We start from the raw sequence: 60,632 nt of genomic DNA, 5'->3' as shown, positions 1-60,632 counted from the left end.
CCCATAAATTTGGCATTTCACGAAAAAGTGATGTGAGATTGTTACCCAAAACTAGCTCATCAAATTGGTTCAAGAAGTATAAAAGCCACAACAGTACAATCAACTATTCAACTCGATTGACAAGATAAATACACATCCATGCATTTTTGAAAATAACTGATAATTATATATAGTGTAGCAAAGTATATATTGTAAACTTTGTAATATTTCCTCCGTCTCTTACTAGTAGAGTCGTTTGATTTATATCTAGCTATCTAATAGTCTAACCCCATATTCCAATGTGTTGGTGTAAAAAAAAAGTAAATTATATTGTTAAAGAAACATATTTAATTTAAAGGGGTCTACAATGTTGTTATTTATAGAAATTATCATAAAAATTAACAAGCTAAAGCCTCATTCTCTCCACTTGACATTTGCTTATATTTGACAACTTAAATTAGTTTTACTAAATACAATTGCTGAACTTAGATTATTTTTACTAATTAAAACTCTTTTTTATTAAAATATATTATAAATATTCTTTGAAGTTAAAGTTTTGATGTCATGTACGGATTAATATTTAGTTTATTTTACTCGACTTTAGCTTAATTTTATCGAGCTTCACTTACTTTTGCTAAAATTAATTTAGTTTTACGAAACTTAAATTATAATTTTACCAAACTGTATGTACTTTATAAACGCTGACAGTTGGTTTTATTTTGTGATGGCATACACTACTCGACATAGTCTAATACGCATCAGATTTCATAGTTGATATACAACAAGAATGACAATATTACATGAATAAGGAACTAGAAAAAAGACTTAATTTTATGGACCAAAAATTCCAAATATAGTTATGTTATACACATTCATCCCCTCCATCATCATCATCATCATCATCATATTCATATCCCATGCAATACTCCAGATGTTGTAAGAAAATCTCTCCCTCTTTTACGGTTAAGTTTTCTTCTTTTTCTTGGCTTTATGCTCTCATCATCATATTAATAGAGTAGTTGTTACTTAAAAGCCTCAAATCATCCCCTAAAACCCTCCTATATATACACTAACACATAACAAACACTCTTCATTCATTCTTTTTTATACTACTTATAACAACACACACTTTCTTCATTCTTCTCCTTCTCAATTACCTATTTCTCTCTCTCTTCTCTCTTTCTCTCCTCTCATTTTACATAAACTTTGAGGAGAATTTTGAAGAGAGGGAAAATATGGTGTCGTCGAGAAATGAGTTGTTACCATTTTTGGCAATGGTGATAGTTCAAATAGCGTATGCTGGGATGAACATAACCTCTAAGGTGGCTTTGGAATCCGGCATGGCACCTCTTGTTCTTGTTGTTTATCGTCAAGTTTTTGCCACCCTTGCTATCGCTCCTTTTGCTTATTTCCTCGAAAGGTATAATTTTTTACCTTTTTTTTTTACTATTATTATTGTTTATGATACGAGGTATTGATTTTCAAAAAATATACTGGAAAAATACTAGAGAATGAACCTACTTACAATAAGAATATTAATTTATATCTTTGAAATTTGACTCTAGCTAGTTCCATCAAAATTAAGAGAACAAGAAATTCTAACAAAACACTTGGTTTGAACTTAACTTTTCAATAAGAATACTCACCACGCAACAAAACTAATAACTTCCCAACACACAAAACATGTAAACTAATACAAACCAAGTTCCGAAGAAATGAACACCAAATGCACAATATATAACACTATTGTGAATAAATTACATATAATTATTCAAAGCAACTTTTCACGTTTTATTTTAAAAAAAAAAAAAAAGAAAAAAGAGAAAAAAGAAAAAAAAAATTAAGCTAAGATAGGTTGCATGTACGATAACTATATGTATATGAAACATATACTTCATTATAGACTTAATAATTATTAATAATTCATTATTTTTGCTAAAACCATGCATGATATGTATATTAACGTTGTCATGCTATTGATATTTTGAGCTTATACAAATACAATTATGCATTATTATATTCTTGATTATAACCTAGCATGCTAAGAAAAATTATTTCTCTACCAAAAAAAAAAAAAAAAAAAAAAAAAAATCTACAGTGATATTTGCTACCAATATCGATCTAATCTTCTTCTAATTGAACATTAAACTAACAGCATAATTAAAGAAAATGGCAAATGCATATATAGATAGGTTTACTTTAATTTACTACTCCATATAAAATCGCAGCGAATTAAATAACGATATGATGTGATAGTTCGTTGTTAATTGCATGCATTCAAAGCAACCTAGTTGATCAATCATATCCTATCAAGCTCGGGCTGCCACATACTTAATTTGTTCCTTTACTTTGATTCAATGATGTTTATTATAAATAAATAACTTTTAAAATAATTTTCTCATTTTTAAGTTGTTTCATATCAACCAATTACCATCGTTAAGGTACTTATATGTGCATATGTCATATGAATATTCCTTAGCTATCACATTAAAAACATCCTAATAAAGTGATACACGCAATAAAACATCGTACAGCCTGTAAGCATGGGTTTAAAATGTCCTCACATTTATATGCAATATTGCAATCATATAACTTAATAAAACTCCTAATAAAGTGATACACGCGATACATCAAGGTTCTTGTACCTTTGTTATATTCTATTAAATTAAACTAGTTTACAGTTAAATACAATTTATAAATGAAAAATTTTTTGTATCTATAATTCACGAGAGTTTCCTGAAGTATCTCGATCTATATATAGTAAAACAAAGCTTTCCTAGTGATAGATCGAGTAATAATAGTATCATTTTGAAGAAACTCGCCATATATAATTAATTAAAAGCACTAATGGTGTGTTAGTTTAGTTATTACTTTGATTTAATATAAAAGTACGATAAAGAGTTGCGAAGCTTTCATACAACACATTATATGGCCTAAACTAATTAGTGAATACCAGCTATCCTATTTGATACCAATCTACCATACATGCATGCCCTTAGTTTCTAGACTTTGAAGACATACTGTTAGAGATATGAGATATCGGAAAATATATGTGTGATATATTTTCCGATATCTCATATCTCTAATACATACCGTAAAAGAATAGATATATAACCAACACAATAACATACAAAGAACTGGGAATGGTTGTCCAGCTAATGATTAAAGAGGCAATTCAAGTAATAGTACTTGTTGAAGCAACTTGAAGCTAGCTAGACGTGCTAACCTTGAAGCAAAGGGTAGTCCAAAACACAATTAGTAACTCAAAAGTAATGCCAACAATATAGAAAAACTAAAAGCAATAATAATTTTGTACATACATTAATACTAAATTAGTAACATAATATAAATGAGAACAGCTGTGTTATTACTGTATAAAACTGGTGATCAGGTTTCCAATAAATAAGCCCAACTATTTGCTAAGGTGTTAATTGGGTGAATGCATGTAAATAAAACAAAAACATGCACCAATTAGCTTGGTTTTGCTTTGAATGAATGAACGTTTATGTATTGCTTTTTTATTTTGCATGCATGAGTCTTATTTTCGTTCCTTCCCCACGTTATTTTACACTTTCCTAAGTTACAACAAACTTACAATAGTCCAATTCGTTATTACGTGGCTTTGAATGAATGAATGTTTACTTTAATTTCTTGTTTTCTTTCTCCATTTTCATAGTACGGTTGTACTATAGTGGTACTATAACTCTATAAGGTACACTACTAGCTTGTTATTAATTCGTAATTGTTTAATGTTTTAATTTTAATCTTTAGTTATTTTACTTAAAAATATATACTTGTGAAAATGCATGTATTTATACACATAGAACAAAGTATAAAGTACTTGACTACGCAAATTATGAATAATTATACAATTTTATTTTTATTTTTATTTTTTCGTTTTTGTTACACTATAGGCTTGTTGCAAGAATTGAACATAATTCAACTTTGAAAAGTATAGTGCTATATATTTGATGATATGGAGTATGAGTATTACTTCTTGTAAGATTGAAATTTATGCATCATATGTACACAATAAGTATAATAAATAATTCCCCTCGTGAATAGGGTTTCCTAATGTTTACTTTTTTCTTATCATTCTAAAAATAAAAAAAAAATAAAAATAAAATAAAATAATAATAATAATAATAAGTATTAAGTATAATAATTAGAAAGCCATTGAGATTTATCTAATTAAAAACCCCTCAAATATAAATTTTTCTACTTTAAACGTGGAATAAGATCAATGTATGTTAGTATATGTGTATTGTATAAACAAAAATGGTATAAAAGTATTTCATTCTCTTAATTAGCAGCTTAGCTATGCTTGAACTAATAATTGTTACACCTTAAACAGTACGGAGTAATATTTAATTTATATTTAGACTATTAGCTAGCTATTCATTTTAACTACTCGTTCTTTATTTGTTTCTTACAATTATATATGTTACTAATCAATATAGAAATTTTCTCTCTTTTTGTGTAGAGAAAAAAGGCCCAAGATCACCAAGAAAATTCTCTTTCAAATATTCCTATGTTCCCTTTTTGGGTAAGTAGTTTGACTATATATGGTCTATGGATGATTAATTCTACTAATAGAATAATTATTCAATTATCATTAAGAAAGATGTATGTATAATGGCCTAATTAATTTGATTTTGTAAAATACAGGGCAACCTTAAACCAGATATTTTATTTCGTGGGATTGAAAGCAACCACTGCAACCATTGCTTGTGCATTGAATAACATGCTCCCAGCAATGACCTTTCTCCTTGCCATTCCTTTAGGGTATGCCATTTTTCTTGATCAGTCTCATACGTTGTTGTCACACCTATTTTAAACTATAATTATATCTCTAATGACTTCAGATCTAAAAATGAGATCATAAAGACAAAAGAAATATTCTATTATATCCTAACATGACATGTTGGTGAATAATAGGTTAGAAGCAGTTGGAATCAAGACAATGGGAGGACAAGCCAAAATAATAGGTACAATAGTGTGCATTGGTGGAGCTATGCTACTTTCATTTTACCATGGTCATCTCATCGACATACACCAACCCGATTTTCACTGGCATTTTGCTGGTAATGGTTCCGCGAACACAAACAAAGATGGCTCAAGTAGTCACCTAAGCGCGTTGCTAGGACCTATTCTTCTCCTTGCAAGCAACCTTGCTATGGCTATTTGGTTCGTCATCCAAGTAAGTCCGTACAATCTTTACATATCGTGTTACATACACGTATTATGAGTACGTCCTTAATTAGTTATTAATGAAAACTAGTACATTTCTTGTAGGCGAAAATGAGTGAGGATTTTTCGGCTCCTTACACAAGCTCGGCCTTAATGGGTTTGATGGGTAGTATCCAATGTATCATCATAGCGGCTTGCACGAACCATCAACTTTCTGATTGGTCCTTAAGCTCTCCTATTAGATTGGTTGCTGGTCTTTACGCGGTAAGAATATATTTTTCACCCAATACTCAGATAATAATTCAATACTCAGTATTATTTTAAAATAATTCGGATTATTGATGATCAATATTATGCGTTGATTTTTATAGGGTGTTGTTGGCTCTGGAATTGCGGTTTGCCTAATGGCATGGACGATTCAAGTAAAAGGTCCTTTGTATGTTTCAGTGTTCAGCCCCTTGCTGTTGGTGATTGTGGCTTTGCTTAGTTGGGCCTTGCGCATGGAGAAACTCTATGTTGGAACGTAAGTACCAAACTACACAATATAGGCATATATCATATTTAGTATGGGCTTTCAAACAATGATTTTGTTAGACTAAGAGAGTCTTTTTGTCCCGCAATAAAATTATTGTGAGTCTGGCTTACTTAAGACTTGTTGTTACCGTGTTTAGTAAGTGCATTATAACATGATGGTAATGTTAACAATTTTTCGCGGTGTGGTTTGATTTACAGGGCTATAGGATCGGTTTTGATAGTATTGGGCTTATACGCAGTCTTATGGGGAAAGAACAAGGAAATCCTCAATGTCAGTAACGAAACGGACATTAATAGTATCATATATGAAGACGACAAAGATGATCAAGCGGAGAAGGAAGATGTGGAGAAGCAGCAACAATTGGTGATTATAAAGGCCAAATTTGGAGATCATTTGGAGCTGATTATATGATGAAGAGTTGTTATCGATGATTGTCAACGAATGTATAATGTTATGTTACATGCAAGCTAGTTTTCTTGCTCAAAAAGGGTCTTGAAGGGAATGTCAAATTTCAGGTCTCCAATTAAAAAAAATGTCCCTTCAAATTTTCGTAAATTTAAAATTGTCAAGTTAGCTATATCCGCCTATATGTAGGTTGTGGTTGCTTTGTTCTTCCAATGGACTTATATGTGGAATAGGTCATTGCTTGGGTTGAAAGAAACATTTCGATTATGATATATGGAGTATATTGCTCAATTTTGATATTGGAACACAACTTTTCAATATTTCCTAAATGAATGGCCCACATTTCTTTAAATATTATCCAAGTTTTTTTCCCCTTTCTTCTTAAAGCCACACATGAACGTATTTCAACTAAACAAAATACTCTGTAAATTAACTAAAAGATTGATTTCATTAGAAACAAACACTTAAAAACTATTCTTGAGCATCCAAAGTTAATTTATGAAACATTGAGATCATCACTTGACACTTGTTGAAAAACAAAATATTTCTATTATGTATATACGATAAATTATTCGTGTGAGGTTCACAAATGAATGACTCAATTTTAATTTAATAAGATAATTACCCTATTTATTCCTATAAAAAAACTGAGTCAAAATGGTGACCCAAACACACTATCATCGTGATGGGTTCGAATTGAATTATCGAATCTTATTAATTTGTATTAAGCCTTTAAAATAGAATAAGAAACCAACACAAAAAACTTTCCACCCTAATGTTGGTAAAGTTGAGGTAATGTGAGGAAGCAGACCGACAGAATCAGCATGTATGGCCCATAATTCATTAGCCCAACCCCATAATACGCTACTATTAGCGTGTGATCTACGGCCTAAAAGCATAAATAAAAACCCATCACGTGACTAATCCATTCCAACCATGTGTAATTATTGGTGCACCGCACCACACAGAATAAACACACAGAATAAATACGAGTATGATTTATTAAGATTGTACTCTCCCATCAAAAAAAAAAAAAAAAAAAAAAAAGATTGTACTCGTAATTTACAAATTCTCATATGTAATTTGTCACAACAAGTTACTTCGTTAGTGTTATACCTCTAAATAGAAGTTACTTATTCGGTGTTGTAGGAATATTTCGTAATAGAAGTTACTCGGTTAGTATTATACATTTTTTTTTTTTGGGTATTTAGAAAGCCAGAAGGGCGAGAGTGATGAGAATCGATCCCAGAATCAAATTGGGAGAGGAGCTCTAACCACTTGAGCTATCCCTCACTCTCAGATTTTACTTTATTCTCTTACAAATTATTATATGATGTGATTAGCCACACACAAAATACGCTAAACATTGATACATTTTGCAAATATAAATAGAGAAGTTGTTATATACACTCGGGTGCACTGTACACTAATGAGTATTTATTCTCATTTTGATGATTGTTTTTCATTTTATCATCAAATGAAGAGCAAAAACTAACCTAAGGTTAGTTGGGTGTACGGTACATCTAGGTGTATATAACAAATCTATACTATTATTTTAAAACAGGAAGTTTAAAGGACACTTGTCCTGAGTTTATTTATTTATTTATTTATTTTTGGGTTTGATTTCAACTAAAATGTTAAAAAAAAAACTAATTACAAAAAAACTCTCATCTTTTATCCTAAATGATTACAATCCTTTTAAAATATCAATTTTCATATGTGTTTTTTGGGTTTCACTACATTCATTATATAAATTTTCAGTTACACAAAAAAATTAATAATATTTTACCTTCCCTCTCTTTCACTAATTTTACCATTCCTCTCTTTCACCCAAAGTTTATAATTTACATCAACTAATTAAAAAAATAATTATTTTCAATTTGTATACAAATTTCAAAAACTAATGGTGGTATTCAATTTACAGGAGCATTCAAAGGTATTTTTTCGATCTACACTTTATTTACACTTCGGTTTTTTTTTTTTCAAATTTCTTTTTAATTTTCGTTGTTTTTGAATTCTATTTTTTAAACAAATTTTTCTTTACAATTTGTGTAGGTTTTCATAAAAATCTGTATAATTTTTTTTTTTCCTATTTCAATGTTAAATGGTCAATTTTTTTTTCTATTATTTTCAATATTTTATCAAATATCACTTTTTTCAGATCTGATTTTTATTAAGTTTATATAGGATTTTAATTTTATTTTCAAATGCTTTTGTATATTTGGATCATTGATGTTTAAATCGTGTTTACTTGCCTAAAAAGAAAAAAAAAATTGTGTTTCAAAATACCATCTGGATTTTTAAAAAAATTTCGTAATTAATTTACTTTTACCGTGTCAAAAAAAAATAAAAATAAAAATTCTTTTACAATGTTTAAATTTTGAGTTTGTTTTTTAACAATCTCAATTATGAATTTAATTTTTGTTACTTCGTTTTGTTTTCTGATATTTTTTTTAAGAACTATTTTTGTAAATTTGAATTAGATTTGGGCAACAATTTTTTTTATTTGATCTATTTTTTTAATACAACATTTATAAATTGTAACTATTATAGATAACAAATTGTTTAAATTTGACAGACTTTTATGTGTATTGTATATTAAAAATGCTAACCTAACACTATTGTTATAATATTGCCAATTACTATAAGATTTGATAGTAATGTTTATATATTAAAAAAAATATATATTAACCCATTATGTATAATATTGAGATCCCATATTATTTTTATTAATGTTTATTTTTTTTAAAATAAAAAATCACAATATAAAAAAACAGAGAAATAATCTAACGGCAAATTCTTACACCGTTATAACGTCTGTCTTTGGGCCCACAGCCCATGCAAGGCCCATCTATAAATACCCAAACACTGATCCAGAAATAATTGACGGACCGTTGATTAAAAAAAAAAAAAAACTTCATAAACGGGCAGCTTGTTCAATATCTGCCCGCCGTCCCTTGTTGAAGCCCTAGCTCAATTTTCTCTCTCTACCTTGTAAGTTCTTTCTCTCTCTACAATTCTTCTCTTTCTCTCTCCTCAATTTCTTCCCTCATTTCTATAATCATTATCAGATCCAACGGTAAAATTTTAAATCCGGTAATTTACCGATTTGAATTAGGTTAGCAAAAATCGATCGATCGATTTAGGGTTTTCTGATTCGAATTGCTGAGATTTGTGTTTAAATGTTGATTAATTTCGAAATTCAATTTGATTTACATATTATTGATTAATTAATGATCGTGTGATTGTTTTTGTGGATTGTGATGTAGATTTGAAGGAAAAATGGGGCTTTCATTCACTAAGCTGTTCAGTAGGTTATTTGCGAAGAAAGAGATGAGAATATTGATGGTGGGTCTCGATGCGGCTGGTAAGACCACCATTTTGTATAAGCTCAAGCTCGGTGAGATTGTTACCACCATTCCTACCATTGGTAAGATTTTCAAGAATATATTCTAATATTCTTTAATTAATTTTTTATTTGTTTATGTTATGTTGAGTATTTTGTTGATATTTATGTAATTCAATGATAATGAATAGATATTAGGGTGGATCATTGGGTCGGGATTTGAAGGTTATGTACTTATGTTTGATTTTATGTTTGTTTGATCCAAAATAATTGTCATTTTAGTCACTGTCTCAGTAATTGTCGATGGGTGATTGGTTTTGTATGTAATGATTGGTAGTTTTTGCAATATATCTGATGTATGATTAAGTGGCTATTACTGTTGCATTAATTTACTGATTTGTATTTGTAAAAATTGTTCTGGGATCTGAGGGAGTGTGCTTGTTATGTTTGAAGACCCGTTTGTATTAGTAATTTAGTTTCTGGAATGAATTGATTAAATATCTCGTTGTGAGGATTTTGAATATTGGGTCATGGGTGTTAAATAGAGAATCTTGATGACAGTGAATGAAGTTACCTCTATACTTCATACTTCATAGATTGTTGGTGAGATTGGTTGGTTAGCCATATGGTGTTGCTATGTGATTTCAAAAATAAAAAAATAAAAAAATAAAAAAAAAATCCCCTGTTAATGCTTCGGAAATGATCATTCTAAGTTATTGTTTTTCTATTTCCTAATTCCTACCACTTGTGTACTATCTACTATGTTATGTTGTAGTCAATTTCTGCATTACGCAGCTAGCAAGGAGCCAAGGATTAACAATTTTGTTCTTTTGCTTTTTGAATAGGATTCAATGTTGAGACAGTGGAATACAAAAACATTAGCTTTACAGTGTGGGATGTTGGAGGTCAGGACAAGGTATTGTAGTCATCCATCTTTTATTTGTGTCTTGTTAGATATGCATGCCTTTTAGAGTTTGAAGTATACTCCTACACTTCAGTGCTTATTGATGTTCTTGTTCTGATTTTTTATTTTCTCCATTGCCACTCAACAAAATCATACGCTATACTGATTACGAGGGAAGAATATCCATGTTGTAGCTTATATCATTACTCAGTCCTTGTTCAAAAGGAAGTAATTAAAGATTACATATTATGGTTGCTGATCTGACCACTTAAGTTCCATGAAGGTGTAATCATAATTGATTTGCATGCTTATTGACTGTGTTGTGCTGATTGCTTGCTCTTCTTCAGCACCTAACATTAATCATAAGCAACATCAATTGATGCCGCCTCGTCTTTCAGTTTTTCCTTATTGCTGTAAGGGAAGGCTATCCATGCTGTGGCTGACACCATTCACAAATCCCTGTAAAACCCCATCCACCTTTTTATATTGTAGAATACTGGGTGTGCTTTTCGAAGAATGTGTTTGCTCATTTGATGGTTTTGTTCTGTTGTCTGTACATAACTTAATAATTGAGCTATTTAAGGTTTCACTTACATGTTTTGGATTTTCTTCTGGTTATACAATGGAAAGATGCCATGAAGGCCTCTATTATCTGTTGTATTTTCTTTATAATTACTGTAATGCAATGCTTATTTATGGTCCAGTGCTGATTGTATGTCCTTGAATGGGCACTCTACGTCTTCATAAGCGAGATAAAAATGGGTTGCACTTACATGTTTTGAGTTTTCTTTCTGATTATAGTGGAAGGATGCCATGAAGGCCCCAATAATCTGTTGTATTTTCTTTAATATTATTGCAATGCAAGAATGCTTATTTATGGTCCAGTGCTGATTGTATGTCCTTGAATTGGCACTCTACGTCTTCATAAGCTAGATAAATATGGGCTTCGTTTTGAGTTCCCTTGCTTTTGCCTATGTAAATGCGGAACTCATGATACTGCTCACATTACCCAATTTTTTTAACATATTTATACTTTAATTTGACTTCATTGTGTTACTTATTTCAAGTAGTTGGTCAATTGGGTCAAATTGTTGTTTAATTTCTAATTCTTTGTTTAATCCAGATTCGACCTTTGTGGAGACATTACTTCCAAAACACCCAAGGACTCATCTTTGTGGTGGATAGTAATGATCGTGATCGTGTGGTTGAGGCAAGGGATGAGCTGCATAGAATGTTGAATGAGGTGAGCAATGATAGTGGGATTTGAGATGGAGCATTTTTTTTTGGTTATTTTTAATAAAAGATGTATTTTTCATTGATGTTATCATTCTTCTTCCTGTGCAGGATGAGTTGAGGGATGCTGTCCTGTTGGTCTTTGCCAACAAGCAAGATCTTCCAAATGCAATGACTGCTGCAGAAATTACTGATAAGCTTGGTCTCCATTCCCTTTGTCAGCGTCACTGGTTAGTGTAATCTTTATTGTTTTGCTGTACAATAACATACTTGTGATTAAACGTGAATAGTTTCTAAATTCTGAATTTGTCTGTACAGGTATATCCAGAGCACATGCGCCACTTCTGGTGAAGGTCTTTACGAGGGATTGGACTGGCTGTCCAACAACATTGCCAGCAAGGTTTTTTTTTATATTTCAAGAGATACCTTGTTCAAATACTATCGTTTGCATTTTTCTTAACTGAATTTTTCTTATTGTTCTTTTCGCAGGCCTAGATGAAGGATCTGCCTGGCTGAGCTTAGGATGATTATATGGTGGATTTTGAAGCACCTGTTTATGTGGGAGATAATATTGAGCTTTTGGCCTTTGTTTTTTGTTTGCTATGTTAAAAAGATCACAAGAGTGGTTGTGTTAATGTGATTATGCTTATGAAGGTTTTGTTATGATCATAGAAATTGCTATATGATATCAATACTTTTGTAGATTCAGAATAACTAAAATGTATCTCAGGAAAGAGTTTGTTTCATGTTGATATATACTGTGACTGTGATATTCTTTGGAACAATCATTCCAAGTTCCATCTTCCAATTGTGCTTATTGTAGGGACTCGATGCTCCATTTCAACCAGCTTCTTAAAATTACACCCTTAATCAGTCAGATCTATCTTCCAATTGTGTTTATAAAGGGACTCTGGGCTCATTTCAACCATTATTTTTTACTATATCACCTTATTAACAAGTACTTTCTTTGTTTTTTAATAGTTGCAAAACACTTTTTATCATGATTAGACTAGGTAAACAAATTAATTAAGCTATCAAATTTTTAACCGTAGCAACTTTATCCCTTTTTTATCGGTGGTTGAATTTTATGATTTAATTTACCCATTTACCTAGTCTAATTTTTTTTTTAAAATGCATGCCAAAGAGGTGTGTTGCGAGTAAATAAAATAGAGGAAGTATATCAACTAGTAATAATAATTGGCTGTGTTGGAGGTGCTTGGCCGGTTGCTTTCTTGTAGCAGCTAAACCTAGGGTCATTTCATGTCGAAGATTTTAATTACTACTGACTTTTCACTGTCGTTCTGAAGCGAGATCAAAAATTGTAGAAAGAACAATCTCATTTTGCTAACCAAGGAGAGGAAAATGTAACCTTCATTTCCTTCCGTTCCTATCCTGCAAATTTTATACCCTAGACATGAAATATTAATGGCCTTGTAGCGATGGAGTACACCAAATTAGCTTGTTTGCAGCAAAACTTGCCCTTAATCAGTAGCAATGGAAGATCCTAAGGATATAAGAAATCAACCCAAGGAAAGCAAAGAAATTAATAGAGGCTGTATAAATTATAGACAACAGTCCGCTATTCCACTATAGGAGCTTGGCTATGGTTTGTAAAGTGTACTCCCGTAAAATGTTAATATTCTCACACAAACAGCAAAGAGGAAGTTAAAGTGGACTCTTTCATTAGAACGCTTTCCTATACAAAAATAAGATTTGCCCCCAAAATGTGCAAGTTTTTGCGTACAAGTTGATACAACAATAATAGTATAATAACTCCTGAATGCTAAACGTATTCAGTCCAAAACTTGAATGCTAGCTATAGCCTGTAAATTGTTTGATGAAATAATTATAGTACACCTTCAAACCTGATAAGTTTGATAGCTTGAATATAAAAAACTATTGTCTTAGGACTCTGTTCGAGCTAAAGGTGAAATTGTCTTCACCTGCAAGGGTGGAATGCAGCCTTCCTGCAGCCCATCCATTGTTCGTTACACGAGCAGCAGCATGGGCTGGATCACCAATGACACGAGTGCCTTCAATACGCTTCTCAAATTCTGGGAGGCCATTTGCTTTTCTTTCTTTCCTAATTTTTCTCTCCTCATCTCGTTCTTTCCTCAGCCAACTCTCCACTGTCCTCTGCAAGCAGACCAGAATATGGAGTGTCACTTCATACAGCTTACAAGGAGCTGACCAGAATGTTACAAGGAGCTTACAAGCCTAGTAAGCTAGTATTTTACTTGAACTTTAGGGTGAAGGGGGTTGGGTTGGGAAGACTTACCATTAATGACAAATTTGACATCTCCTTAACTTTTTCCATGGGCAATGATAATTGTAACTTTCCGTGAGCCACATACACCTGCAGAAATTACGTTTAGTCCAGTCACTACCTCATTGGATTACAGAAATCAATTAAAACATGTATTAATAATAAAATATATCAGATATTAACTTAACCCACAATATGTGTTGGCCAGTTCTCGAGCCCATCAAATATATGTGTCGCATAGATGATTATAGCACCCCTCTCTTCACATTCCTTGATGAGAAACCTAAGAAGGTCAGCTCTTCCAAGCACATCAAGGTCAACTGTGATCTCATCAAGAAGAAGTACCTAGATAAAAAGAACAAGGTTTAGCTCGACAAAGCATAACATCCAGGTACCCACCCTAGGAAAAAAATCTGAACTCAAGCAACTGCAAGCCCGCGACATATACCTTAAATGGCTTGAGAAGACCCATACAGATTTGAACTCGTCTTCTCTGACCATCAGATACTTTGTGCATCCTCCAAGATAAATCAATGTCCAGCACCTAATGAGAAGAAAACAGTCAAACATGTTACAGCCATTCCATTTTATTATGTTTTTAGTTTCTATATTAAAAAGGCAAAGCCGCAAAGGGAACAGATTTAATAGACATTATTAAAATACTGAAATACTGAACCAAGCAGGTGTGGCATATAATTACAGAGTACCATATTTTCTAGCTTAGTATATGAAGTCAGGGGGGGGGGGGGGGGGGGGGGGGGAGCAAACTAGAAAAAAGAAGGATCCAACCCAAATACATTTTTCTGGCTAACTGATCACATGTCTTACTCCAAATGCTTGATCTAAAAATTCTAACTTGACTGGTTTGCAGATGATGAAAAGCTTTCAAGTTAAATTTAAAGTTGGACACCATCAGCGAATATCCATCTTGATCATGAGGCTTAGTCGCCAATTGTTTTAGGTAAAATATGAGAGGATGCTGGCCAATTTCTCTCTTGGGTCACACTTCTCCTTTATTCATTTCTCTTATCTACTCAGTAATCCACTAAAGGGACAAAAGAGTTGATGACCAAGTCCATTGGTCATCTATATGCTTGCTCTAAAAGAGGAGGTATTGGTCACTCGGAGGCAGATCTTTTCTAAAAGACCCACCCTTAGGCCAGTTTAATTCTTTTCACCAGATTCCAATTCTGATGCAGGCTTCTTGTTTTATCCTAATTGAACATTATATCCCATACTCACCCAAAGAATAAATTAAGTTTAATTCTTTTCACCAGATTCCAATTCTGATGCAGGTTGGAGGTGGGACTTATTTGCTGACATTCTACCCCAAAATATAATCAGAGAAATTGATTCATATGTGCTCAATTCTAACTCTGGAAAGGGTGATCTATTATATTGGAATAATGGTGTCAAAGGAAAATTCAGCATTAAGTCAGCTCTTGAAATTATAAGAAGGGATGAATGTGAACAAGAAGATGGGTCTTGGGAGCTTATTTGCAGACTTCGTGTTCACAGCGTATCAAAATGTTCCTATGGTTAGTGTTACATGATCGGATCATGTGCAATGCTAATCGTCTAAAAAGATCTTTAACTGACGACCCGTGCTGCAAGATATGCCCATATACAGAAGAAACTTCACTCCATGTTCTGCGAGACTGTAAAGCGGCGAGGGAGGTAAGGCGTCAAGTTGGAGGTCCAGCCAATGCTAATGATTTTAGGCATGGCAATCTAAAGCAATGGGTGGTGCGCAACATCAAATGTCAAGTTCATAATGACATGTCCCCGGAGATTTGGCCGACATATTTTGCTATTGTTCTTTGGTGGTTGTGGCAATGGAGGAATGCTGTAGCCTTTAATCGCACGCAAGACATCCCTGTAGATGTTAAACAATTCCTCTTAGACAGATTTGAGGAGGTGTGGAGGGTTCTAGGAAGTGATATTGCTAGTCCCTCTCAATTGCCTAATATAAGAAGAGAAGCCTAGATAAAGTGGATCCCTCCATCTGTTGGCTTTATTGCTCTCAACTCTGATGGCGCAGCCAAGGGCTCCCCTGGCCCAGCAGGAGGAGGAGGTATCCTTCGAGACTGTACTGGTAAATTCAGTTATGCCTATTCTCTGAATTTTGGTAGTTGTAATGCTTTTAAAGCTGAAGTGCTAGCAGTAGAGTATGGTTTGGAATTGGCTAAAAGACTTTCAATAACTAAGCTGCAAATTCAGATTGATAACCAAGCTGTAGCCACTATACTTAAAAACCAAGAAGCTACGCAGGGTGAGTGCTTCCATCATCTTACACACTGCTTGAAGCTCATGGCAGACTCGAGTTGGGAAGTTGAAATAAAACATGTCTACAGAGAAGCTAACATAGCAGCGGATTGGCTTGCTAATCAAGGCGTAAATCAGAACAACAAACTTCAGTTGATTCAAGTCCCTCCTTTAGCTCTTGGTCGTATTTTACATAATGATGTAGTAGGTGTGGCTATGCCACGTTTTGTTCCTCCCTAGTTTTTTATTTTAGTTTTTTCCGGGGCTTTTGCCCCTCGTTTGCACCAAAAAAAAAAAAAAAAAAAATTAAGTTTACCATAATTGTGATACGGGAAATCTATAGATCCACACTGAAAGAATAGATGATTAACAACTGAGCAGGAAGTAATCTAGTAAAGTGCAACCAACACCAAGTAAAAACTTCAGTATACGCTTGGCATTGGAGGCATGCTGGCATTTTAAAGAATTATGTGGACAATCTAGGGCAAAGTGATATGGATACTAAACCCCAGATCTTCATTGGAAGATTCCTTGATTTCCTTCTTCCCTAATTATATCATTGGGCATGTACTATTCACTATTTAATATAACAACGCAGAAAATCACCCTGAATTTGGGAGTCATACAGTGACGAAATCAAGAGCATCAAAAGCCACACATACAAGAAGAATTCGCAATTTCATACAACAAGCATTTGTTAAAAGTCTCTTAAATTTGCAAAGCAACAGGAAGAATTTTATACGACAAGGGCGAGAAAAAAGAAGATCAAAGGCTACGGACAATCATCAATTGGTGGAGCAAGCTGGTTTTATAGATGCATAGATGAATTAAGTTCCTCAAGTGTTGAATAATTCTCTCTTCCTTGTATCCCGAGAAAAGGAATGAAAAGAACTGCAGAACGATAATGAGGTTGCTAGATGTGGAGGGCAACAACTGCCAACAAGCAAGGTTGGTGATGATCTGTTGCTCTGGTTCTAGTGTAAGAGGTGCAGTGCAATTAAGTTATTAACAACCAGGGGAATCATGACCTTCAAACTAAACATTTAAGGTGTAAAGTTCATCATCCAACTAAGATCATATTTTTTATGACCTCCCTTTTTATGGAGATTTTATATGTTCTCATTGATGATTTTCTGCAAGACATTGAAGATCCTAATACTAATTACTGTATGTGTTACCTCATCACTCTTCTCATTGGTATTAACTAACAAACATGCAGCATCACTAACATATCGAGCATAGTAAAATTTCTCAACATACCTTTATTAGTTCAGCCCTTCTTGCAGGATCTACACCCCCAACTCCAAATATCATTTTCTCAGCAGAAACATCTATCTGTATAGAAACCTCAAATCCAGCAAAAGCAACATCTCGCTTCCACTGCACATACAATAATAACCCCGTAAGTTAACAGCACATAGCTATTTCAAGAGTTTCAAAGTTTCAAGTATGTCTAAATGCATTCAAAAGGGGTATAGGCATCTAAGTTGCCATCATAACCGATAACTGAACTGAATTTCGAGTGACTTAAGTTCCTGAACTAGAGTGGTCTAACATACAATTTAGCTATAAAAATTAAAGACAGCTACATATACAATGCCCAAAGACAACAACTATCATGATCATTAATCACCAACAATAACAAATTCCTCTCCTGATCCAATCATGCCACCAATCTATCAATACACGAACACTCGAAAATGCTAATACTATTAGAATTACGATGTAAGAGTAATGCTAATCCATATTAGTCCATCCAAAATCAAATTGAAATCTTTTTATAACCAAATTAGCAATAATTCCACTAGATAGAACTATATGATCACAACTCACAAGTTACAACAATCATGAGCATACAAGATTGAAAATGCATTCATTGATTTCGCATTTGAAATCAACAATTAAAAAACAGAATCAAACATCAAGAAAAGCAAACACCCAACAAAAAATTAGGCAGTAACAAATCAGCCCAATAACCAATTACCCGGAAAATTAAATTAAAAGGGCAGTAAAATCAAACCTCTCCACCAAGATAACACAAATCACCAGAAGAAGTCAAATTAGTATCATGAAAAGCAGATCGCCCGAGAACCCGAACCATATGAGGCTCAACCATATGCTTCCCTCCTAATATCTTCAGAATTGTCGTCTTCCCTATTAAAAAAATAAAATCAAATCAAAAATTCAAAAACCCCACAAAAAAATGAAGGAAAAATCAATGGAGGAGAAAGAAAGAGATAAAACCTGCGCCATTAGCACCGACGAGAAGACAACGATCACCGGGAAAGAGGGAGAGAGAGAAATCCTGGATTAAAGGGGTGGACCCGGGAGGAGGGTGACCGTCGATTCCAGGGTAAGTGAATTCTAAGGCGTTGATTTCGACCATTGGAGATTGTGGGTCTGCCATTGTTGTCGGAAAACGGTGGAAATGAGTGTTGAAGAAGAGATGAGAGGAGAGGGAAGGTAGTTGGGGTGGGTCGAGGAAAGTATAGTGTGAGCGCCAAAATATAAAGGGAGCGAAAAAGGGAGAAATGGAGATGGAATTGTTCGAGTTAAAGGCGTGGCTTTGTTAAGGCCCCTCAATGGAAGTTTGGGAGAGAGACTATTTGTTAATTTGTTATTGTGTTAGGTTTGGACATAGATTCAAGGTTTATGTAGTTATTGTTTTGGCCGACCATATATATTATGAGCACCCTATTAACCTTTTGATAAATATATTTCCTCTGTTTTTTAGTACTTGCAATACACCTTTTATTACGCTTATCGATGAGGTGATTAAACTAGGTAAACGAATGAATTAAACTATGAAATTTTAACCGTAACAACTTATCCCTTTCTTCTTATAGGTGTTAAAATTTTGTAATTTAATTTATCCGTTTACCTAGTCTAATATCTTCCTTAACATGCGTGCGAAAGGGGTGTGTTGCAACTAAATAAAAACGAAGGAAGTATGAGATACACGTTGTGGCTATTGGTATTGTGAGTTTGTACTTAACTTATAGTAGGTGTTTGCCTTTTGGTATGTTGGAATGAGAGTTTGAACATTGGGTATTCATAGTTGAATATACTAAAAAAAAATGCATCAATATCTTTTTATTTGGATAATACGGGATAGACGAGAACGTGTAAGGAATAATATAAACAAGAAGTTTACAAAGATACACTTACTAGTTATTTACATTACTTGTGGAGCTTGGAATGTTTAAGATAATACAGCGGGAACAGGTTGGGTTTTAGGGAAATTCATTCAGACCGAATTTTGGGAGGTGGCTCGAGGGCTTGTCGGACGTCCTCTACGCTTCAAGCTGAGCTTCAAGCTTGCTTATGGGCCTTGCGTGCTGCATATCAAATTAGGGAAGTTCTTCAAGACATGTCGGCTTGCACGATTAGCAAGGTTCCTCGCTCGTAGATATCTCCGGCTTATTGGCTGGCAGTTCGGGCTCGTCATCGCCAGTTTCTTTCTTGGTCCTTTTAGGTGTTTGTGTTTTTTAGTTTCTAGTTCACTTTGTCAAAAAAAAAAAAAAAAAGTACTCCTTTCCTGGTGTTCATAAGTGGCAATGTTTACGTAATTACATGAGAATAAAGACATTGTTACCCGTACCTATTTTTCTCACTCTTATCCTCTCATTCCTACACACACTTTAACAAACATGAGATTTTGTTACAATTAGGATAAAATTCTTATTTCACCTCTAACTCCCACGTACCAAACACGTCAATAAGAAATTAAATCCAACATAATTTAGGGCCGCGTCATTGTCAAGGACACAAATTAAGGCTTTAAACATTATTCACATTATATGTCAAAACTCAAAAGTCTAAATTTTTACCCTCATACCACAATTTCTACTACGTATTATGGATAAATAATTAAAGAAATTTATGGATGACACGGTGTAACTAAAATTATGCATTGGCAACCGTAGTGAATTACGGAGTATGACATCAAAATGAAACGAAAAGAGGATCATCACTCTCTTAACAACTCACGGTGCTGGGTATAGAGATCAAAGTGGTAAGTTCTTAGTTTCTAACAGCAACTTTTAAAGCTTGACCTCCACATTAATTTCTTTGTAATTTCATCATTTCGCTCCTTATTTCAAACATCTCCAATTCTCAACTAAACCCCAGAAAAATTAGGGTTGAATTGAGATCTCGGCAATTAGGGTTATTGTCTGAATTTTCCGGATCAATTGGAATCCAAAAATGGCGGCCATTTATAGCCTATACATAATCAACAAATCTGGAGGTCTCATTTACTACAAGGTATTCTTAATTTCCATCTATCTTTTTAATTATACACATTAGTAATTTTGTTCTTGAAAAAAAATGAAGCTTTATTGAATATTCTGTTGTGGAATTTAGGATTATGGATCAGCTGGTAGAATGGACACGAATGATACATTGAGATTAGCGAGTTTATGGCATTCAATGCACGCTATTTCTCAGCAATTATCGCCTGTTTCGGGTTGTTTTGGGGTTGAACTTCTCGAAGCCGATACCTTTGATCTTCATTGCTTCCAATCTCTCACTGGTAAAATATTTTCTCCTGTTATTTTTGTATGGAATATTCAATTTCATGTTTTGAAGGAAATTGGTTTTGTCAATTGTGTTGATCTTTTGTTTTAAGGGGTTTGTGAGTACAATTTGGAATATGGAGTGATTGTGATTGTGGCTCGTTATTGGCAGTGATTGGTTATGAAATGACAATAAAAAAGGACTAGAGTTTGGTGCCAATTCGATCTTTTCGTAGAGCGGGATGGAATTAGTTTTAGATTTTGTTGTGGAAATCTTGCAATGCACTTGATTTAGAGTTGTATGGGAAAACCTATCATTTGGCTTGCTATAAGATTGAACGTGAAAGTATTCGTTTGTGATTCATTAGGGGTGGAGAACAAAGCTTTTGTTTGTTTGATACGTTTATCTCTGTGGCTTAGATGTTAGGGAAGTTAAGAGGAGCATTGATTTTTCTTTTAATTGCAGATGGGTAGTTTCTGTTATCTCTGGGGTTTGTGATAGGGGTGTTTAGGTGGAGGGGGAGAGTGTTGAGGGAGACATTATCAAATTGAATCTGGATGTGTTTTCCTAAGATCATAATGAGACCTATTGAGTACAATGATAAAGATCATCAGATTAACCTTAAACTTATGGCACCACCGTTTTTGTATTATCTCTGATTAACTAGCATTAGGGGTTTAATCACAAGAGATCGCATGGAACGTTCCCTAGCTAATAATAGAGTGGTTTTACTGTCAATTATGGACCTAGACTCCTGTAATTACTGAGAGTATCAACTAGTCAAGCAGGATTTTGCTCATGTGTTTAGCAGGAAACTGGGATTTAGAAACTACTGTAGTGTTTAGTTTTTCTGAAGCTCGGAGAAGTGCACAGATTCATGATACGGGCATTGAAGCTCGTAGTGGTAGTTATTACGTTGGAAAGTTTGCAACTTTGTATGGCTTTCAGAGAAACGTTTAAAAATATTTATCGAATTTCTTCATGCTATTTGAGTATTTGATTTCAGAATTGCTGTTTTTGGGATAGCAGCCTGCCTTCTATATACACTCTACTTAATTGCTAATTTAGTGAGTGGGGTTGGGGTGATAATGGTGGACAGGTTAGGTGACTTAGGTTTGTGAGGGTGTGATTGAGAGCATCGGTAGGTACCGATCGATTGCTGATAATTCCAAAATTGGCTGGCATTAGATATTAATTACCATCCTGTTTCTTAGTGTCGTATATGCCTTATATAAACATGTTTCTTGGAGTGATCCAAGAATCTATTGAACATCCTTGACGATGATGTACAAACATGTCCCTTTGAATTTGTTACCATTGACGAGGGCATGATTCATTACCTTTGATGTCCAAAATGTATTGTTTCAATGTTTCTTGCGGGAACAAAGTTCTTTGTTTTATGTGAACCCAGAACATAATATATACTAATATATACTACTTTCGATCTCACCAATATTCACTCTTATCATTTTTACCCTACTAAAACTTAACTGTGTTCATATAGTGAGAGGGTAAGCGTGTGCTTCGTAGTGTGAATGTGTGCTTTGTAGCATGAAACGTACTATGCATCAAGAATTGCATATTAGGAACATGTGATGCTCATGTAGATTGGTTGGTAGATGTTTAGTTTCTGTTATCTATGGACTATGGGGTTTTGTAACCTATAGGAATGAGCGGCATCATTCATAAAATTTGAAAAGGGCATAATGATTGTTGTTTGGGGGAGGGGGAGTGACAGAGTGTTGAGCGAGACATTGCCCAAATTGAACCTGGATGTATTTGCCTAAAATCACCATGAGGCCCACTAAGTACAATGATAAAGATTATTAGATTAACCTTAATCTTATGGCACCGCAGTTTTTGTATTATCTCTGATTAAACTAACACCAGGGGTCTAATATCGAAAGATTAATAGGTTGCTAGTTAGGGCTTATACTTTTTCCTGCACTCGCCATTTCCAGGACTTCAGATTGGATGGAGTTGTTCTTGAAAGCATGGAAATGATGGAACTTGTATTTATTGAGATTAGCAATTACTTAAGCAGAATTTCACTTGTGTGTTTAGGTGGAAATTTGGATTTAGCAACTTGGAGAAGGGTTTAGTTTCTGAAACTTGGAGAAGTGTGCAGGTTCATGATAGATTGATAGGGTGTTGAATCTTATAGCTTTAGTTATTCCGTGGTAAAGTTTGCAATGTTGCATGGATTTCAGAAAAACATTTGAAACATCAGTATTTTTTTCGTGCTATTTAGCCGATTTCAGGATAGCTGCCAGCCTTCTATATACACTCTACTTAATTGCCAATTTACTAATTTAGTGAGTGGGGTTGGGGTGTTAACGGTGGACAAATTAGGTCTGTGAGGGTGTGGTTGAGGGCATCCGTAGGTATTGTTTGAAGTAACGGAACTGTAATCCACGATTGATTTCTGATATTTGGCATATTTTCAAAAATTGCAGGCATTAATATTAACTGATGTCCTGTTTCCGAGTGTCATATATACCTTATATAAACATGTTGCTTGGTGTGATCTAAGAATTTATTGAAGTACCTTGTTGATGACGTCTAATCGTGTCCTCGTAAATTTGTTAACTTTCAGTTGAAAAGGGAAGATCTATTACCATTAAAGAGGGCATGACAATAACCATTTACGTCCAAATTCTGTTGTTTTGATGTTTCTTGCAGGAACAAAGTTCTTTGTGGTATGTGAACCCGGAACACAACATATGGAGCTTCTCTTGAAGTACGTTTATGAGCTATACACAGATTATGTGCTAAAGAATCCTTTTTATGAAATGGAGATGCCTATACGCTGTGAGCTCTTTGACATCAACCTTACTCAAGCTGTGCAGAAGGATCGTGTTGCTTTGCTAGGCCGATGATTGATCTTAATCACTCAAGACAAAACTACCATTTTTGTAAATTTGCTCCTATTCAACTTTTCTCTCATTATGTTTCATGAGATTACAGTCTGCTGCGCGTTTTGAGTTTGTCTTGCTGACGAGTAGTTGTAAGAGGATGCCCTCTTTCTGGAATCAGGCTGTCTGGTATGTTATCTGCAGATACATGGGGGTATCAGAGTATAATGAATTTGTCTTTGCAGTACTATGTTGGAACTTTGGAAGGATTGTGTTATCATTCTAAATGACCTCTATAAACGATTTGTATCTCGGTTTAGAGTAAGGGCTTTTTATTTTATTTACTACTCTAGTATTTATTTTTTTGGCCATCATAAAACGTTATTATAAAATTAAGAAAAGAGAAACTTATACACTAACCATCCTACAAATTATTTCTTCAATGCAACATCGTCAAATATGTCCTACAGTCTACCTATCATTTAATGTTTATAAATGGCATGTAATTGATCCAATAATAGAGGACTTTAAGAATAATTTCTCCAACTTATTGCATTAACAACAATTATGACCTTAATCATAGAAGTTAACTGGTAATTGCGTAGAGTAATGTGCATTTGTTTTTAACTTTTTCTTTTGTACTTCACTACCTGTCTACTTCATATTACTTCCTCTATTACATTAACTTTTACCTTTATTACTTTTATGTTTGTCAATGCATAACTTTACTATTAAATTTTTTAGTAAAATCTTAAAAAGTTGATATTTGGAAAACATATTGAGAATTTGAGACTAAATCAATATCATTTTATGTAATTTATTTGTATTTATGTATTAACAAAAAGAAAAATGTTTAAATCAAAACTTAAAATGAGGTTTGTGAATGCTGCAAAAAAATCAAAATGAGGGAACATAAAAAGAAAAGAGAAAGTACAATTAATTATAATTTTTCTTGATGCTTGATATTAAATATTTGGAACACGATACTTATAAGAAGAGCACCACATGACAGATAAATTAAATTGTTAACGACTTCAATTTTATTCTTCACGATAGATTTTCCGGCCTACAAATTTTCTGAGAGACAATCATGTAACAATATAAGTAGCAGTTATAACAGCCATAGTAATTAAAATCCTCATCTCCCTATTCCTCTCATTAAGAATTTCAAGAGCATGGGTAGGAACTGTAAAAATAGTTACACACTTAGCCTGAGTCCTAGGCGTATCCCATTCACAAGCAATCATCTGTTCATAATTACCTTGATTAAAATCCTCAAAAGCAAGATCAAAACTTTGCTTAAGAGTCAAGTATGCATCCTCACACACCTTATAGTAGTCTAGCTCTTGATCCTTTGCCCCTGGGATTTGTGCTCTTATGTAATCCAATGTGTTCGAGGCGTTCCTTCGTGCCTCCATGATTGTGATCTTCGTCAACCCCACGTAGTCCATGTCCGGCTTTGGGACATCGGCATGGAAGACCTTGTTACAAAACCCATAGTCTTCATTAGACCTACAAATGGAGTCAATTTTGTTTTGGGTTTCAGGGCTAACTGGAGAATTCACAATGGAGTTAAATAGTATTAGTAATGTAGTTGCAAAAGGAGCTAAAAGACTGAAAACTTTCAACATTTTTGAGTTTGGTGTTTTTGTATGCTTTGGTGAGCTTATTGTTTGAAAGTATACGAAGGCGCTAATGGGAAGATGATGCGCTTTATTGAAATGAGAACGGAGGGAGTACTTATTATATAATAGAGGGGTTGTTGAGTGTGAGAATATAAAGATACCAATTATTTGCCATTTAAGGTAACCTAAGATTTTACCCTTTGAATGTTTATGATCAAATATTTACAATAAGGTATGTTATTTGTGACAATAATGTTGAGATGACCAGGTGCAATATACATGATTTAATGACGATGAATGCAAATTGCAAAATATATTTCAAAATCTGGTAATTTCTTCCCAGAAATCATTAATCTCTTACTAAATTTGGTAGAGAAACGAAGGTTAATTATTGTTATCTTAAAGATACCAGGCTGGCTTAAAATTATCTAGCTAGTTCATTTTTTATTTAATTTGGTATTTATTTTTTAAAATCAAATTGGATTATATTTGAACATGATTTAGGATCGAATCATACTAGCTAGCACCGTTTCATTTGAGATCCTTGTACATCAAAAACTATTTACATATCTTGATTGATCTCCAATATCATTTTATACATTACATGTACGGTCCAATCAATCGATGTTGATTCGTACTAGTATATTATTTCCCCTCTTAATTGATAACATTTACACCTATTATATGATCCATTAAGATAGTCATAAACTCTTAATGATATGCAATTATTTAACATTTATTTTTATTCTTCCATTCAAAAGAGAATACAATAATTAATCTATCCATTTGGATTTAGATTGTAATAAAAGAAAATAATAGAATTAAACTTTCCATAATTTAGATTACCATCGAGTAACATTACATCGCTTGATAATAAAGATTTGAACCTATTAATTTATTTAATTATAAGGGGTATAAAAATACGAATTGTATGTACAAGTGTACTACATTATTGAATGTGGAAAAACATAAAGACCGTATAAATTTAATTAAAAAAATTCTAAACCAAAATTAGAAGGAAAAATAAAGAATAGCCAAATCAAATTTTCCTCTTTCTATAATTAAAAAAATATATATATATTAGTAAAGTGTAATAAAAATTCCAGTGTAACATAAAAAAAAAACTCTATTTGCTAATCATGTACTATTATCCATCAATTAACGCTGGTAAGACTGAAGCATGCAGCAGCAGTTTTAAGTTCATGATTTTGAGAAAACGTTTCCATTGATTGTATGCTGTCCTTCATTGTTGACTCAGCACTGCGCAACATAAAAATTTGATAATTATCGATAAACTATTTTAGTTTGGGTTTTTTTTTTTTATTTAAAAAAAATAAAAAATAAAAAAATCAAATGCTAAAGGTAAGAGCATTACAAATATTTGTAACATGCCGCACAAGGTCCAACCAACCATAAAATAGATAATTATTAAATTTTCAAAATTGAAAAAAACATAATCTCTAGAAAAAAAAAAAAAAAAAAAAACTTACAACTTGCTATAAATAGATCAGATAATTATCATAATTGTGAAAAGTATAATTTTAGAAAAATGTATGCTTCTAGTATTATCTCTTCATTGTAAAAATATAATATTCATTAAAAAAAAATTAGGAAAAAATAAGATTAATTTAAATTAGTATACTTCAACAAAATATGTTTGATCAGTCAAAATCATTAATTTCGAATAAATATTATTTTAATGAGTAAAAATAATACTCCTTTTGTTTAGAAGTGATACACTACCTTTTGCACTAGGTTTTAGGAGAATTATAAAATAATGTCAAGTGTAGTGGTCTTTGCTTATTTTTGAAATGAAAACATTTGTCTTCCTATTAGCAACCAGAGGAGAAATCAATGAAAATATTAAAGGGCAAGCTTCCCATTTCATAATAAAAATGAACTCAAAAAGAATTCAATACATTAATATACTTTGGGATAGTGGAATACATAAATAATAAACTATGAGATAATTGAAAACATAAATAATTGTAAATTTAATGCAAAATGAGGGAAAAAGAAAAAAATCTTGATTGTTATACTTGTACATGAAGAACAAAGTACTTTACCCTTTCATAATACTTGCAATCAAGTTCTTTGACACCCACTTTATTAACATAGAGATTAGAGAGGTTTAATGGTTAAATTAATTATACGAGTAATTACTTTACATATTAGAAATCCTCTTACCTTGGGTGTCAAATTAAATAGCTTAATTGCAAGTATTATAAAGCGAAGAAAATATTTATATGTGATTTAATAAGGTTAAGAGACCGTAAACTTAAATTCAAAACACAATCCAATAACCATAGAAAATTGTAATTTATTAAAATGAGTTGGACAAAGCACACACAACACATATATACAAAAGACGAATACCTTGATTCACAAACACCCTTGGATTCGATGTATGATTGTTGATCATCAGCAATGGTATCGAAAGGCAAATCATCATAATGATTATGAGAAATCTCATCAAGTTCTTGTTGTAGAGGAATTCCTTGTGAAATCATAAATTGTTTCACCTCATTACTCAAACTATTAACACAATAGTTATTATTGGAACCATATTGTTGTTGCAATAACAGCGAAGGCTTCACGTCTTCATTTGGTTCAGCAAACGCAACATCCTTGTCACCTACAAGAAATTTGTTCGAGGCTAAGTACATATCAACGTTAGACTGATGATGCGGGTTAAAACTAGTATTTGGGGTCGAGTCTAGTTGAAGTTGAGAAGGTTGGATAGAGGATGGTTGGGTAGGATCAACCGTTATAAGGCCATGCCCTAGACTATGTTGTTTATTTTTTAATATAGCTAGCCACGATTGAACGTAATAAAGCTCCTCTTGAAGTAGACTCAATTGCTCATTAAGTTGCCACATAGCAAAAGAACAACCCAAAACAGGATACTTTCGACGCATTTCAGACTCATATATAATAGATTTCATAGCCTCGTCCTTTTGGTCTTTGGTATCTAGTTTTTTAAGTATTTTGGTGATGTTACACACTCCGTACAATCGATGGGCACATTGGAACATCTTAGGCTTATCGGCGGGGAAATAAGGGGCTAATAGACAATCGGGGGCACATTTTCGACGTTGGAACTTGCAAGCTGCACACGCTTGGCTTGTACCTCCCTTAATTGTCATCAAGAGACCAACAATCACCAAATATAGTAGATGCTTAATTTGGAAAGGAGGCATACATTAAAAATTGATAGTGTTACGTTGGAATTATCAAAAATTTTAAAAGAGAATAATGACATTGGTTAATAGAGGTTAATTAATATATATATATATGTGGAGAAACAATCAAGATAATTTTTATTTTATTTTTTTTGAAATTGAGGAATTATCAAGATGATAATTGATTTCTTCAAAAAAAAAAATGATAATTGATAATAACCAAAAAAAAAAAAAAAAAAAAAAAATAAAGTCTGTTTATAAATTTATTTATTTTTTTAAAAAAAACACCTAGTAAAAATTCAAATAATTAAAACCTCACATCCTAGTCTTAAGGAGTACGTGCATAAAATCCTCAACGTTGGATATTTTGCATAATATACTGACGTCTAACAAACAATTTGGGTTAAATTAATAATGTCACGTAGTCAGAAATTGTGGGGTTGTTCTATGCGAATATTCTTCTTAAATAAAATCTTGAAACAAGCTTAAGGTAAGAAATACTCTAGAAACATCCTTAAACAGTAAAGCAAATTTATAGGAGGAAACTCATACAAAGTAACCACGTCTTAATGTTTCTGTTACTATAAAATTTTCTGTTACTATAAATTTATAGAATAGTTCATAATCTTTAGTTATAGATATTATTGTGCATAGTTTATACATACTATATAGCATATACTTTTTACAACATATTACAATACAATTGTCCAATCAAATTCATGATGCGAAAACAAATTAAACTGTATATAATGAATTGCATCCTGCTTGCAATATTTTTTTTTTTGGTGCACGCATCCTGCTTGCAATATAATGTCAATATTGGTGGATATATAGATTAAAACAACGCGAAAGAAGAGACGAAACATCTTAATGTACATAGATATTACTGAATCATCGCCTAATAGAGTGAGTCAACAACTTACAAATTCTGGGAATGGATAAGTCCTGAGCTTTTAAAACTCTTGATTTTTTAGAGTGAATGAATCTCAAACTCTAATTAAAGGATTAAGTTGAGATCGACCCACAAGTAGAGCTGGCAATGGAACGGAGGTGCACCGGGTGGTGCTTAATCCACCTCCAACCGCTAACGATCCATCCGTCAATCAACCCATCCATCACCATTTAATTCTTCATCCACATCTAATCCATTCATCATCCGCAGATGAATCGGGTGGATCGGGTGATTAACGGGTGAAATAAAATATATCATCCTTTAGTCATATATAATACTAATATACATAAATTAATAATTTGATATATAGTTGACAAAATCTTTAAATTTTCCAACATTCACACTATTATACAAAGTTTAACTTATATTACTAGTATATATGAAGTATATACTTATGTAGTATTACAAATTGGTAAAAAAAATATTTGAAATTTTGTAAAAAATATACGCGGATGGATGGATGGGTCGGGTGATGGATGGATGAAGCTCCACCTGAATCTGACCCGATCCATCCATCATCCATATAAAATCCGTGTTTTGTCGGATTTTATCCATTTAATTGAATCGAGTGGTTCGATTATTTATGGGTTCGGGTGAAATTGTCAGCCCTACCCACAAGTCCACAACACATGATATAACTAAAAATGTTGTGTCAGCTCTGCCAAATTATACTACCTCTGTTACATATTAGTTGTAACCTTGGGTATTATTTGTGAGACATAAAATATTTCAAAGTTGCAATTAATATGTAACGAAGGTTGTATAACGCTTTGAAATATAGCCATGACCGGCCCATGATGTGCCCAACCTGAGGTCTCTTAAGCGCTTTAGAGAAACCTTCATTGAAAGTGGCTGCCAAACCTTCATACTCTTAGTCTCTCATAGGTGAATCAATAATTCAATTCTAGTGTGTGGTGTACTGGTGTGTCATATAAATAATGATATGGATTAATGAGAATTAGGGTAGATTTAATCCCTTAATGTAAACTTTACAATAATACTTTGTGTTCGACTTCCAAAATAAGAATTACAATGTGCTTTCTTCATAATTCATATATACGTGTATAACAATTTATGATCAAGGATCTTCTCTTACTTTTACTTTGATTTTGCTCACTTCATGATGAAGTCGGAATTAATGGAGGAAAAGCACGTATGAATTTTAATACGAACAAACTGGTTTATAAGCGATAACTCTGTAAAAATTTCGGAATCCACCAGAAAAGAGTTAAACTCTCAAAACTATTATCATTACAAAAACAGTCTTCTAATACTGAGTAAAACATTTAAATAGTCTAAACAAAACCCTAATACAAAATTAGGCAAAAATAAAATCCGAAAAATATTAAAACGTTGTTTTCCGATTTTCTTAAAAAGCCTGTCAATCACAAGCTAATCTGCCTACGTCACTTCATTGTCAAGATATATACTTTATTGTATATTTTTCTTTTTTTATTTAATATATATCTCCTTTACAAAATAAATAAAACTTATATACATATAAAGTAGCTCGATCAATAAATAAGTACATACTATATTTAGTCTCGACCACTTTTATATTCATTTTCTTCTACTGTATATAAACTGATCAATCTCAATTTAAAATTTAACAAGTTTCATTGTATTGTATACTTAAATAACTTGAAAAAATCCGTTTTAAAAAAAATAAAATAAAAAATAACTTGAAAAAATAAATGTTAAATAAAAGCACCAATTGAAAATAAAATTGTACGGAGTATTTCTTTTTCTAAGATTATGGATTGCTCCCTGAAAATCATTAGAAAGCCAGACAAACAATACCTTGGTCTATAAGCATAATTACTCCATTAATTCATTATCATTAAACAAGGCATAAATAAAATTCTATGCCTGTTCAAATTTTACAGTAATACACACTCAATCTATATTAATCAGGTCTATCCGGTATAATATTTCAGATAAGACCACTTGATTGTACAAGAAAAAACCTTAAAGCATAACTCCAATACAAATTATATGATACATTAGTTTCATATTAGTACATAAATGGAGTGATTAATCCCTTTAAGCTGCCGATGGTGCCAACATATAATAAGCATTGCTAAACTCAGATAATGCTGCCTTCAACAATTGAAGCCTTGCTTCCTCTGGCTTGTAATCAAGTGATTCATCATCGTAAATCTCCCACCACTTGCTCACGAGCATCTTAATGTCTTCTCTGTCCATGTTCTCTTCCTCTCCGGTATACCTCCAAGGTTTTGATCCCTAAAATTGAGGTATTCTAGTGAGACAATTGAAATATAACATAATAATAAATGTGTCTGAACTAAATAGTCACGTAATTAGTTAATGTAACAATATTAAATGTGAAAAGTAATTCTGAACAAAGTAAAAAAAAAAAATATATTATATACTTACTGCAGCACAATAGTGAACCACTTTCGCTTCCTCAAGTTCAATGTTTTCAGAATGACGCCATAACATGGCTAAAACAAGGTTGTAAATTGGTGGGATGGGCTGGTAGACATCCTTGAAGTACATGTTCAAAAAGTCCTGCATATGTATCACAATTCACCATTTCACATATCAATCAAAGTTTTGGTTAATTAAATAATAATAAAAAATGTAATATTGTAAACATGATAGAACGAATTCATTATATAAGTTTGCCTACATACTATTTTTTAAAATCTTTGTCAATTAGTCTAGCTAAAAATCGCTACACGTGAAACACACATTTAATTTATTCTTTATATTACATGCTAAGTTCGATACAAGAGTTTTATTTTAACCTATAAGAATACTAGTATACTTGTAATGACTAATGAGAATAAATAATTTACCTGTTCAGCAAAGGGAGTGGGCTCGGTGACCTTGAGTTTGTCAAGGAGATCATGGTAAATGGACATTTTGGGCTCATAAACAAACATGCCAGCATTGAAGTAAAGAGCGGGCTTTGGGCCCAACTTATCTTCGGCCCATTGGACCTTATTTGGGCATTGTTGGCAATACCCAATCTTATATTGAGGAGTGTGGCTCCAAGTTTTCTCACAAAAGCAGTCCATCACAGCGTAAAAATTGCCATCGGGTAAGTCAAAGAGATGGTCAATGTTATCAAAAACTTGGATATCACCATCCAAGTAGATCATCTTGCTAAACTCCACAAACTGTCATTTTCAAAAGAAAAATTAAAATTAAAATTAAAATTAGATATCGTGTCTTTTACTCTTTTGTTCATTAGAATAATATTTTTTTTCATAAATGGATGACAAAAACATTATCGGAATTATAAAATTCTTAAAAATTTACTATTTAAAGTCAAAAGGATTGTACTCTGTATACTTTTTTAAAAAGGTAAATAATAGGATCGTATACTTTTTTGTCCGTAATAACTAGGGGTGTCCATTATTTGGATTAAAATCGAAATCCAATCCAATCCAATCCAAACCGAATTATCAATTCGGATCGGATTCGAAATTTAAATCGAATTGGAGCGGATAGAAGTTTTTAAAAAATTCGGATTGGTTCGGATTGACCCTAATTAGATCCAATCCAAACCGAAAACCGAATTGCAAAATTAAGGGTTCGTTTGGCATTGCTGTGGTTTTCTGTTTTTTGGTTTTTTGTTATATGAAAGTATATGATATATGCCACATAATGAATCAAAAACTATATAAACTTATTAAAATCATAATATTTTTGAAAACTGGCAACAAAAAAGTGGAAACTCCTTTTTCTTGTTTCCTGTTTTTGGTTTTTAGTTTTGAAAAAAACAGAAAACTGAAAACCAAAAATGATGCCAAACAAGCTCTAAGCTTGTATAAATATGTATTTCTTTAATTTTTGAAGCTTAGCTTAAATACTTACTACTACATAAAATATATTAGGGAGACTTTGTATTAATTAATTAATGACTTGATGTTGAACTATTTATTTTAATAATGATTTTGAAGACTTGTATTTATATTAAAGCTTTATTTTTATAATCGTATTAGGCGCTAAAAACTATTGTATTATAATTCGGATTTTCGGATTGATTCAAATAACCGAATTTTGATTTGATTGAATCGGATTGGATTGAGAGAGAAATTCGGATCAGATCAGATTGAAAAAATGAAAACCGAATTATATTTCGGATTGGATCGGATTTGGGCTAAATCCAAACCGAAAACCAAACGCACACACCTAATAGTAAGCTTATAAATATATACCTTTTTATATATCACGATGACATGACTTTTTTTTTTTGTTACTCTTTCCTAGATGTAGGAGTCACAACTTAATTTAAGAATTTGTTCTTTAATATAAATCAAAAAATAAAGTTATTAATTTAGAATAAATGATAGATTCCGGTAGGAAAAATTCCAGATGAGGAATTTATTTAAATTCACCCTAATAATGGTAAAAGTTGTATATATGTTGTTCAAGGGCATTTTTTTAACCATCTCAAACTTTCTTTGAAGCTTAACGTTATAATACCAAGATTACCAATTACCCACGTAGAATACAAAGTAGTAATATTATAATTATATATACATGCAGCATGCTTAAGCTAAAGTAGAATTTGTTATATATACCCAGGTGTATCGTACATCTAACTTAGTTTTTGTTTTTCATCTGATGATAAATTGAAAAACAATCATCAAAATAAGAACATATACTCATGGGTGTACGATACACCCGAGTGTATATAATAACCTCTCGACCTAAAGAGACATGTATGTACGTATGGAAAGAATAATATTAAGCAAGAAGGGCAATTGTGGAAAAAATAGTAATTTAAATATAAATTAAAAAATAGCCAATTAAATTAACATAATTTACCTCCCAAATTCTGAGCTTGGAGTAGTTGATGACATAGTAAGCCATAGCAAACTGAGTCTGGTTTTCAGGAGGATAAACCGGTTCAATTTCACGAACTATGCAACCTTGAGACACCAATATGTTACGGTGTTCCTCCGGAACGTCGGGCAAGACCGCCACCACCAAGGGATAACGGCTCTTGGCTTTCCTTAAGCCCTTGGCAAGCCCTACAACTCCCTTGACATAGTCACCGTTACCGGCTAAAAATGTCACAAAAGCTCTCATTTGGGTGTTATCTTCAGCGTTCATCATCATCATGGTTTCGAGGTTCATGATTTTGGAACCCATTTAATTTGAAGTATTTAAGAATGATTTGTGTTTTAAATATGTGTTATTCTTTGGAAAGATATCTGTTTTAAAGTATTGTGTAATGTTTTTGCATGGTTTAGAACTGATTAGAGGATTTGTTTATATAGAAATTTGAAGGGGTGGAAATGTAAGTTCGCCTTACATTAACTTTCCACGTGTCCTTATCTTTTTTATGTGTATTTTATTTTGTTTAGATTCACACTCAAATAGTCAAACGCATAAATTCAATACACTAAATTTTTTACTTATCCATCTATGCAAATTGACCATAAAAATTATGTTTATTGTTGAAGATATCCACTATTTTATATCGTTATCTATAATTATGATCAATTTAATTTAAATTTATCATATTATTCATGTGCTCATAAATGTAAGTAACATGTATTTAAGAAAAATCAAATCAAATTTTACTTTTCCCTTTACGTAAATTGAAAATATCTGTTACGTTACGCTATGTCAATATTTATAATTATAATTAATTAAAGGAAAATTTGCAAATTGCATCCATTTAAAGTTCGTATTTTGCAAATTGCAGCAATTTAAATTTTTTTTTGCAAATTGCAGCCCAAAAGTTCGTGTAAATTGTAAATTACAGCCCGATTCAACTTTTTCATCGGCTTACAAGTCGAAAAATCTTCGATTAAGGTTTTAGGGGCCATTTTAGTTATTACGAGATCAAATTGAACTCGAAATTAACAAAAAAATAACGCAAGTGCCTCATTTTGTTATTCATGTAGTAACATGTTTTTTTTAAAAAAAAATCAAATCAAACTCATTAAATACACTCAATTACTTATTCCTACGACCCTACCTTTTATGTCAATTGACTATATATATATAAATATTATGTTGTTTGAAATAACAACTATATGTTATGTCGTCGTTATCTAGATCAAATGAAATTTGTCATAGTGACATGTATGTTAATCACATATATACGTAACCACGTAACATGCATAATTAGCATTTTATAATGTTGTTATTGATCAAGTAAATTCACATGTGATATAATTCTATTTTTCGATGTTACTGTAAACAATGTAACATAAAAGTATTCATTGCGTTACCCTTGTCGTGGTCTTATATGATTGTTGAGGTACTTTTATGGTCTTAAAATTGCACCATAGTCCATACATACAATCTTGAGTTTGATGATAATGCACTCCATACTCTTAAAAACTTTCTAACAACTCTAAACCAAATCTCCACTAATCTTAGAAGTAGAAATACGAAGGTTAAGATTGACGGGTGGTCGTGAAACTTTAAGTTCAATTAGTTGTAGAACCATCAATAAATTATTATCTATCTAACAATTTTGATCCAATGCAATTCTTATTACAATTAAATTGTGGGAGGGACAAAAGTTTCGAATAATTAAATATGAAGCCGGCGTATGCGGGTTAGGGATAAATGAGCGATCACGCAATCAAGGATTTGAGACTTTAGGGGTGATAAATGAAATTTGATTGAATCTAAAGATTATTTTAAAAACTAATTATCATAACTCGTGAGTTAGGTATTTCGTGTAAAACCATAAAATATTACGGAGTATGAAGAAAATGATATACTCATATAAACAACACTTAGGGTTATAATTAGAATGAAGTCAAAAGTTGAAAAAAAATACGTGAAATATAACATTGTTTTATTATACTTATAAACATAATTATTTTGCCATGTATTTTTAAATAAAATACTTATTTGTAGTCCTAACAGTTACATATATCATTACTTATATTTTAATTGTATGTTGATTTGGCTACAATCTGTAATAAATGAATTTCATACCATATCTTCTTAATCTAATTAATTAAGGTTACTTTTCAAAGTGCCCTACTACTATTAGTCAAAAGAATCAATTTTTATTCGTCCAAGATTCTTTAATCCCTCACTTTAGCACTAATTTTTCTTTAATTGTATCTTTATCAATAATATTGTGCCAACTGACATAATTAAGTGGAACACATACTACCACATCCCACTCTCCTACTAACAACTAACCATTACGAAGTTTCCTTAAACGGTGTCGTTTTGCATTGTTTTTCCAAACCAACCTCCTTAGAAAGTCTGATCTTATACTAAACATTTGTTTCCTCTGATTTAGGAAATATCTTTATCAGCCGACCACGGTTTCTTCCATTGACGGTCCAAATTTCTTGTTTCATGCAATTTAATCAATTTAAATCAGTCAATTTTTATTTAGACACCTAAATTCCAACCCACACTAGTTGTTTCCTCATTCCATGCAGAAGATTACTATATAGATAACGTTCATTGTTAGTTATGGCAGTTGATAAAATGGTTCACATGTATGGGCCTGTCATCGAAAGGGCCCACACAAAGCAGCAACCTTCGTGTCCAACTCCAAGCCCATTTTCTTATCACGTTACCTGATCTTATGAAGGTAACTTTCAGTTTTAATTAGTTATGTTAGTTGGCCCTAATTTTGGGATAATGACTAAGACTCCATTTAGGTGTGAATATTTTTTGGATAACGTTATTGATCAACCGACCTTGTTATATAAGACAAAGAGTTTGCCATAGTTAATTAATTAATGTTTAGAATGGAGTAGGTATTTTGTTATTTTCAAACACAAAAAGTAAATTATGGAACAAGCAAAGGGTCATTAATTTAAATGTAATTATTTTTATTATTTTATGACAATAAGTTAAAGATCTTAACAAATACCGGTCAAATTAGGTATTAATTAAATGAAGTACAATAAAAATTACTCCTTTAATTTCTTTTGTTGATCTTATTTATAATATATAAAAAATTAATAAAAAAAAAAATAGGGTAATACTATATGAAACCGTTAAGATTATAAATAAGTTCTTGATTTGGTATTAATTTAAAAATGTATGACAAAATTATGAATAAATCAGTGTAATTAATTTTATTTTTATTGTTTTTTTCATTTTTAACCCCTTATAGGTAGAGTCCTAAAGGCTATGTTTATTATTCTTTAAATAAATTTAATATGTCATTTATCAAAAATTAACTGCGTGTAAGTTTAAAATATTGAATCTTTTATTATCTGATCTAATAAAATGTATTTTGACAAATATTGATGTTCAAATCAAATATACAAGCATTGAAAACTAGAAAAACGACAAACATGACAAACAAAACGAAGCTAATAAAACATTAAAATAGCAACAGAAGAATGAAAAGTCATCAAAATCTTAAAACTTTAATTTATTAATTACAAAAAAAGAAAAAAAATTAGTAAATAAAAATGATAAAAAGTTAACTAGGCCAATTTTAAAAGTATTTAAACTGTTCGACCGACGCGTAGACCAACTCCTTTTAGAGTTAGTTACAAATTGATCAATTAGAATGATACTTTTATGAATCAGGTATTTTAAAGACCATTGTTATTGATTCACTTTGTATGAGCGGATCTAATCATGGATTTTTTTAATCCAAAAAACATTTGCATGCAATTGGCGTCATATTACTCCATAATAAAGAACTCATTATTCCAACTTTTTTAGTAAGGACGTTGGAGATAATATTGAGTTTTAGTAATGTGATGATGTATCATGTATGAATATTTTCGAATATTAGATTTGATACCGCGTAACTAAATTTTTTTGTCATTTAACATTGTACTATGTTATAATAAATAAATAAATAATAAATAAATATTATATGGAGAGCCCGGCTTGTTAACACGCTGCATATCTGCCTTGTAAATACTATAGTGTTGAAATTAAAGCCCACTTTAGGCCATATAGACAAGCTAAAGTTTCGGAATCACTTCATTCAAATTAGCTGATCGCCAAAAACATTCCAATTTTTAGCTTGATAGATTGGTCAATAAGCTAAAATAGGCTAAGTCAAATCAGCTAATTTTGTCTTAATAAGCTCACCATCAATCACCCTTTATGTGTATTATTGTACCCTTTCTTTTGAATAAATTATATTCACATTTTGATGTAGATTATTTTGATTTCTTCTAGATGTTCTAGTTAAGATTTTCCATTTCCCCTTGGATAATTTAGTTTAGTTAGGTTTAAGATTGATAGGTGTTTGGAAATGTCATCTTCCATCTTCACAATCATGGGGACCTTGGGGTTTAAAATATGCATGTGTAATTAGCTTCATCATCAAAAATTCAAAATATATGTAGTCTTGTCCAGGGTGGTTGTCCGTCTAATTGTCTCTTGTTAAGGGTTAAAGTAGACCATAAATTGTCTTTGATGGATCATGATAGTTGATATATTGCAACAAGATTTTAGCTAAGGAATATTCGTGCTATCACACATGACTTAATTAGATTTGTACGTGCCCTGGCCTTGATCTTGCATGCCTCAATTTTTTTTTTTTTTTTTATTTATTTAATATTGAAATTTATATCCATTTTAACTTATTCTTTATTTTGTTGATCTGTTGATTATGTAAAAATTCTTTCAATTCAACTTATGTACTATACGTTTATACAAATTGTACTACCTAATGCTTATAAAAATTAAAGTTAAAAAAAAAAATGAAGTTAGATCCTAGCCTTTTCCCTAGCTTCGATATCAATAATAGGTTAAATTGTTCAAGTTTTACTTTGAAAAAATTATAAAAATTGATCCTATTAGTGTCTACAAACTACAATAATTACAAAAATATTAAAAATAAATAAATGAATAAATAAAAGCTTACAAGATCGAAATAAAAATTCCATGTAAATTAAAAAAAACTTCAAACTTTAATTTCACTAGGTTAGATTCCGTGTCATACACGGTGATCATTATATACAGTTATAGATTATTGATTGAGAAGTATCAATCAATAACATAATACTAAAACAAACACCAAAAATGATACGTGTCATTTTCTAGTGCTATTTTTTCCCTCCAAAATTTCTTCTCTATTTTTTTTTTCTTTTTTTTTAGCCAATACCATTACCTATTATAAGTTATACATAAAAATTCACCAAATCATATAATATAATTGTGATTATTTTGATTCATATACTTTCCATTTCTGTAATTAATATTTTCCATTCTAGTTATGTAATTTAAGACTACTATCTACTGTAATTTTAAATAAATATAGAGTTTCCAAATGTTTAATATACAAACCTAAAGTAAAATTAAATTAACTTAGATTAAAAATATACATCTAAAAGTAAAAAAAATAATAATTTCCAAGTTAAATTTATGCTAAATCAATAATAATGATAATAAGGAAATTTTGATTTTTAACACCACAAAAACGCCAAAAAATGGCTTTTAACACTACAAAAAAAAACAATAAAAAAAAACCTTTTATTTTAACACCACTTAAAAAATTAAAATTTTGAAATTACCACCTAAATCCAAGTTCCGTTAACGGAACAGTTACAAGGGCCCACTCCAACGGATACTTTTTTGATTTCTGTTATAAGTAGTCATGATATTCTTCTTCTGCTTCTTTTTTGCGCTTCATCTTGTCATCGAATCTGAAGTTCTTACAACAATTGCAACAATCCAAATAGGGGAATTCAACCTAGCAATCGAGATTGTGTCTGGTATTAGGTATGTATGCAAATAATTTGATTGTTATTAATTATTGCATATATTAGTGAATTTGCCCAATTTCAGAATTAGGGTTCATGTAAATTCAAAATTGGGGATTTTTGTATTACTAAATTATTGTCAAAATTAGTGTTGTAGACTTTCAATTAGTTCATATATACATCATTAAATGTGTTTGTCTGTGTGAAACGATTGCAGATTATGTCAATTATAAGTTCATCTCTTTCAAAGGAACCAAAATGCAAATGTGGTGTTCCTATGGGCAAGCTAACTAGCTGGACAAGGGAGAATCCAGGGAGGAAGTTCGGGTCATGTAAGTTTTATGATCCAATTACAGAAACAAGGGGGTGCAAGGCGTTTCGATGGGTTGATCAACCTGATGGAACAGAGTGGCAAACACAGGTTATTAACAACCTGTTGTTGGACAAGAAGTTGTTGAAGGCTGAAGTAAATTAATTAAAAAGGGAGGTTGATAATATCAATGGACAAAGGAGGTGCTTGCTGAACGAAATTGACAATCACAACATGAGGTGTAAGGCTTTAACTGCTGATAGGAAGAAAATGAACAGAGAAGTGAAGTAAGGAAAGAGGTCCTCCATTGGGTGCCTTGTTTCTATTAGCATCATTATTGTTGTGGCAATGGGAGTCTGTGGGCTAGGTGTAGTACTCCGGGGTGTTTAGTTTTTAATCTAGTTGGAAGTTATAATGAATTTAAGGGTTGTTTGTTTATGTACTTTGTTTTATTTGCTTAGAACAATGCAATGTATGTGTATTTGAACTTTGAAGCTTTGAATTGCATAAATTATTAACTAATAAAGCACTTTTTCAAACAACACTTTCCCTTCAAATATATCAATTATAGTGGCATTCAATACCTTACAAAAGTAGTGTTGTGCAAATGTTCAAAAACTATGCAATTAAACTACTTTTCTTCAAAAGCATGTGTTAATTGGCATTCATTGCCTTACAGAAAATGATAATATTGTTCTAAGCACTGAATTCAACACAACATCACTGAGTCAGACTCATCTTGCTCCTAGTTTGGAGCTTTGCTCTAGTAACAGGACCACTTGGTGCAGCAGTTGGTGGTAGTTGACTTGATGGTGTTTTGGTGTTTGCTTTGGCTTTGCTCTGTTTAGATGGAGGCTCTTTCAGTGGCTGACTTGGGGCTTAAACCTAATCTTTCAATGACTGTCCTGCAACAGTAACTTGTTTGCTATGAGGTAAAGGTGGGCACGGGCCGTGCCGGCACGGGCCCGGCACGACTCCGGCACGGCCCGGCACGGGCACGGCCACCGGCACGGCACGGTGGCACGCCTGTGGGCCGTGGGCCGTGCCGTGAACAAAAGTGGGCAGCTCTGGCACGGGCACGGCCCGTGGCACGACGGGCGGCACGGCGGCCGGCACGACGGCCGGCACGCTGGCACGACCCGCCGGCACGACACGTGGCACGGCCAGGCACGGCCCGGCACGGCACGGCACGACCCGTGCCTTTTACTAGCCGTTGGAAATATGGCCGTTTATGGCCGTTTTCCAACAGCTATAAACGGCCATATTTTCCTCCAATTTCCACCCAATTTCCCACCCAAATCCCCTATAAATACCTCATATTTTCCTCCAAAATTTTCACAATTCATCAACTCATCTCTTCTCTCTTATTCTCTAATTTTCTTACTCCCAAATTCTTAATTCTCAAATTCCTACAAATCATACAATCTTCCTCTTTTTTGTAAAAAAAAAAAAAAAAAAATTCCTACTCTCTTATAAATTTTACATTTTTAATATTATTAGTCTACTACCAAAAAAAAAAAAAAAATTGTTATATATACATTTGGGAAATTAAAATTTCGGGAAATTATAAATTCGAGAAATTATAAATTTGGGAAAGCATTGAAGCGTCATTGTAAGATCTAACTCAACTTTTTTTTAATTTGTTATTGTTATTGTTATTGTTATTGTTATTGTTATTGTTATTGTTATTATTATTATTATTATTATTATTATTATTATTATTATTATTATTATTATTATTATTATTATTATTATTGTATACTTGGAACTACTTAATTATATAAAAACTACTTTCTATTTTAATTGTGGGTTATTTGGATTGTTGAAATCTGTCTAAGGCGGGATTTGGGCTCTGGACAACGTCGCTCCTAACCTCTCCTACCTGGGATCTCATTGATTTAGATAATCTACTATTATTATAATTATTTTTGAAAATTTAATTTATATAAAAACTACTTACTAATTAATTCTCATTGATCTCATTGTTGTTAATTGTTACTTTGTTATTGTTAGTTGTGTTATTATTATTAATTAATCATGGCATCAAACCCGAACGTTTCCTCCTCCTCTAGAAAAGCCAAGTTAACACGTAGGGAATCACCAAACCCAAACACTTCAATGTCTATGCCCCCCTAACATGCCCTTTCCCTCTTCTAACATGCCCTTTCCAAACACTTCCACCCCTTTCTTTCATCCCCAAAACATGGGAAGGCAAGAACAAATGGATGATATGGCTCCTTGGACCCAATTTCAACAAACCCAATATCAACAATATGAATTTCCTTTTCCTCCTCCTCCTCCTCCTCCTTCCCAAGGTAGCCAAACACAAGCTTCCGGGTCGAGTGAACCATCCACTCACATGCCCAACACCCAAAATCCTAACATATTAGAGTGGTGTACCGAAGAGGATTTTGCTCAAACCAAAAGAAAGAGTGAAGTTTGGGCACATTATCAATTAAGTAAAGATGGAAAAAAAATGCAAGTGTCGGACTTGTGGTAAAATTTTCTCGACCGATACCAAGGGAGGGACGGGACACCTTAGTAGACATACAAAAAAATGTGGTGGACCATCTAGTGATCCAACCCAACCTAAAATTTCTCAATTCCATCCACAAGGTTTCATTTACAATTACGAGAGAGATAGGGATGAACTTGGGAGAATGATTGTACATGCAGAACAACCTTTTCTTTTCGCCGAAAATGATGCCTTCAACAACTATATTAACCGAGCACTACAACCAAAACACAAAAAAATCTCCCGAAAAACCGTTCGATTTGCTGCCATGAAGACTTATCTAGAGTACAAATTGAGATTAGTAAATGAATTAGCTAATCTTCCTAGTAGAGTTTCTTTAACCGCCGATGCATGGGATGGTGGGTACGGACTTCACTATTTATGTGTTACTTGTCATTGGTTAGATAATGAGTGGATGTTACAAAAACGCATCATTCATTTCAAAATGCTTGAATACCCTCATACCGGTCTTAACATTTCACATCATTTAATGGAAGCCATTGATGCATATAGTCTTAGGGATAAAATCATGTCTATGACTTTCGATAATGCAACTTCTATGACATATAGTGCGAATTTGGTCAAATCCCAATTGAACGATGTTATATTAGATGGAGATGCACTTCATGTTAGATGCATTTGTCATGTTCTTAACTTGTGTGTGAAGGATGGAACACAAGCAATTGGTCCATTTTATCACAAAATACGGAGTGCTATTTGCACTATTAATAGCTCTAACATGAGATATCAAGAATGGAAAGGTTTTTGCAGGCAACAACGGATTAAAACCATAAAAATAGCACCGGATTGTCCAACTAGGTGGAACTCCACCTATGAAATGTTGAGTCGGGCAATCGAGTACAAGGTTCATTTAACACTTTTTTATAATATGAAATATCCACAAAATGCTTTACTTGAAGATGATTGGGCTAATTGTGAAAAATATATGCAGTTTTTACAATTACTATATGGTATGACACATTGTTTTTCTTCTGTATATAATCCTTGTGCTCATTCTTTTCTTAGCAATGCATGTTTACTTGCACAACTTTTTGCGGAACACCGATCAGAACATGTTTATCGTGGATATCTTCCATCCATGGAGGATAAATGGCGTAAATATTACACCGATATTCCTATGATTTATATTTTTGCTTCCATTTTAGATCCTAGACAAAAATATGATGGCACCTTTTTATTAATTGATATTTATTATAGTAACATGAATTTTGAAGATGATGTTGAAACTTTTAAGAATAAGGTGACGGATGAGTTTTTTAATTTATATAATGTTTATGAAAGTAAATATGGAACCGTGTCTCGATTTGCCCCTTCTCAAACATCCAAAAATGTAAGTAAACGGGCCAAAGGTTTATTTGCACAAGCTGCTAACTTGATGTCTAAGTATTCAGGTACAGAATCATCATCATCTAGAAGAACTCAAAGCGATGTTTCGGAGTTGCAAATGTACTTAAGTTACGACTTCATGAAAGGCATGGACGATGAAGAGAAGTTTGGCCTCGACATCCTCGATTGGTGGAAATCACAAGCCGTGAAACATCCAATTTTGTCGGCAATGGCTCGTGATATTTTTGCTATCCAAGTCTCCTCCGTTGCTTCCGAAAGAGCTTTTAGTGCGTCGGGAAGAGTTCTAGACGATAGAAGAACAAGACTAAAACCCGAAACACTTGAAATGTGTGTTTGCTTCAAGGATTGGTTGGATGCCGAAACTCGTTCTCAAGATCGTACTTATGCACAAAACGACAACGATGAAGGAACGTCGACTTCTTTTAGTTCTCAATCCACTCAATTGGCGGATGAACTTGAACCTCTAGGAGACGAAGACGAAGATGAAGACGAAGGCGAAGACGAAGACGACCAATAATAATTACATGATTACATATTTACATTATACACTATTGTATTCTTTTTGTATTATCGAACTTCGTATTCCGTATAATAAATGAAGTTATTCAATATTCATACACTATTGTACGATTTTTAATTATCATTACTTATTTTGTAATTTTGTATTATTGAATTATCGTACATTCGTACCGGCTACCGTCATATAATAAAATAAGTTATTCTTCAATTTTTTGTGTTTTCGGATTATCGCACTAGTATTTTTTTTTTATTATATGCATTTTTGTTTTTAATTCGTTTTTTTTTAACATTTATTTTTTTTTTTTTTAAAAAAAAAAAAAAAAATTTAAGGTCGGCACGGTTTGGCCCGCGGCCCGGCACGGCACGGCCCTCTAGGCACGTGGGCCGTGCCGTGCCGTGGGCTGGGGTGTGCCAATTTCAGGCACGGCACGGCCCGCCGCGGAGCCGGCACGGGCACGGCCCGTGCCCATGTTTACTATGAGGTAGGCAACCTGGCTGCTCCTGGGGGAACTTCTTGTTGCTTATGCTAGTTGGTCCTGCTCCAACTGCAGCCTGTCAAAACCATAAGGCAATGTTAAAAGTAGTTTATAGGAGAAAACATAAACACAAATGTGAGTTCAATAGCTATATTTTTTTAGTAGCCCTTAGCTCTTTCACCTTTCTCTGCTCTTCCATCCAAGCTGTGTTAACAGCTGGTCTGCCTACTGGCTTTGGGATTTCTGTATCTGGTTGATTAGGGAGCTTGCATGTCTTTGCATAATGGCCAAAGCCACCACATTTCTTGCATTGGTTTTTCCTTTTACTTGTGCTTGGCCCAGCAGAAGATCCCTCCCCAGGTTCTAGTTTTCTCTTCTTACTTTTTGGTCTGCCTAGCTGAACCTTGATTGCAGGTGGTTATGGTTCCCTCACCTTAACCCTATCCCAATGTTTTGGTCCAGACATAGGCTGGAGAGCTGGTTAATGTGCTACCCTGTACTTTTCCAGACTGTAGTAGCTATGCACATAGGCTTCAATGTCTGCCCTGCTGTCCAATATGCAAGCATAAGCATGCACACATGGGATTCCAGTTAAATCCCAATGGTAACAGTTGCAAGTGCCTTTCCCTAAGTCAAATAACACCTGATCATCTTTGAGCTGCACCTCATAAGTATCCCCCCTAGATGGTTGCACTACACATGATCTACCTACATACTTAATCTTCTCCAACAGCCTTCTCACATATGGCACCAAGTTCCCAGTCATCTCTTTTGAATTCTCCCACTTGTCCTTATTTCTGTGCATCATGTATCTCCTCATCCATTCCATCTGGGTGAGGATAGGCTTGTCCCTTGCATCCCTTATCACTGCATTGAAAGTCTCACACATGTTGTTTAACAACATGTTGGACTTGCAGTTTGGTGTGAAAGCATGTCTACACCAATGATGAGTTGGGATGTTTTGCAAATAATCATAAGCCTCTTTAGAAATGAATTTGATTGACTCCATTTGTATCTTATAATCAAACTGGTAGCATACACAAACAATCAACAACAACCAGAGATAATCTAAAAGCACTTATTTAACAACCAAGCCTAACATATACACTTATTTAAACTCAAACAACCAAGCCTACCACATATACACTTATTTAACATCCAACATTAACTAAAAAAAGATCAAACTCATAGAGAGAGGCACACATAGAACATTGGAACATGCTAAAGTGGAAACTTACATAAGTTATAGCCCTTGCTGCACTCCAGAACAGTTCCTTAAACACTGTCCCACTGAACTTGAGCTTAAAGTTAGCCCAAATGTGTCTTACACTAAAACGAACCTCAGCCCTTGGCACAACTTCAGCCATGGCTTCAACCAAACCCTGCCACACATAAATCACATATGTTAGAACATAACTGTTTGAGATTCTCAAAAATAAACTAAGAGTAAGAAAAGAAAACCATACCTTCTATCTATCGGACATGAAGGTGAAGCCAGCTCCTTGATCCTCACCAAGCATTTCCAACAAAGACTCAAGGAACCACACCCAAGTTTGTTTATTTTCTATCTCCATTGTAGCCCATGCTATTGGGAATAAGCTGTTATTTCCATCCTTGGCCATAGCTACCAGAATCTGACCAGGATATGCACCTTTTAGGTGGCATCCATCTACACCAATAAGTGGCTTGCAACCCCTCAAAAACCCATCTCTCAAAGGACTCAAACATACAAACATCCTTAGAAAAAGAGGTGGCTCAAGCCTGTCAAGACCCTCAATAACCACATTACAGCCAGAACCAGGGTTATGCTTGATGATTGTTTTGCCATAGTCCCAGACCCTGGCATATTGTTCCCTAGCTGACCCAAAAATAAGTAGCTTAGCCCTACACCTTGCTAACCAAGCCTTGAAATAACTAACTTCTATCCCAAAGTCATGCAACACCTTGTCCCTGATTTGTTTCACTCTCCAACCAGGATTACTTCTAAAATCCTCCAAATATCTCTCTGCTATGTACTCAGCTGTTATCATCTTGTTTTTCTTTACCCTAATGCAGGTGTGTTTCAGTTTCAAGCTTTTAATTTGCCAGGTTTGTTGTTTAACCAGTTTCCTAGCATGAATCTTAAAATGGCACTTTACTCCACCCACACAAGTGCATGCAGGCATCCTACATGTATAGCTATTGAACTCACAATCACATCTAGACTTACACTGCACTATAATCCTAGTGCTATCATTATGCAAATAATAAAACTGATACCTGTTCTGCACAGCATGCAACCTCAATGCCTTTCTCAAAATTAAAGCATTACTGAACTTCTGTTTCAACTTTAAATCTACAGACTTGCTGAAGTCCACAGTTGCATCAAACCAAGGTGCATAGTCAATTTCATCATTTGAACCAGCCACACTTCTGGAATCATAAGAAACAGCCTCACCTTCTTCTTCCTTTGACTGGATCTGGCCTACATGCAGATCCTCATTCAATTCTGAGGTTGGAGCTTTTTGTTTCCCCTGATCTGTATCAGTCCCAAGACCCTTTGACAGAATCTTATTCATCATCTTCATCAAATTCTGAATAAACCACTCTTCATCAAATTCTTCTTCTCCAGGCTCCCAATTCAAATCATCTTCACTGTGCTCTGAACTTGAGTAATCAGAACCACTGCCTTCATCTTCAGAATCATCCTTAAATACCAAAGATTTCCCTTTCCCCTTTGTGGTAGCTTTCCCCTTTTGCTTCCCACCACTTCCAGATGCATATACTCCAAACTTAGCAAGATACTCCATCCCTTTCTTTGTAAGATGTTTGGTCCTAGGTTCTGGACTGTTTTCCTCTTCAACTACTTTAGTTTATACTGGATTTAACCTAGGACTCTTCCTAATTGGCATAGCTGAACTCTTCTTTTCCTTGGGCTTAACAGGAGTACATTGGGCCTGATCATTATTGGGCCTAATCTGCTCTCCTGCTGTAACAAAAACTTCCACATATCCTTCATCATTCACTGAATCTAACAGCCCCCTTATATCCATAATGTCCTCTATTCTCCTCTTTCCCATGTTAAATGTTTTACACTTCTGCCTATACCGAAGGCTATAAAGCATAGGCACTTGCATGTCATACTTCACAAATCCATGGACAACAACCTCCTTTATCAAATTAACATCCAACTTAGACACCTTCACCTCCCTTCTCCAATAACACCACCCCCCACACCACACAAGCAACTGCCTATTTTTGTTGACTCTTTTGGGGATAAACCCTCCTCCAACTCTCAGACAAAGATCAATTGTATCATCACTGTTGTTATCCATTGTCTACCAACTACTGAACCAATAAAAAAAAGAGTACAGGTCAATACCCAATTAACAATTACATTAGCATCTTAAACTTATCAAACTAAGATTATTTTTTCTCCTATTTCACAGCATCCCACACAAGTTCCAATATCTTTGAATAACAACACTAAAACACAACATATTAAGCAACTAATTATAATTTAAAGGTAGAAAAATCAACAACTCCAACACACAGTGCACTAACAACATAAACAACCATTTAAATTAATCAATAAAACCAATAAAAAAAATTCTGCAAACCCTAATTCGCGCAGTAACATTTAGGGTTTTATGTCCTATTTCCAAAATTGCCCCGAAATTCAACAACAATTTGCAACTTTGTCATCAATTACACCCCAAAAAGCAGTTAAAGGATAAAAAAAATACCTAAGTTGGAATCTTCCGCCAGTCTTTGTCAGTAAAACAACAACTTTCGCCTTTCTCTTTGAGGAAGATGATGATGCATATGGCTAACCTTTTGTTTTCGTACGACCTTGAATTCTCACCTCTCAATTTCACTCCTCAACCACACAAATTAAGTTAGATTTGATTTTCGCAGAAGCTTTTTTGAGTAGATGAAGAAATTCAATTGAATTTCTTGCAAAAGGTGGGTGAGAAATTAATGAAGGAACTAATGAAGGAAGTGAAATCATAAATTGAAGGTTGAAGTTTGGAGGTAAAACATAACTTTGGGCCCCACGTACGTTTTCTGTGACGGAAATCTTTATCTGATGGTAATTTCAAAATTTTAATTTTTTAAGTGGTGTTAAAATATTTTTTTTTTGTAGTGTTAAAAGCCATTTTTGGCGTTTTTATGGTGTTAAAAATCAAAATTTCCTGATAATAATAATAATTAAAGATTTTAGTGGATACGACGGGTAAAATATATACTTCGTGCTAGGTTAGACCCCGTGTCATGCATGGTTTTTCTTTAAAACTATATTTAAATATAAAAAATAATTTAGTCCATAATCTATTTATACATTAAAAAAATTACGTTGTATAGAATTTATAGAAAGATATGGTTAGACATCTAAGTTGGCAAATATATTATTATACGATTTTTTTTCCTAAATTTTGGAAGAAAATATTGTACATTCTATATCATTTAATTTCAAAAGTTTTCTTTTTAAAAAAATATACTAAGGACACACCAGAAAATGATATGTGTCATTGCTAGTGTGTCTTTTAGCATATAGTTATTGATGATTAGATTTTGGTGAATACGACGGGTAAAATATATACTTCGTATTAGATTGTAGCTAATAAAGCAGAAAATATGACAAGAAAATTTTAATTTTTTTTTCTATGGGAGATGGAAAATGAATGAGTCTACTTCTCTTATATAATTATGTGGAGCAATATTCATTTATTTTTCAATTAATAAAATGAAATTATAAAAAAAAAAAAAAACTAATAACTTAAAATACTATTCAAATTACATTCCTTTATTTTTTTATCGACCATTAGTAAATGGGCCCTTTATTACTAATTAATTGAATTATCTTTGGTTTTTTTTTTCTACGGGATTAATAATTAATAATTTGATTTGTAAACCGTGCATCGCACGGGCACTATGCTAGTTATAATTATAAATTAGTCGAGAAATAATAAAAGTATGTCATATGTTAATTTGGTATTTGCAATTTTAATTGTAGCTTCCAATACACAACTAAAGCAAAAGTAGGCAAAAAATCTGAGCAATATTTAATTATTTTTTTTTTTTTTTTTGTAAAATAGGTCACCAATTATTTAAAAAAAATTGATTTTTGGTATGTATTGCCCAATTTTCTTTTTTAGAAAGATTTGTGAATAAATCTTTTATTTTAAATATAATAATTATTACGTGTTAATATGAAATATGTACAAAAAAATAATATAATTTTTGTAAATGATTTGTTTCCTAAATTAAAATATATTTTTTTTTAAAAAAAAAAAAAAAATAACGAAGAACACACCAGGAGATGACACGTGTCATCACTGGTGTGTCTTTTATATTATATATAATATAATAAATATTGAATTTTTTTTCTTTTGAATACATAGATACTATGTACAACACCAAAGCTTTCAAATAAAAGGAATATATAAACCTTTACAAAATTACTATACTCTTAGGCTCTTAGCTAAAATCTATACATATCCTTCCCTTACTTCCAAATTCAAGGGAGGATTTTTTTTTTTTAACAAACATATATAATCATCAATAACAGACAAACCAAACTCTCACGTACATATTCTCTATTTCCGAAAAGAAAGAAAAAATTTTTGTGCTAACTATATATGCACTAGATCATCATCAACACTAAGCAGCAGACGGGGCAGTAACATAATGAAGAACACCGGCCTCCGTGAGTGCCGCCCTGAAAGGTTGCAATGTCTTCCGAGCCTCAACTTCTGAGTTGTAATCAAGCGATCCATCGTTGTATATGTCAAACCACATTTTCACCAGCATTTTTATGTCTTCTCTATCCATGTTCTCTTCTTTGCCTGTATACCTCCAAGGTTTCGAACCCTGTATGTCAAAAGTTAAGGATGATTAATAACATAATGAAACAAATTGAAATGGGTCGGATTTTTAGGTGGGTAAACGGGTTGATCTCTCGAACAATACCCACCATGTTAAAAAACTAATTAAGGGTAAGATAGGAATTTCACTTACATTGGCACAATAGTGAACAACTTTGACTTCTTCTAAGTTGACGTTCTCTGGATGGCGCCATAACATGGCCAACACTAGGTTGTAAATTGGTGGGATGGGCCTGTATACGTCCTTGAAGTACATATTCAAGAAATCCTACACATGTAATTACCATAATAAGTTAATATTAATCAGTAATCACTAGTTATTATAAATGAAATCAACAAATAAATCATGTTCAAAATTTGAATCATACAAATAAATCCAAAACTTAATTATGTTCAAAATTTGAATCATACAAATAAATCCAAAACTTAATTAAGGACGTGTTCTCTTTAACTTACTTTAATATATTTGAAATTATTTAGACTTCCTTTATTCTGAACTTGTAAGTGTAAAATTAACTTTTTTAAAATTAATGTCTTATTATAACATATATTGTCTGAAATAAATATATAACTCGATCTAAAGTAATAAAGTTGACCGAAATGTACAACCCAATTAGTTACCCAATTCAATTTACACCCGTTCTTTTGATAAGGTGATCAACAATGTGTAAGATTAAGGGTGTAATCTATTTACCTGATTTTTACTTATCTGAACTTAACTTAATTTATCAGAACTTAACTTAACTTATTAAACTTATTTTAGTTGTAATTTGAACTTGGACAACCTTTATCAGAACTTATTTTTCTTGAACTGAACTTATTTTTCTTGAACTGAACTTATCTGAACTTATTTTTGAACTTATCTGAACTTATTAATCCTGAAATAGGTGAAAAATAAGGTGAACAGAACAAACCCTAATTAACCAATAAGCATAGCACCTAATTAACAAATTTGTACAATTTAATTATAATCAATTGAAAAATTATTTATTACAAAATAATGAATTCTAAACTTGATTAAAGGTGTATTCACTTCAAGTTATTTTGACGCACAAAATTAAAAAATTACCTGTTCAGCAAAAGGAGTAGGAGGGGTGATTTGGAGAGTCTTGAGAAGATCATGATAAGTAGAGATACTAGGCTCATACACAAACATGCCAGCGTTGAAGTAAAGAGCAGGCTTTGGGCCCAACTCATCTTCGGGCCAACGAACTCTATTTGGGCTTTGTTGACAGTACCCAATCTTGTATTGTGGAGTATGACTCCATGTTTTCTCACAAAAACAGTCCATTACAGCATAGAAGTAGCCGTTAGGAAGATCGAACAAATGGTCTATATTATCGTACACTTGTATATCTCCATCTAAATAAATCATCTTTGTGTACTCCACAAACTGAAACACATGAACAATAAATTCGATCAAATCAATTATCGACAACCTAATAATTAATTTTACCGAACATCTACGTGACGTACTAAAATTATAACAAGTATACTGTATACATAGCTAGGTGTAACAAAAAATTTAATGAGACGAAGATTGTATATTTATATTATTATTACCTCCCAGATGCGAAGCTTGGAGTAATTGATGACATAATAAGCCATAGCAAATTGGGTCTGATTTTCGGGTGGGTAAACGGGTTCAATCTCTCGAACGATACACCCTTGAGAGACCAACATTTTACGGTGCTCCTCCGGCACGTCGGGTAACACCGCTACAACCAAAGGGTAAGCTGATCGAGCCTTTCTTAGGCCCTTAGCTAGCCCAATAACTCCCTTGACGTAATCTCCGTTACCGGCCAAGAAAGTTACATAGGCCCGGCTCATGTGCTTCCCTAGTGGTGCCATAGTTGGCTCTGTGATCGCGGTTTCGAGGTTTGGTGGTGCCATTTTTGTTTGATAGAGAGAATAGGTTGAAAAATTGTGCAAGTTTTGTGTGATTTTTGAGTGAAATATGCTTAATTTGGTAAATACAAGAGAGCTTAAGTTGAAGTAATTGAGATGAGGTTGAGGGAAATGGGTTAAGGGGCTATATATAGAGTTAAGGGTTGGTCTCTTAATGATGCATGAAATTTGATTAAGATAAAGTAAACCGTCATTTAATAATATTTTAATATTGTTGTTAAGCGTCATTTTAGGATTATTATATTGTTTTGTAATTTCTTAGAGTCATCTAGTGATACTTGACTTTTCATGAAGCTAAGGATTTGTTTGTTTTTTTGTAAAATGGATAGGCGTTTTACTAGCTTTTACTTATTTACTTAACAAAATAAAGTTATCCAAATTTATGAAATTTATAAAAATGTTCTTGTCATATCGATTTTCAACTTGATCAACCGATTTTGATAGGGTTAAGTCAAGTTATTAAAGGTACTATATATTTTATAAATATCATTTATTACAAGTATATATATAATCAAGAATAAAGATAATGTTAAGTTTGAAATAAAAAATAATTATATATATTATTAATTAGTTTTTCTGTACGTACTCTATATCAAACAAGTATTTTCGTGTGGAAGATAAGTATTACTCATTCGTATTAGCTAAGCTAGTTAGGCTTTTATTTACATATGTAATGAAATCCACGTACTTAATCAAAGTTAAATTTTATATCTAGGTATGTATATGTACGTGATATGAAATATATCTTAAGTTTTAACCACCGTATTCTTAATATTAGTGTATATTATCCAATACATACGTAGTATACATATTTTTTATTTTTTCATATAAAATTGAATGATAAAAACTTGAAAACCGAAATAATTATAACTATAATCACAAGTAAGGAGTCATAATTAAGTAAAAGTTAAGTTAATATTCTCCAAATAATCCAATGTAATACTAGAACATTCTAGCTTAAAATCATATTTGACCAAAAATGTCGGGAAAGGATGGAACACCCTACGTAATGGAGCAACTGTAGTCATTTTGTCTAGTGGAAACTTTGAATTTTGTAGCATACAATTCAATTAAGTAAAAGCTAATTGGTTGGTAAAAGGAAGAAGCTAGAATCTAAAAATTGTGTGGTTATCTTACTTGATTAGCTGGCGCTTGATTATCATGCTATCCTCTTAGAAAGAAGAAAAAAGTTTGGATCTTTACAAAGTATATCCACCAAACGTACATTCTGGGGATCTAAAGATGCATCGCGAAAGCTAGCTAGCTGCGCATGCAAGCCATCCACGGGTCGCCATCTCTAGCCATACACCCATATGTATATACATCGATTAAACAGTTAAACCATTGATTGAATATCATTGTATCAAGTCCTTAATCGAGAGTTTGAAAATAAGAAGGATGACTAACATATAAAATTAAATTTTTAGATAGAATCTTTTGTACTTGTATGTATGTTATAAGATATCTTTGTATAAGATAACGTTAAGTCTTGAGTACGTAGGTTGTGACTAATTATTTCACATTGATTGAATAAAGAGGAGGATGTTTAATATAACGTATAAGATTGAATTATTATACTTGTAACTAGTTTATTATTGATTTTAATTAAGAAGGAATATTGACAGGATTAATTTCCTCTTATGATATAATATATGGCGTATATGATATGACTATGTGCCTATGTGTGTAGGACTGTAGGGGCATATTGACAGATCTTAACTAAATTTATTGGAGGGGTTAAAATTTGAATCTATAATTTCTCACTCAAAACTAATTATTATACCGTGATAGGTTTTAATAACTAGTTAGTCAAAATATTTTAAAGGGGGCGGCCAATCCTGATTGGCCCCTGTGGTAGGTCCTCATTTGTAGAGGTAGACCCATTGAAAATCTGGTATATATCCAATTAATTCAACATAGAATTTATACATTAACTATATTTTGGATGGCTACTTGTAGATAATCCTCCGTAATGCTGTATTGTTGTAGAGAGTATAAAGACTGATGAAAATTACATGTACAAGTGTCTTATTAAACTCTTATTTACTAAATGAAATGTGTATGAAATTATGCATGGCTCTGATCCATATTAACTATGTAATTAATGCTCATAATTTCCAAACACACAATCATAAAGCAAAGCCACAAATCGTGCTATGTTTGACGCATAATTTGTTTGTTTACACCGTTGTATGTTTACATGCATGATAAGATGTTGAACAAACGTGCAAGCTAAGTATGAATAGAGAAATTATGATCGTGGATAAGGTGTTTTGGAAATTTATGCACAATGCACGACATTTGCACAAACATGTAATTGCAAGTAATATGAGACGGTGATAGTGTCAATTTTTTAGCCCAAATTCTGTTCCTTTTGTATCTTTTAACATATTATTAATCCCGTTCATATTGCTGATATATAATGCACTTATAAGTATAATCACCTATTAGCCAAATACCTTATTAAGCCTTGTTAAGAAATTTGATGTTATATTGTATAAGCAAATAAATCACTAAACACAAACTTTTATTAATCAATCTTGCTTAAGCAATTTTGATAGAACTAAATAAGGTGAATCCTGACAACTACAAGCACATAGATAGATTATAGGGATCTATAATCTCTTTACCTCGCCAACTTGCCTCCATGCTCCATCTTTAGTACAAGTTAAGCGAATTAAGCTGTAAGTAAGATTGGAGTTTTGGAGGACAACCATACATATACCCTAAATTGTATTCCTTTGGGTAAGTCTTGTAGGTGGCTTGGCACACGGTGTGGCCATATTGATTTATAAGGGTAATCTTTATTTATATGTATGAGTAACCTCATTTTTTCATAAGAGTAACCCCATATTGTACATAAAAGTAACCCAAATTTATTATACGAGTGAAATCAAGTAATTTAGAAATAAGTAACCTCAGTTGTTCATTTGAGTAACCCCCATTCTTTTGTTTTAAAAAATAAAAGAATAATTCCACTTATTTAAGATAGTAACCCATTTTTCTCATATAAGTAACTTACATACGTTAAGGTAATTCCATTTGCTCATCACCTTAACCCCCTATTACTTAATTAATTGTCTTATATGTGATAATGTAAAGTGACCACACCATATGACTAGCATATAAGACTTTGTGATTTTCTTATATATATATTTTACGAGCATTAGCCAAAGTGAGTCAAATAAGTACGTAGTACAATGAACACTTAAAAAAAATAGGAAGTAACTTACAAAAAAGTGGGGCTAAACTTTAAAAAAAAAGTAAATTTACACATTCTTGTTATAAAATAAGAAGAAATATGAGAGATGGAGAGAGAATCAATCTGTATATTTTTATTCCATATGATTAGGTATATATATACATACAATATAATTAGGGTTTGGTTGGATAAGAATATAAACCCTAGATCTAGATTGTTCTTGAATGATAAAAGGGAGGATAATGGATATCCACAAATATTTCATAACACTCCCCCTTGGATGTCCATTATCGAAGATTGTGCCTCATTAAAACCTTATTAGGAAAAACCCTGTGGGATAAAAACCTAATGAAGGAAAAAGAGTACAACATTCTTCGTAATACGCTCAAAATGCTGCCTCGTTAAAAACCTTACCAGGAAAACCCAATATGGGACAAAAACCATGGTTAAGGGAAAAAGAGTGCAGCGCGTAATTTCTCCCCCTAATAAATACATAACTTGAGATCTTCTAATGCTATAAATCCAATATAGTTGAGAGTCTTCTCACATGACACAGAATAGTATCATTCCTTGATTTTCGATCCTCCCAAATCTTCAAATCTTTACGTGAACAAGTGAATCTTCATATCACCAAACCTATAACAATAATACATGTGTTTGTCCACATTTCATTCGAAATATCTGTTTAAAGTTGCCTTAACCATTAAACTTATACCTTCTTCTGGAGGCCGTGAATAATAGAAATTGATGATCATTATTATTTGATTAAACATTCCTTAATAATAATATGGCAACACATAATATTATTAATGTTGATTTTTCAATCTTGTATGAAATATTAATATAACACATGTAATTATATACATTGATCATGGTTCTTCTGGTCCATGATAAAACAGTCTCACGCATTAGTATCTTGTTGATTCTTTATAATATTTATAATTGACACGATAGTTCTATTTCATATACAAATAGTAATTCCCAACTAATTACTAACACTTATATGTTCAAACTTCAGGTTGAGATGTCAATGATTTAGTCACATAGACTAAAAGTTTAATAATAATTACAATATCCAAAATATAAATTTTGTAGGGCTGGATATATAAATGCATCATACATAAGTTCTTCAGAAACTTTTCTTCTTACATGATTCATAACATGCAATTAAATCGGCGTCATCAGTAATTTCATCACAATTATAAACCTATTGGAATATAAATATCTCTTTCTCATTTTCCATCAAAGTTGTAAATGTCTTACTGTAATTTGAATAAATGAACATTGATAAACACCACAATTATTGTATAGAAAGTTATGCATGCAATATGAGATACAGAGAATATGATAACATATTAAACAAATTATACAATAAGTTATGCATCTAACAACTTCGAACATATGCAATGAGTAATCCAGTAACCTATGAACTCACACATGCATATGAACATACATAGGTTTCGAAATAATGCAAGACACTGTACAATGTGGATTTTAAAAATCCATATTTCATTGGACTTTTGGTCCATGATAAACTTTAATTTTTATCATTATGTCGACATTAAAATGGACATATATTCTAGATCCCTTATTCACTAGTCCATTATATCATGCATATGCATTATTTATCGGTTCCATCATATGCCGGTGTCATCATATAATTCCTCAAGGTACAATTTTAATTTGCATGCTATTTTGACAATGATATCTGAATAAATTTTTCATTGGTACCATCATAATTTTTCTTACATCATAGGCCATCTATTGTAATAATTCAGATATCTACACAACTTCAAGGGTATTTCAAACACCTAGTATTAATATATTATTACACTATTAAAAGTGTCAACTGCACTATCTTGCCATATATCACATCTTTATTTTGGAACCGATTATACAATCTACACTTCAGGTGTAGTGATTCAAGTATATACAATTGGCAAGCTTTATCTCAATGTGCAACATATCATGATAACATATGGACGAAAGTTGGCTAGAAAACATTTCAAATTACCATTATATATATAGGGATCATCTGTTTAATTAATTTTTGCCAACTTACTCCAATTCTCCCCCTAAGTTGGTAAAATATCTCTTATATAGGGGCATCACAATTTTTCACCAACTTAGTATAAAAATTTGCAATAAATTCATTTCATGGGAAGGTCATAATCAACATAATTTATCACTCAAAAGAATTATATTAAACATGCTTTTATCTCTTCCAGAGAGCAATTTTAAATCATTTCTTCATTAACTATACATTGCATAATGCATATGTATTTATTATAAAATCTTTCATAATTTGTTCTCTTTAGGAGATCAATAATTCAACATCAATGGGGAGACATATGTTGTGCAGTTGAATTTCCTTCTTTTCCTATTTCTTATGTGCTGACATAAAATAGCCCCAATTAATAGAATTGTTATACAAATATAAACTTGCTTGTAATTGTCCTAGGTGATGATCTTCTGGATCACTAGAAACCTTGATAGTATGATACTAATTGAATATTCAAAATTTCCACATACAACTTGTGTTTGGTGAACTTCTAATCACCTATTACTCTTTCGTAAGAAAATTTATTCAAAATGAATATATTATCTCTTGAAATTTTCTTCAACACAAATCATTAAAAATCACAATCCAAATATAGCTCAATCTCAATGTTACGTCTTGCCATTCAATTCATTTCATATATCTGACATTGAGAGAGTGTCAGCACATTTTCAAATAAAACTTTTGGTTTCCATAACGGACATTTATTGAACCCGGATGGCCTAATTTAATTATTACATCCAATCACATCTCTGAAATTAAACTTTAGTCAGTTTTCCAACACTAGTGATCACTTTATTTAACTTACTTTATGCATGGCCATGAATGTGATGTGATATTAGAACACCAACATGTGTTTCTTTATACAATTGGCAAGACAATCAATTAATATTTTATTCAATAATTACTTATACTCTGCTGGAGTTTTGACTATAACTTGATACATGTTAATCTTGTTGGACATTTTATACTCTTCTGGAGTCTTTTATATAATCATGGAACATAAGAATTTTACTAAAAGTTATTTCTTCTAGAAATGTAATAGGATTTATCACTTGCTTAACTTTGTCATTGTCATGGCTCCTTTTCTTTTCAAAGATACTTAATTATCTTTAAAATTTATTGATCTATCACGCTTCAGGCGTGCTATAGGTTTATCAATAATCGATGTTGTCCTCCTTTTAGGACATCAATTTTAGTTGGAGCATTTACAAATAGTATATATACGATTAATGACATTTATTTTTTTATCCATCTTTAGGATGGTATCATTTCGGAATATATATGGATTAACATGTAGCCACTTCTATTAAAACAAATCGTTGACATAATGTATATAAGTACCAAACTGACCATCAATATATTTTATTATTTAGGTGCAAGGATTACATAAAATAATGGAATAGATATAATCTCCCCCTAATCCTTGCATATGGGGTATGAAATGAATCCAACAATGTTTAAATCTCTTTCACCTTTTAAGGCGTAAATTCTATTAGCAATGCCGTATCAAGCATAATAAAATTATTCTTATACACTCTTACCCAATTATATTAAACTCTTATAAGTAGGGGCATAATAAATATGTTAGGTTAGTTGCTCACAATATTGTGATTAATTTCTTGAACTCGTCATAACATTATTACTTGTTTGAATAGATATTCTTATGAACCTTTTAATGAATTATAATAAAAAAAAAAAAAAAAAACATACAAACAACCTTGTTATCTTTTTAAACCTCTAATTTCTCATTTACTTTCGAGATTGAGTAAATTTAGTAATCTATAAATTAAATCATCAATATTTATAGGATCACATTAGTATTATGAATGGTATATTAGCAACATACCTTAGAAAATAATAGAAATTTCTAAATCATATATGTATCTTCATATTAATATTTTGGGTGTCTTTGACCCTTTATAAATTAAGGAACTTCAAGTCCTTTTCATGTTCAATTTACTCATCATTTTTATAAACCAACTTTATATAGACATATGAGATCATATATAACTAAATTCAATCATACATCAATCAATATTTCAGCATTATAAGCATGTCATTAGTATTAAAAGAACAAAATGTGAAACTCCAAGTCCCAAAATGGGGATGCGAATGAGTATTAGCTTGAAAGTTGACCATTTCATAGTAATTATAGGTCGGATTTCATATTATCATCTCTTACTATAATTTATCAATCAACTCCTTTTCCATCTAATTAACAAAATAAATGAATAAAATAAAACAAGATGGAATATGATTAACATAATTCGAGGTCAACTAGAAAATATCCATATAATCAATTAAGTATATGACATCATGCATTCAAATATTGCAATCTCAATCAAAAAGATAATTAAAAACAATGCTATCTATCATCAAAGAGCTAAATCATACTCATGAATTATATTTCTTGATAATGGTTTTAAATATCTTATAGCAAATATTCATATGGTCAATGAGACTATCACCCACATACAAGTAATTCCATTCATAAAATACAA

General features: G+C 32.4%; 8 protein-coding genes across 9 annotated transcripts; 3 read left to right on the top strand and 5 right to left on the bottom strand.

The window, feature by feature from the left end:
- Positions 1 to 1,158: 1,158 nt before the first annotated feature.
- LOC145575067 (WAT1-related protein At1g09380-like) lies at positions 1,159 to 6,115 on the top strand. The gene is made up of 7 exons (XM_081632996.1): positions 1,159 to 1,399; positions 4,463 to 4,525; positions 4,648 to 4,764; positions 4,918 to 5,179; positions 5,275 to 5,433; positions 5,541 to 5,692; positions 5,902 to 6,115. The coding sequence occupies exons 1-7, from the start codon at positions 1,215 to 1,217 to the stop codon at positions 6,113 to 6,115; spliced, it is 1,152 nt and encodes a 383-aa protein (XP_081489122.1). The 5' UTR covers positions 1,159 to 1,214.
- Positions 6,116 to 8,994: 2,879 nt separating this feature from the next.
- LOC145574332 (ADP-ribosylation factor-like) lies at positions 8,995 to 12,346 on the top strand. 2 transcript variants are annotated; one of them, XM_081632089.1, is made up of 7 exons: positions 8,995 to 9,103; positions 9,379 to 9,539; positions 10,301 to 10,371; positions 11,483 to 11,602; positions 11,704 to 11,822; positions 11,911 to 11,992; positions 12,082 to 12,346. In XM_081632089.1, the coding sequence occupies exons 2-7, from the start codon at positions 9,392 to 9,394 to the stop codon at positions 12,085 to 12,087; spliced, it is 546 nt and encodes a 181-aa protein (XP_081488215.1). In that variant the 5' UTR covers positions 8,995 to 9,103; positions 9,379 to 9,391; the 3' UTR covers positions 12,088 to 12,346. The 2 variants fall into 2 exon arrangements, with proteins under 2 accessions (XP_081488215.1, XP_081488216.1); XM_081632090.1 differs by lacking the exon at positions 8,995 to 9,103 and adding an exon at positions 9,209 to 9,227.
- Positions 12,347 to 13,252: 906 nt separating this feature from the next.
- LOC145576046 (ABC transporter I family member 20-like) lies at positions 13,253 to 18,734 on the bottom strand. The gene is made up of 7 exons (XM_081633833.1): positions 18,368 to 18,734; positions 18,144 to 18,277; positions 17,384 to 17,503; positions 14,307 to 14,402; positions 14,051 to 14,203; positions 13,871 to 13,948; positions 13,253 to 13,728 (listed from the first exon to the last, which is right to left on the bottom strand). Exons 1-7 carry the CDS (start codon positions 18,528 to 18,530, stop codon positions 13,489 to 13,491), a joined length of 984 nt encoding a protein of 327 aa, XP_081489959.1. The 5' UTR covers positions 18,531 to 18,734; the 3' UTR covers positions 13,253 to 13,488.
- A 1,342-nt stretch (positions 18,735 to 20,076) lies between these two features.
- Positions 20,077 to 23,915, top strand: LOC145576045 (uncharacterized). Its single transcript, XM_081633832.1, has 3 exons — positions 20,077 to 20,389; positions 20,489 to 20,657; positions 23,324 to 23,915. Exons 1-3 carry the CDS (start codon positions 20,330 to 20,332, stop codon positions 23,518 to 23,520), a joined length of 426 nt encoding a protein of 141 aa, XP_081489958.1. The 5' UTR covers positions 20,077 to 20,329; the 3' UTR covers positions 23,521 to 23,915.
- Positions 23,916 to 24,584: 669 nt separating this feature from the next.
- Positions 24,585 to 25,127, bottom strand: LOC145575066 (uncharacterized). The gene has a single exon (XM_081632995.1). It carries the CDS (start codon positions 25,125 to 25,127, stop codon positions 24,585 to 24,587), a length of 543 nt encoding a protein of 180 aa, XP_081489121.1.
- Positions 25,128 to 26,275: 1,148 nt separating this feature from the next.
- LOC145575065 (uncharacterized) lies at positions 26,276 to 28,039 on the bottom strand. Its single transcript, XM_081632994.1, has 2 exons — positions 27,498 to 28,039; positions 26,276 to 26,381 (listed from the first exon to the last, which is right to left on the bottom strand). The coding sequence occupies exons 1-2, from the start codon at positions 28,037 to 28,039 to the stop codon at positions 26,276 to 26,278; spliced, it is 648 nt and encodes a 215-aa protein (XP_081489120.1).
- Positions 28,040 to 31,038: 2,999 nt separating this feature from the next.
- LOC145576044 (galactinol synthase 2-like) lies at positions 31,039 to 34,462 on the bottom strand. The gene is made up of 4 exons (XM_081633831.1): positions 34,059 to 34,462; positions 32,078 to 32,401; positions 31,653 to 31,787; positions 31,039 to 31,499 (listed from the first exon to the last, which is right to left on the bottom strand). The coding sequence occupies exons 1-4, from the start codon at positions 34,383 to 34,385 to the stop codon at positions 31,299 to 31,301; spliced, it is 987 nt and encodes a 328-aa protein (XP_081489957.1). The 5' UTR covers positions 34,386 to 34,462; the 3' UTR covers positions 31,039 to 31,298.
- A 16,070-nt stretch (positions 34,463 to 50,532) lies between these two features.
- Positions 50,533 to 52,968, bottom strand: LOC145576043 (galactinol synthase 2-like). Its single transcript, XM_081633830.1, has 4 exons — positions 52,523 to 52,968; positions 52,029 to 52,352; positions 51,093 to 51,227; positions 50,533 to 50,945 (listed from the first exon to the last, which is right to left on the bottom strand). The coding sequence occupies exons 1-4, from the start codon at positions 52,850 to 52,852 to the stop codon at positions 50,736 to 50,738; spliced, it is 999 nt and encodes a 332-aa protein (XP_081489956.1). The 5' UTR covers positions 52,853 to 52,968; the 3' UTR covers positions 50,533 to 50,735.
- Positions 52,969 to 60,632: the final 7,664 nt, after the last annotated feature.

Source organism: Chenopodium album, chromosome 13, assembly GCF_948465745.1.
Source record: "Chenopodium album chromosome 13, dcCheAlbu1.1, whole genome shotgun sequence".
Lineage (NCBI taxonomy): Eukaryota > Viridiplantae > Streptophyta > Magnoliopsida > Caryophyllales > Amaranthaceae > Chenopodium > Chenopodium album.
This window is presented reverse-complemented; position numbering and strand designations above follow the sequence as displayed.

Excerpts from the sequence above, each read along its gene's own strand:
- LOC145576046 (XM_081633833.1), bottom strand. The coding sequence starts at position 18,530 with ATGGCAGACCCACAATCTCCAATGGTCGAAATCAACGCCTTAGAATTC. Across the intron at positions 18,278-18,367 it reads CGTCGGTGCTAATGGCGCAG|GGAAGACGACAATTCTGAAG; the intron begins GTTTTATCTCTT and ends TTTTTTTAATAG. Across the intron at positions 17,504-18,143 it reads TGTGTTATCTTGGTGGAGAG|TGGAAGCGAGATGTTGCTTT; the intron begins GTTTGATTTTAC and ends TTGTATGTGCAG.
- LOC145575065 (XM_081632994.1), bottom strand. The coding sequence starts at position 28,039 with ATGCGTCGAAAGTATCCTGTTTTGGGTTGTTCTTTTGCTATGTGGCAA. Across the intron at positions 26,382-27,497 it reads AAGGGTGTTTGTGAATCAAG|TGCTGAGTCAACAATGAAGG; the intron begins GTATTCGTCTTT and ends TATGTTGCGCAG.
- LOC145576045 (XM_081633832.1), top strand. The coding sequence starts at position 20,330 with ATGGCGGCCATTTATAGCCTATACATAATCAACAAATCTGGAGGTCTC. Across the intron at positions 20,390-20,488 it reads GAGGTCTCATTTACTACAAG|GATTATGGATCAGCTGGTAG; the intron begins GTATTCTTAATT and ends TGTGGAATTTAG. Across the intron at positions 20,658-23,323 it reads TTGCTTCCAATCTCTCACTG|GAACAAAGTTCTTTGTGGTA; the intron begins GTAAAATATTTT and ends TGTTTCTTGCAG.
- LOC145575066 (XM_081632995.1), bottom strand. The coding sequence starts at position 25,127 with ATGTTGAAAGTTTTCAGTCTTTTAGCTCCTTTTGCAACTACATTACTA.
- LOC145574332 (XM_081632089.1), top strand. The coding sequence starts at position 9,392 with ATGGGGCTTTCATTCACTAAGCTGTTCAGTAGGTTATTTGCGAAGAAA. Across the intron at positions 9,540-10,300 it reads TACCACCATTCCTACCATTG|GATTCAATGTTGAGACAGTG; the intron begins GTAAGATTTTCA and ends CTTTTTGAATAG. Across the intron at positions 11,823-11,910 it reads TCCCTTTGTCAGCGTCACTG|GTATATCCAGAGCACATGCG; the intron begins GTTAGTGTAATC and ends TTGTCTGTACAG.
- LOC145576044 (XM_081633831.1), bottom strand. The coding sequence starts at position 34,385 with ATGGGTTCCAAAATCATGAACCTCGAAACCATGATGATGATGAACGCT. Across the intron at positions 32,402-34,058 it reads CCAAGCTCAGAATTTGGGAG|TTTGTGGAGTTTAGCAAGAT; the intron begins GTAAATTATGTT and ends TGAAAATGACAG. Across the intron at positions 31,788-32,077 it reads CCACTCCCTTTGCTGAACAG|GACTTTTTGAACATGTACTT; the intron begins GTAAATTATTTA and ends ATACATATGCAG.
- LOC145575067 (XM_081632996.1), top strand. The coding sequence starts at position 1,215 with ATGGTGTCGTCGAGAAATGAGTTGTTACCATTTTTGGCAATGGTGATA. Across the intron at positions 4,526-4,647 it reads TTCCTATGTTCCCTTTTTGG|GGCAACCTTAAACCAGATAT; the intron begins GTAAGTAGTTTG and ends TGTAAAATACAG. Across the intron at positions 5,434-5,540 it reads TGGTTGCTGGTCTTTACGCG|GGTGTTGTTGGCTCTGGAAT; the intron begins GTAAGAATATAT and ends TGATTTTTATAG.
- LOC145576043 (XM_081633830.1), bottom strand. The coding sequence starts at position 52,852 with ATGGCACCACCAAACCTCGAAACCGCGATCACAGAGCCAACTATGGCA. Across the intron at positions 51,228-52,028 it reads CTACTCCTTTTGCTGAACAG|GATTTCTTGAATATGTACTT; the intron begins GTAATTTTTTAA and ends TTACATGTGTAG. Across the intron at positions 50,946-51,092 it reads TTGTTCACTATTGTGCCAAT|GGTTCGAAACCTTGGAGGTA; the intron begins GTAAGTGAAATT and ends TTTGACATACAG.